Source organism: Vombatus ursinus, unplaced genomic scaffold (assembly GCF_900497805.2).
Source record: "Vombatus ursinus unplaced genomic scaffold, bare-nosed wombat genome assembly UNPS02014864.1, whole genome shotgun sequence".
NCBI classification, from domain to species: Eukaryota; Metazoa; Chordata; class Mammalia; order Diprotodontia; family Vombatidae; genus Vombatus; species Vombatus ursinus.
In genome coordinates this window covers 15,560,285-15,632,373 of record NW_020954642.1, presented here as the reverse complement: position 1 = coordinate 15,632,373, position 72,089 = coordinate 15,560,285, and positions in this window count along the sequence as shown.

Genomic DNA, 72,089 nt, shown 5'->3' with positions numbered 1-72,089 from the left:
ACAACTTTGGTGCTAGTTCTCATCCCCTCAACCTTGGACTATTGCAGTAGCCTTCTGTTTAGTCTTCCTGCCCCAAGTCTGTCTTTACTCCAGTCTATCCTCCACTTAACTGAAGATCACTTTAGGAAGAGATTTTCTAAAAGATCAAGTCTAACCACATCATCCCCTTATTAAACAAACTAACAGATAAACTCCAATGATTCCTTATTGCCTCTGGAATCAAATATAAATGTTTTACTTGGCTTTTAAAGATCTTTAGAAATGGTCTTCCAACCCTTCCACTAATCTCACGCTTTATTCTTCTCTGTGTATTCTAGAATCTAGCCACACTATTTTTGTAATTCCTCCACTCAATGCTCTACCATCAGATTCTGTGCCCTTTCATTGTGCCCAATGCCTGGAATCAATCAATAAACATTTATTAGGAGCCTACTCTTTGCCAGGCACTGTGTTAAGTAAGCACTGGGTCTACAAAGAGGGGCAAGAAGCTTACAACCTAATAACATTTTTCCATGCTCCACTAATTGACTTATGAAATCGTCCTTTATGTCTGAATCATTAATCCATACACAATACGATGCAAATGTTTTCCTCATCCCTAGCTCATGTGTCTTTAAAACTTGCCTTATATCCCACTTTCAGAAGCAAGTCTTCCTCCTCCACACAATCCCACAGTGCTACTACTCTCTGTTGTTACCTTTAATTTGGCCTGTATATATCTTATGTGTTCACAGTTTTGTATATTCTCTCCTACATTAGGGACATAGATTCTAAAGCTATGATCCCATGGTCAAATGTTAAAGACAGGATTTATGGTCACATTGTAATTGATGACTTCTAAGGTCCCTTCCTATGCTGATTTTTTTTTTTGTGATTCTATGAAATTGCTTTCTGTAATAATGTGAGGGCTTCAAGGTTTTCAAATTAATTTGCATTCCCACTCATTTCTGATCTCTTAACAACTCTACAGAATAGGTAGGTGCTCTAGGTGTTATTATTCTCATTATATAGGTAAGAAATCTCAGAGGGTATAAAATACTTTTCCAAGGCTGAATGGAAAGTATGTGTCAGAGGATGGATTTGAACTCAGGTCTTGAATGTTTCTAGATCTGACATTTATTCTACTATGCCATATTGACTCCTTTTAAAAATGTTGTTTTTGGTTATTTAATTAATATTTCCTAATTACAAATAAAAAAATTACAGTCATTTAAAAAAATTGAATTCCAACTTCTCTTTCTCCCACCTTCCCCCCACCCTGCCCCAAGAAGGCAAGCAATTTGATATCGATTATACATGTGAAAACACATTTCTATATTAACCATGTTACAAGAGAAAACACAAACAAAATAAAACAACAAAAATAAACAAAGAAAAAATAATTTAGTCGGCAGTCAGAGTTCATCAGTTCACTTTCTGGAGGAGGAGAGCATTTTTCATTATGGGTCCTTTGGAATTGTCTTAGATCATTGCTTAGATCAGAGTAGCTAAGTTTTTCGCAGTTGATCATAGTTACAATATTGCTATTACTGTGTATAATATTTTCCTGGTTTTGCTCACTTCACTTTGCATCAACTTGTATGTCTTCCCAGGATTTCCTGAAACCATCCTGCTTATGTTTTCACAATAATACTCTATCACAATCACATACCTCAATTTGTTCAGCTATTTCCCAATTGATGGGCATCCCTTCAATTTCCAATTCTTTGCCAACAAAAATAGCTGCCATAAATCCTTTTTGTACACTTAAGTCCTTTCCACTTTTCTTTTGTGATACAGACCTAGTAGCGGTACTGCTGGATTAAACAGTATGCAGTTTTATAGGCCTTTGTGTATAGTGCCCAATTGTTCTCCAGAATGGTTGAACTAGTTCACAACTCTACCATCAGTGTATTAGTATCCCTATTTTCCCACATCCCTCCAACATTTGTCATTTTCCTTTTCTGTCATGTTAGACAATCTGATAGATGTGAGGTGATATCTCAGAGTTGTTTTAATTTTTATTTTTCTAATCAGTAATGATTTAGAGCATTGTTTCAGTTGACTCTTGACTTTGATTTTTTCTGAAAACTGTATGTTCTTATACTTTCACCATTTATTAACTGATCTTGGCTTTTAATTTTATAAATTTGGCTCAGTTCCCTTGTTTGCTCATTTGTTGTTTGTCCTTCATTCTCAAAGAGAGGACTATGACATCAAGAAAGTGATGCCATGACTTGCAAGTGAATTCAATTTAAGTGAGAGAGGCCCGTACAGAGAACCTCAGGGTTTCTGGCTAAAACAGAAATCATGTGTGATTGTCATGTGATGTCATGACTTGCAAGTGAATTGGATATAAGTTAGGGAAGGCTGTGCAAAGTCACCGGCCTCACTCTTCAAGGTCTCTCACTGCATCCAGGGTTATCTCTAGTCATCCTGATCTCTATCTCAGTTTCCTATATGTTTGAGAAATGAAGTCTTTATCAGAGAAACATGCTGCAAAATTACCCTCCCACAATCTACTGTTTTACTTCTAATTTTAGCTGCATTAGTTTTTTTTGTACATAAGCTTTTTTTTTTTAATTTCATATAGTGGAAATTATCTATTTTACTTCCCCTAATCTTCTCTATCTCTTGGTTGGCCATAAATTCTTCCCTTATCCATAGATCTGACAGGTGCATTTTTCCATGCTCCATTAATTGACTTATGAAATTGCCCTTTATGTCTGAATCATTAATCCATTTTGACCTTATTTTGGTATACAGTGTGAGATGCTGGCCTATGCTTAATTTCTGCCAAGCTGCTTTCCAGTACTCCCAGCAATTTTGGTCAAATGTTGAGTTTTTACCTGAAAAGCTTTGATCTTTGGGTTTATCAAACATTAGATTACCAAGGTCATTTACTATTGTATATTGTTTATCTAATCTGTTTCACTGATTTACCACTCTATTTCTTAGCCAGTACCAGATTTTTTTTTTTTTGGATAACTGTTTCATCATATAGTTTGAAATCTGAAAACTCTAAGGTACTTTCTTTAATTTTTTTTCATTTTTTCATTGATTCTCTTGATATTCTTGACCTTTTTGCCTCTCAGATGAATTGTGTTGCTATTTTTTCTAGCTCTGTAAAATAATTCTTTGATAATTTGGATTAGTGGGGTACTGAAAAAGTGAATTAACTTAGGCAGAATTTTCATTTTTATTATCTTGGCTTGTACTGCCCGTAAGTAACTAATATTTCTCTAGCTGTTTAGATCAGTCTTCATCTGTGTGAAAAGTGTTGTGTAATTGTGTTCACATAGTTCCTGGGTTTGTCTTGGCAGGTAGGCTCCTAAGTATCTTAAAATGTTTGCAGTTATTTGTAGTGGAATTTCTCTTTCTGTTTCTTGCTACTGGGTTTTGTTGATAGTATATAAAAAATGCTGATGATTCATGTGGGTTTATTTTATATTCTGCAACTTTCTAAAGTTCTTAATTGTTTTAACTAGTTTCTTTTAGTTTATTTTCTAGAATTTTCTAAGTATATAATCATACCATCTTCAGAGAGTAATAATTTTGTTTCCTCATTGCCTCTTTTTATTCTTTCACTTTTTCTTGTCTTATAATTATATCTAGATTTTCTCCTAAAATATGGGGAAAATAGTGGTGATCATTTGGAAGGGCTTCAAGTTTATCCCCATTACACATAATGTTTGCTCTTGGTTTTAGATAGGTACTACTTATCATTTTAAGAAAGGTTCCATTGAATCTGGTGCTTTCTAGTGTTTTCAAGAGAAATGGGCATTGCATTTTGTTAAAGGGTTTTTCTGCACTTATGGAAATAATCATATGATTTTTGTTGGTTTTGTTATTGATCTGGTCAATTATATTGATAGTTTTCCTATTATTGAAACAACCCCACAGTGATTGTGTAAATTCCCTATGATCACATTGTAGGGCCTTTGTGATATATTGCTGCAATCTGTTTGCTAACATTTTATTTATTTTTTTTTTGCATAGATATTTGTTAAGAAAATGGGTTTATAGTTTTCTTTCTCTGTTTTTGCACTCCCTGGTTTAGGTATCAAAATCATATCTGTGTCATAAAAGAAATTTGGCAGGATCCCCTTACCTATTTTTTTTTCAAATTTTTATATAGAATTCAGATTAATTATTCCTTAAATGTTTGGCAGAATTCACTTATGAATCCATCTGGCACTGAGGATGTTTTCTTTGGTGCTCACTGATGGCTTATTCAATTTCTTTATCTAAGATAGGATGAGTTACGTATTCTATTTCTTCTGTTAATCTGGGCAGTTCATATTTTTGTAAATATTCATCCATTTCCTTTAGAGTGTTAGTTTTATTGGCACAGCATTGGGCAAAATAGCTCTTTATAATTGCCTTCATTTCATCTTCATTGGAAGTGCACTCACCTTTTTCATTTTTATACTAGTAATTGGATTTTCTCCCTTCTTTTTAAATGAAATTTAAAAATGGTTTATCTATTTCATTGTCCCGCCTCACAAAATCAGCTCTGAGTTTTATTTATTAGTTTATTTTTTTTTTACTTTCAATTTTATTAATCTCTCCTTTGATTTTCAAGAGTTCCATTTTGGTACTTAATAGGGTATTCTTTTAAACTTTTTTTTTCTATTTTTTTTTAGTTGCATGCCCAATTTATTGATCTGTTCTTTCTCTATTTTTTGATGCAAGAGTTTAGAGATATACATTTTTGTCTTAGTACTGCTTTGGATACATCCATAAGTTTTGAAATTTTGTCTCATTGTTATTCTTTTAAATGAAATTATTGATTGTTTCTATGATTTGTTCTCCAACTCACTCATTCTTTATGATTAGGTTATTTAGTTTCCATTTAGTTTTTAATCTATGTTTGCATGGCTCTTTATTGTATATAATTTTTTAATTGCCTCGTGGTCTGAAAAAAGTGCATTTAATATTTTGTTTTTCTGCATTTATTTGTGAGGTTTTCATGCCCTAAGCCAGGGTCAATTTTTGTAAAAGGTATATTTCTTTCTATTCTCATTCAGATTTCTCCAAAGGTCTAGTTTATCTAACTTTTCTAGTATTCTATTCATCCCCTTGACTTCTTTTTTATTATTTTATGGTGACATTTTTATGACACTGAGAGGGGAAAGTTAAGGTCCCCCACTAGTATAGTTTTACTGTCTATATCCTCCTGAAATTCATTTAACTTTTCCTTTAAAAATTTGGATGGTATACCATTTGGTGCATATATGTTTAGTATTGATGTTACTTCATTGTTTATGGTTCCTTTTACCAAGATGTAGTTTCTCTGATTATCCCCTTTAGTTAGTTCTATTTTTTGGTTTTGCTTTGTCTGAGTTCATGATTGCTACCCTTGCCTTTTCTACGTCAGTTAAAGCATAATTGATTCTGTTCCAGCCTCTTATTTTAACTCTGTGTGTGTCTCTCTGTTTTAAGGGTGTTTCTCGTAAACAACATATTGTTGGATTCTGGTTTCTAAACTATTCTGCTATCCGCTTCCATATTATGGGTCAGTCCATGCCATTTACATTTATATGTATGATTGCTAACTATGAATTTCCCTCCATCCCATTTTCTTCTGTTTCTCTTTCTGTCTCTAATTTTATACTTTTGTTGTTGTTGAGTCATTTTCAGTCATGTCTGACTCTTCATGACCCCATTTGGGGTTTTGATGGCAGAGATATTAGAGTTGTTTGCCATTTCCTTCTCCAACCCATTTTATAAATGAGAAATTGAGGCAAATATGGGTAAGTGACTTGCCCAGGGTCACACAACTAGCATCAGAGGTTGGATTTGAACTCAGGAAGATGAGTCTTCCTGATTCTAAGCCCACCACCAAGCCCCCACCCCAAAAAAGCTAGTATTTGTATAGCTCAGCTTTGTAAAGTACTTGGCATATGTTAACTCATTTGATCCTTACAATAACCCTGGGAGGTTAGTGCTCTTATTATCCCCATGTTGTTGTTGCTGTTGTTCAGTTGTGTCCTACTCTTTATGACCCTATGAGACATAATATGTATGGGGTTTTCTTGGTAAATATGTTGGAGTGTTTTGCAATTTCCTTTTTCAGTGGATTAAGGCAAGTGACTACCAAAGTGGTGTTTAGTCATTTTCATTCATGTCTGACTCTTTGTGACACCTTTTTTGGGAGATTTTCTTGGTAAAGATATTAGAATGGTTTGCATTTTCTTCTCCAACTCATTTTACAGATGGGGAAACTGAGGCAAATAGGGTTAAGTGATTTACCCAGGGTCACATAGTTAGTAAGTATCTGAGGCCAGATTTAAACTAAGATCTTACTGACTCCAAACCCAGCACTCTATCCACTGTGCCATGTAGCTGCCCTTTTTATCCTGTCATTCCTCTAATGTCTGTTTTGCTTCTGACCACAGCCTTCTATTATCTACCTTCCGTTTTGTAACACACCCCCCCAGTTTTCTTATCCCCTTTTCCTTCTACTTCTTTGTTGGGTAAAATAGATTTCTACTACTAATTGACTCTCTCTCTCTCTATGATAGATATAGGGATAGATATAGATAGATAGATAGGTAGATAGATAGATAGATTTTTTCCTTCGAACTAATTTATATGTGAGTGAGATTCAAGCATTGCCTCCCACCACCCACCATTGTCCCCTCTACTTTAAAAATTGTTCCTTGCATGCCTCTTTTATATGAGATTTTTTTTATTCCATTCTTTCTCTCATTTCCCTTCTCTTGGGGAATCCTTATTTCTTGGCTATCCTTTATTTTACAGTATTCCAACATAATTGACTCACTCCTGAGCTCTATAAGTAGAATTCTTCTAACTGTCCTAATAATGAAACAGCTCTTAGAAGACACATGTATCATTTTTCCACATAGAAAGATAAACAGTTTAACCTTGATGAGACCTTCATGATTTCTCTTTCATATTTACCTTTCTATGTTCTCTTAAGTCTTGTATTTGTAAGTCAAATTTTCTCTTCTGCTATGGCGGTTTCATCTGGAATTTTTGAAAGTTCTCTATTTCATTAATTTCCATTTTTTTCTTGAAGGTTTATACTCAGTTTTAATTGAGTAGGTTATTCTTAGTTGTAATTCCAGCTCTTCTGCCTTCCAGAATTTTATATTTCAAACTCCTTGTCCTTAATGTGGTAGTTGCTAAATGTTGTGTGGTTCTGACTGTGACTTGATTTATTTGATTTTTTTTTTTTTGCTTCCAGAACTGTTTTATCTTTGATTTGAAAACTCTGTAATTTGGCTATAATATTACAAGGAGTTTTTATTTTGGGATCTCTTTCAGGAGATGATTGGTGGATTTTTCAGTTTCTATTTTACCCTCTGTTTCTAGGATATTGGGAGTAGTTTCCCTTGACAGTTTCTTGAAATATGATGTCTAGGTTCTTTGGTCATGGATTTCAGGTAATCCAATAATTTTTAAGTCATCTCTCCTCAATCTCTTTTCCAGGTCAGTTGTTTTTCTCCAGTGAGATGTTATATATTTTATTCTATTTCCTTCATTCTTTTGAGTTTTTTTTATTATTTCTTGAATTCTCACAGAGTCATTACCTTCCACTTGTCTAATTCTAATTTTTAAGGAATCATTTTCTTCAGTGAGCTTTAGTACCTCTTTTTCCATTTGACCAATTCTGCTTTTTAAAGAGTTATTTTCATCAGCAAATTTTTATACCTCTTTTTCCATTCTGTATCTCTTTTTCCATTTGGCCAATTCCATTTTAATGTGTTATTTCCTTCAGTATTTCTTATGCCTCTTTTTCCAAGTTGTTAATTATCTTTTCACAGTTTTCTTCATTTGCTTTCATTTCTTTATCTATTTATTCCTCTACTATTCTTATTTGATTTCAAAAATAAATTTTAGCCCTTCTAGAAATTCTTGTTGGAATTGTATCCAATTCCCATTTCTCTTTTGAGGCTTTGCTTGTAACTGTTTTGACTTCATCGATTTCTTCTGAGTTTCTGCCTTGATCTTCCCTGTCATTATTATAGCTTTTTATCATCAGATTCTTTTTTGTTGTTTGTTTATGTTTCTACCTTATTCTTTTTATTTGTAACTTTATGTTAATGTTGGGCTTTGTTCCTGGTGCTCTGTGTGTGTGCATGCGCGCACGTGTGCACGCGCACACGTGGTTTGTCTCAAGCTTTATGTTTTTATTTTTTTTATTTTTTGCTGTTTTCAGAGGTAATTCTGAAAGTTTTCAGTGTTTCCAAGGTAGGGTGATCTGAGGAGAGTGCTGTCACTGCCTTCTTGCTCTGGACTCTGGTCTTTACTCAGGGAAGGATGTTAATCCCATAGAATTGCAATCAAAACTGTCCCTCAAAACCTTCATTCCTTGGAAGTAGAACAGATATTGTTCCTCCAGGTCCCTAATTCCTAATGGTCCAGAAGTAATACTGCTTCTCAGGTCTTCCACTCCCTCTTGCCTGCAAGTGCTCCCGTCCATCCTTGAATTATGACCCAGAAGTGGATATAAAGAATGGATTTACCAAACAGCATTTAGTCCTGCATCCAGTGTTAGCACAGAGATACCTTGTAGTAGCTTTCTGACAAATCTCCTTACTGTCTCTGGTTTGAGAGATCTTGAAGCTGCTGCTATTTCTTTCTCCATCACTTAGTCCCAGCACTGGCATTTCCTACACTCAGTCTCTGGGTCACCTCTTTCCCTTTGTCACCAATTTCTCCTTCCAACTTTCTATCTTTTTTTGGACTAGATGACTCTCTCATTCTAACCTTTCATTGGATCTGCCACTTTAGAATTCAATTGAGGCATTATTTTAAAGTTGTTTAGATGGGAATGTTGGGAGAGTTCAGCTGAGTGCTTTCTCTACTCCATCATCTTGCCTCTGCCCCCAGTAGTTTGACGTTACCTCCTTTACAGAGTCCTTGTATTGTTGGATACCTTTTTGTATGCCTGGGTGTGTATATGCCTGGGCAACTAGATGGTAAGTTCCCTGATGATGGATAAGCTGTAATTCCATGAAAAATGCCACAATGAGAGGAATACCAGATTTTGAGACAAGAGACATTCTCTAATAACCTAGTTCTGACACTTACCAACTTGTGTGACTTTAGGACAAGACTTTCCTCTTTCTAGTCTTGATTTAGCTCAACTAGAAAATGTAAAGATTGGGTCAGCTGACTTCTCAAGTCCCTTGCAACTTTAGAACCTATTATTTTAAATAGTTTATTTGAATTTTGTAAGCTGCTTCCCCTCCCCCATCACTGGGTTATGCATGCAGCCATTGCTGGATAATCACCTGCTGATTAATTTACAGGCACTCCTCAGCTTGGAAATTTCTTTCTTTCTTTCTTTCCCTTTACACTTAGTTTAGTCCAATTTCCAATTATATTAAATACCTCAAGATAGAGGCTGCATAAATGTAGTTTCTCTGTGCAGGTCAGCTCCTGAGCCATGTTTCTTCCTACCTTGTTTTTGAAAACTTATCATTTTAGTATTTTTTGAAAGCAGCATAAATTAAATGACCCTGACTCTGCTGAAAATATTCTCCTGAGTGCTTTGGTGGGGATTAGAGGGAGTCCTTTGTACATCTCTTCAGTGCAGCATGCTGCAGTGCAAAAGTTTCTCTTCTTTGGGTTATCAGAGAATGAGAACTGATGCTAATTAACAATGAGTGAGCTCTGGGACATGCAGAGGGCCTCTTCACTGGGGAACAAGGTTTAGCTAGATCTCTGTGATACTGGGATGAGGTTGGCAATTTCATGAGTATTTGATTCTCATGACTGAAGATAATGTACCCCCTTCCATCAAATCCTGGCTCTGGGGTCACCTCTTCTGTAAAACCTTCCCCTGATGCTCACGCACAAAATATTGGTTACCTCCTTCAGTGTTCTCAGAGTCCTTTGTCTGGATTATTACTTTGTTTTTATAATAATTATTCATCTTCATATGACATATTAAAGTTTGTAAAGTGCTTTACATGTTATCAGATCCCCACAACCACTCTGTGAGGTGGTGTTATTAGCATCCCCATTTTACAGATGAGGCAACTGAGGCTCAGAGAGGTGAAGTGACTTGCTCAGAGTCACAAACCTAGTAAGTATTGGAGGAGGTAATTGAGCCTAGGTTCTTCTGACCCCCATTTCAATTTTCCATCCAATCCATAGCACTATTTTGCATCAATCTCTCCCTATCGACTGGCTGCTTCCCTAATGTCTACAAACATACCCATGTCTCTTCCATCCTTAAAACAAACAAGAAAACAAACAAAACTCACTTTATTTGATTCGACCATTATTGCTGGTTATCATTTTATATCTATTTTTGGTTTTGTGGATAATGTCTTTGAGAAAGCCATCTTCAGTCATTGACCCACTTCCCTCCTACTATTTTCTAAACCTTTGGCAATCATGCTTCTGACTTCATCATTCCACTGAAACTGCTCTCTCCAAAGTCAGCAATGATGCCATAATTGCCAAATCAAATGCCTTTTTTCTCTATTCTCATCCTGTTTGACCTTTCAGTAGCATTTGGCATGTCAATCACCTTCTTCTGGATGCTCTTTAGGTTTTTGCTTATTTTTTATGACATTGCTCTCTAGTGATTTTCTTCCTACCTTTCTGACCACTTACCTCAGTTTCCTTTGCTGGATCATCATAAATCTCATGCTTACTAACCATGGGCATTCCCCAAGGGCCCATTGGCTTATCTTCCCTTTAGACTAACTCCCACTCCAATGGCTTCAACTTAGATATCTGCAAAGAAGATTCTCATATTGATTTCTCCAGCCCTGACCTCTAGTCCTGCATTTCCAATTGTATATTTAACGTCTGGCATTAGATGGTCAACAAACATCTTCAACTCCATTGTCCAATACAGAACTCATTACCTTTTCCCCCAAACCTCCCCTCTTCCCAATGTCTCTATTACATTGATACTACCATCCTACCAGTAACTTAAGTATGCATCCTCTATTTTATCCTTAACTCCTCACTCATACTTACCCCACATGGTCAATCTATTGCTGAGGCTTGTCCTTTCCATCTTCACAAGACCTCTCCACCACTTCCCCCCTTTTCTTCACTTGAACAGCTGCCATCCTGGTATACTTCCTTTTCCTTAGTCCATCCTCTGTTCAGCTGCCCAAGTCATCTTCTTAAATGTAAGTCTGACTATGTCACTCCCACCTACTAAATAAATTCTAGTGGTTCCCTATTTAATCCCAGGCCAAATAAAAACTCTTCCTTTGGGCATTTAAATCCCATCACAACCTAGTTACTTTCAAACTTTCCAACTTTTGTTTTTTTTTAATCCCTTCCTTCCATCCCTACCCCAACCCCAGTTTACTATGATCTAGGTACTCCTGCCTTTTAGATACACTCCTTCCCATGACTCTGCACTTTTCTCTGACTGTCTTTATATCTGAAATGCTTTCCCTCTTTGCCTTTGCCTCTTAGCTTTCTTCAACACTCACCTCAAATCCTACCTGCAGGAGGACCTCCGGTCTGTCCACACAGTGGATAGAGTAATAAATCTGGAGCCAGAAAGACCTGAATTCAAATATGCCCTAACATACTCACGAGCTATGTGACTCTATACAAGCCACTTACCACTGTCTGCTTCTGTTTCCTTAAATGGAAAATGAGTATAATAATAGCAACTACCTCCCAGAATTGTTGTGAGGATCAAATGAACTAGTGTAATTTTAAAGTTCGTAGTTCAGTCCTTGGCACATAGTATTAATAAATACATTTTCTTTCCCTCCTCTTCCTCTTCCCCACTAATCCAATATCTCCCCTCTGGGATTGCCTATCATTTGTTTAGTGTGTATCTTGAATACAATTCTGAAGCATATTAAATGCTTTATAAATGCTTTTAGGTTGATTGATTGAACCTATGGTGTTCTGATTACCTGCATTTTCCTCCCCTTCTTACCTTTTTTTTCCCTTCTACTTTGGGTTGGCCTGGGAACTCAGAAAGACTTCTCATCAATTCAATTCAATAAATATTTTTTGAGTCTTTGCCTACCATATCCCCTACAATAGGCTGCATATTCTCTGAAAGCAGTATCTGTTGTTGTTTTTTTTTAACCTTCATCCCCATCAAGAAGGCTCAAGCTTTGCCCATAGTAGGCACTTAATAAACATGTGTTTTATTAAATTTAATGGACACAGATAAAAAGCCTTTCTGAGATCCTCTTCAGGCCCCAAGAAAAGGAAGAATAGGAGAATTGGGAGACTAGGCTTTAATAGTCATAAAGTCAAATGTCAGAATTGGCAAATATCACTCTCATGCTGTCGTCATTTACAGCAGACAGTACAAATTAAAAGTCTGTGATGACTCTTTTTTATTGTCAAAAGATCATAAAAAGAATGGAAATTGGGACAAATTAATCAGCAGTGTAATGAGAATGGAAAATAGTGCAGAATGAATCCATTTTCTATGTGGTATTAAAATTGCCACTTCATTACCCTTTGTGGACTGATGGGTCTTAACTAGGAGGGATCATTTTACACTCCAGGAACATCGTTCAAAATGGCAGCAGTATTTCTGCTTACTTCTCAGAGGAGCTCCATGACATTCCTGTATTGCTGTTTTTATGTCTTCCTCGGAATTGTGACTTTTTATCTTTTGTCATTACTGAGTTGGTGACAGTGTGGTATAATGCATAGCACATTGTGCCAGGAGGCATTATATCTGCAATAAACATCTGGATCTGACTAATGCCAGTTGAATATATGTCCTTGTGCAAGTCACTTTTCAGAAGCTCAAGTTTTCCATCTATAAACTGAAAGCATCCTGTGAGGTGACCTCCAATGAGGCTATCTCTTCTTTAAGATCCTTTCTACATTGAACATTCTATGATCTAAGGGCCTAGGTTCATAGGGTTAGGGTATCAGTGACCTGGAGTTGGAAGACGCCTCAGATGTCAACTATGACCCTTCTCATTTCTCAGGTGAAGGAAATGAGAGATAGGAGGTTCAATAATTTGCCTAGGGTCACACAAATAGTAACTGGCTTAGTCAGGATTTGAATCTAGGTCTTCTGACTTCAAACCTAACAATCTTTCTACCATACAACCATACAAACTTAGAGTTTAAGACAAAAGCCTGTTCATAATATTTTCCTTTCCTCACATCCTATCCAATATTCCTACTCATAGGAAATGTATCTGTACTGTGATTTCAGATGGAAATACACATTCAAATTTAATATAGCTCTCTGTGATCACAAGGTGCTTGGAATACATAATCTTACATGGTTTTTACAATACATCCATTCATGAGAAGCTGTAGACTGTAAGAGAAATAATGTAGGATCAAGAGTCAAGAGAGACCTGGGATGGAATCCTGACTTATCCTTTCCTAGGTGGGTCCCACTGGACAGTTAAGTAATTTGTCAGACCCTCAGTTTCCTCATATGTAAAATGGAGAGTCAGAATTATTGCAATTGCTACCTCAAAAATTTTGTATGTGTGAGTATGTGTGTGTGTGTGTGTGAGTGTGTCTCTGTGTCTGTGTATATGTGTGAAAGATGGGGGAGAGGGAAGGAGGAAGGGAGGAGGAGAGAGAGAGAGAGAGAGAGAGAGAGAGAGAGAGAGAGAGAGAGAGAGAGAGAGAGAGAAACTCTTTGACCTTAAAATCCTATAAAAATTTGATTTGCTATTGTTGTTGGTAGTATAAGGATTATGACATTCTATTTCTCTCCAGTCCCTCTTTAACTTCTGAGAAAACAGACTCAGAGAGGAGAAAGTCCTATAACTACAGGTTGATCATAGAAAATGGAGGCAGCATTCCTCCTCCAATGAATTGAGTGGAATTTAATCCGGATCTTCTGACTACCATTTCCATGTTCTTTCCCCCATGTGGCTCTGGAGAAACTCATGTAATTTTGAATTGTTGCTAATCAAGTCTATTTCATTTATAAACAAAAGAAAGCAAAATAAAAACAAAAACTTCAACAAGGACTTCTTGTTTTCTAGATAATTTCCTTTTTGAAATGTTTGCCTTAAAACATTGCATTAGCAACAATCTGTTCACCTGCATTGGATTTCTGAAGCCCAATTAAGTGGCTAGGCTGTAATTTTTTTTTTCTTTTACAAGACCCCTGTGCTTTCTATGCCTAACAGAAGCACCTGTAAGACATAATTTCAAGGACTTATTTACTAGGCTGTAGGAGAGGTCTTAGGAATATGTCTAATGCTTTCCTAATGCAAATGCTAATATTAATACCAATACCAATGTAAATATTAATACTAATGCTAATACTGATACCATAACCAATGCTAATTCAAATTCTAATGCTAATACTTTGTGTCAGCTATTATTAGCATTAATATTAGCATTAGCATACAATATCCCATCACAGCACGGAAATGACCCTGGGTCTTTGGGCTAGAGCAATACAAGCTCTGGCTGCCTTTATCATGATGGGAAGAGTTCCGGTAGAATTCAGGAAACAGATTGTGTCTGCTTTCCAAGTATCAGGATAGATAAGGCTGGAGAATCACATCATCAGTAGGTTGGTCTCTTGGGGCTGGCCTCTTGGCATTGACCTCTTTGGTCATGGCAACCCATGAAAAAAGACTAATGTAGTGATCAATGTAAAGATGGCTAGCACAATAGTAGAGAGAAGGCTCAGGTGGTATTAAAAATCACAGTTTTTTAAAAATGTCTATAAACATTAACTATCTTTGTCCAATGACCAATGTGTGGATATATTACTATGGGAAATTAATTGACTTAATCTTGACATTCTTGTAATAATTGAAGGACGACGCACTGATTTTCCTTGAGAAAGCAAATAAAGGCACTGGTAGAGTCAACTTTACTGTGCATTCAAAGGCAACAAGAATCATCATTTCACGGGATATTCAGTCATTTTATTTTAGTACTTAGGTTAAGTATTTGGAAAAAAATACATGAAAATAACTTTAGCTTATGCATCAATTTGTATTAGAGAGGTGGGGAGGGAGGGAGAGAGGGAGAGAGAGAGAGAGAGAGACAGAGAGAAAAAGAGACAGAGAAAGAGAGAGACAGAAAAAGAGAGAGGAAATGCTATGAAGAGTTCAATAAAATCCTTTCAGTGAAATCAATATATATGTATTTTGATATTCAGTGACTTCAATGCAAAAGGGCATATAAGCAAGGACAATGAAAATTATGTTAAAAAATATAGATCAAGAACAAGGCACGAGAAAGGTCAGAGTCTTACAGATTACACAGAATCTCCGTGCCTACACATCATGAGTATATTTTTTTGAGAAAGGAACCAGAAGTCTTTTGATGGGGATGGGGACACTGAATAGCAACAGGAAAAAAAGAAAAAAAAATTTAATAAACAAGAAATGACTGTTACTGATTTGGAATTCTTTCCTGAATCAGCTATTTGTTTACCTTTAGACCTCAGATTTGTTAGATTAAAGAACAAAGTGCAAACGAAGCTGGAAAAAAGAATAAAAATGCAAAGAAGTGACTGCATACAATTAAGAAACCTCAACCTTGTTCTATTTAAACAAATGATTAATTTTATAAAATGAGATATGATGATGATGGATATCAATATAGATTAGAATAAATCCATACAGAACTTTATCCAATGTAAATCATCTGCTATGATGAGACTCCCTAAATCTAAAGTCCAGCTTAGGAAACAGTTGCTTTAATTGCCAAGCAGAGAACAATAGCAACCAAAGGTAATATTGATTTAGAATAGACATTTGTTTGCAAAATCAGATGATTGAGATTATGGAGAAAGGTAATGAGAATTATAACTTCATAAAGTAAAAGAATTGGAGGTTTAAATAGCTTTACAAAAGCTTGGCAAGAAGCAAAGTCATTGAGGGAGTATTTAAAGATGAAGTTGGAATTGAGACAACAGACAGAAGGGAGGTGGCAAATATCTAAAAATACTTTTATGACAAACGGGCTTTTTTAAACTATCAAGCAACATGGAGCCACCTAACTTGAATACTTCAATTATAATTTCAAATGTGTAGTAAAGAGAGCTAGAAGTGACACTCAAGAGAACAAAGATAAGAGAATCAGCTGGGCAAGACCAAATGTGGAGAGAGGAAATCTGTGTTGGAAGCATCACAATTGTGAGGACATTTGAGAGTGGTTCTCAAAGTATCTGAAAAAGGAGCATATACCTTAGATGTGAGGGAAAAAAAGATCTTATTACAACAACAAAAAGGTGACTATATAAAGCTATTTATGAGTATTTATGAGAATAATCTCTATTTTTCACTAAAAACTTCTTTGATAAGGGTATTAGAAGTGAATAGACCATCTTTCATAAGCAGTTTTTGATAGCTGACCACATCTTTGACATCACACAATGGAATGAATGAAAATGCATTTATAAAGCATTTACTGAGATAGTCCTTGCTATCAAGGATTTCACAAAAAATAGTTCATGGACTCTCTGTCTCTCTCTGTCTCTGTCTCATCTCTTCACTTGATCTCATCACTTCCCATAGATTTAATGACTATCTCTATGCTGAAGACTTTCAAATCTACCTTTCCTGCCCTAATCTTTCTGCTAATCTCCAATTTCACATCTCCAGCTGCCTTTCAGATATCTCAAACAAGATGTCTAGTAGATATTTTAAACTCAATGTATCCAAAACAGAACTCATCATTTTTCCACCCTAAACTTCCTTGCCACCTATGTTGTTGTTCAGTTGTTTCAGTTGTATCAGACTCTTTGTGACTCTATTTGGGGTTCTCTTGGCAAAGATACTGGAGTGATGTATTATGTCTTTCTCCAGGTCATTTTACAGATGAGAACACTGAGGCAGCAAACAGTTAAATGACTTGCCCAGAATCACACAGCTAGTAAGGGTTTGAGGCTAGATTGAACTTAAGTCTTCCCAACTCCATGCCTGAAGCTTTATCCACTGTACTATTCAGCTACCTTCCCTATCACGATAGAGGGCAATACCATCTTCCCAGTCCCTCAGGCTCAAAACCTAAGAGTCACCCTCAATTCCTTACTATTTCTCACCTCCATGGCTACTCTGGTGCTAAGGTCTACTAATTTTACTTTTTTAATATCTCTAGAATAAGCCTCCTCTCTTCTCATACTATAGCCCCTCTAGGGCTAACCCTCATCACGTATTGCCTGAACTATTGCAACAGCTGCTGCTGGGTCTGCTCCCTACTCCAATCCATCCCACATTCAGCCACTGAAGTGATTTTCCTAAAGCACAGGTCCCTCCATGTCACCCTCCTACTCAATAAACTCCAATGACTTACCATTGCCTCCAGGATAAAATACAAAATGCTCTGTTTGGCATGCAAAGTCCTTCATAACCAATTCCCATCCTACATTTCCAGTCTTCTTACACCTTACTCCCCAATAACACATATTCTTCCATCCAATCACATGAACTTCTGGGCTGTTTCCTGAACAAGATATTCCATTTCTCAGCGCTGGCATTTTCCCTGACTGTACCTAATCCCTGCAATGTTCTCCCTCCTCTTCTCTGCCTATTGCTTTCCCTTGCTTCCTTTAAATCCCAACTAAAATCCCACCTTCTAGAGGAAGCCTTCCTCAAACCCCCTTAATTCCAGTGCCTTCCCTTTGTTAATAATTTCCTATTTATCCTGTACATAACTTGACTTGTATTTATTTGTTTATTGTCTCTCATTTGATTGTAAGCTCCTAGAAGTTAGGTGCTGTCTTTTGCCTTTCAGACAGCCAATATCCTGGTGCTTAGTACAGTGCCTTGAATGTGTAAGTACTTAATAAATATTGATTGATATGACCCTGGTCACTTAACGTTTTTCAAATTCATAATGGTGCCTAACTCACATCATTTCCAGGACTCTACTGGAAGCCTCTCCATTATGATAAAGCTTTTGGTTATTTTGGGCATCAAATGAGCTAAATTATATTACATGAGCATTTTGTAAAACTTAAAACACTACTTAAATGATCACTATTTTCATTAGGCTGAATTTCCCTTTGCTGCTACTGGATATACTTTCTGCTTCCTCTTTCTCTTTCCTAGTTATTCCCTCCCATTCCCTTCAAGCCATCAGTACCCTGTGCTCATTTTCTGCTTTTCTTCAGACCTGTTCTCTGGAACTGGCCTTTTATTAAAAGTCCAGTCCATTCTAGTCAATTTAGATAAAGACAACAAAGCTAATGAATTTTTCCTAAGGTCACACAGGTAGCAAGGAATAAAACAGGAATTTGAATCCAGGCCTTCTGATTGGAATTTAGTGCTTTTTTATTATATGATATTGAATTCAATGTTCTCTCTCTTTATAAAACATGGCTTTTCACCCAGAGATAAGATTTCAAGTATAAGGAAGCATATATGAGCGGTGTATAGGGGCCAGAAGAATATCTTATTGAGCTTACACCACAAGGATACAGCTCCTCACAAAGAAATGAGCTAGAAAATGTAGGAATTTCTAAGTCATAAGAAAGTTATTTTCTTTCTGTTGAACAAGAATTGTGAACATCTTCATAAAATCTTAAACACCAAGATTACACTGGCTGCCTTCATTCTTCTCTATTTTAAGGTAACTGTTAAAATGATTCAATTGTCAGTAATAAAATATTCTTAAGATGTCCCTACCATGCCCTCGGATGATATGACAGCTTCCACTGTTCATACCAGCCTAAACAGTTATAATGTTGTCAGATTTCAAGAGTGGCATTTGCTCTTCCTATCCCCATGTTCACTTGTGTAACAATATCATAGCTGTTGGGGGGATGGGAGCGGGAGAGAAAGAAAGAAAGAAAGACACCAACATTTTCTTTCTGAATGTGTTTCTTGGAGTGTCTTGAGGGGAGAGGGGTTTTACATATGAATGAGGATGCTATGGAATATTGCTTATTAACAAGAGCATCAGTGGTCCAGCTAGAGAGTTTGAGATGGGGAAGGGGGCAGGGAGGAGGCCTTTCAAGATTTCAAAGCTGAAAAAGCACAAATACACATTCAGTGGGGTGAAAGAATGTCCCAGGTCCCTGTCTCTAAGGAGGCAGAATACTTTTCAACTGCCAGTAGAGATAAGCAATTTATTGCCTAACCCTTCACAGGTAAAATGCCAGATATGATCATTCCAACTGTGTGTCAAAACCAGCCCTGGAGCTACATTTAAATAAAGTCTACACTCCTTGAAAAGAAGAAAGAAAGAAAGACACCATCTAAACCACAATATTTATAGCAGAATTTTTGTAGTATCAAAGAATTGGAAACAAACTAGATGCCAGTGGGTTGGGGAATGACTAAACAAAGGTGGTATGTGAATGCAAAGAAAGATTACCATGTTGTAATAAGTGACAAACAGTAATCAAGATAAGCATGGAAAGATTTACATGAACTGATACTGAGATAGGAAAATGATATACACAATGATAAGCACAATGGAAATAAATATAATAATATCTGTCTAACAATCAAAACTATATTGCAAAATTCTGAAGAAGAAGTTTGGTCCCAAAGGCAATATATAATAAGAAACCCTTTCCATCCACTCACCTCCACCACTCTTTTGCATAGGTTAAGTTGCGTAGGGATGGAATATTGCATAGAACATTAGGTTTTTTTGGTATGTTCATCAGTTTTACTGATTTTTTTCAGTTCTCTTTCTTTTTAGAAAAAAAAAATCTTTATTATAAGGAATAGTTCTCAAGGAAGTGGAAGGAGAAAAGATACAAAAGGGGAATTCTGGGTGGCTTAAAGACAAAAGAAATCAATGAAAATCTAATAAGAATAAAGTCTACTTTTCCTTTGTAAGACTAAGTAACATGAGTTTCCCATGCACCCACTTTCAATGGTTAGCCCAAACGTCTTGGTAATACAAATCAATATATCAAGCATTTATTATATATCTATTATATGCAGGCACTGTTTAAAGCATTAGAGATAAAAGACAAAAATGAAATATTTCTTGCCCCCCAATGAGCTAGCATATGAGCTTCTTCTTTCATCTCTGTGTCATTGTATAGAAGACATTCTTTCTTGATCTTTGCCTCTTTGATCCCCAGGTCAAAATCCAATGAAGCACCTCCTATGTAAAACTTTACTTGACAGCTCTGGCCACTATATCTCTCCGTCTCCCAAATAGCATGTACGCAATGCTTTGAATATGTTCTTCATATCTTATGGGTAATGATGGGGTGGAGTGACAAACAGGATTATTTAATCACCCCTGTTGGTTCCTCCCTTATCCAAATACTTACTCACTTCTTAAATGGTTTTCCTACTCTAAACATTCCTTAGCTCTGGGATGCTGTATCAAAAGATCTGTAATTTACACTATATCTTAACTCTGATGGCGGGAGTCTCACTATGTGCTTGTAGGCTACTACCTCTCTTACAAGAAGCCAGGAGGAGGGAGGTGTGTTGACATGAAATATGAAGAGTGTTTTTGAATACTTGATACAGGGCACTGACAAAATGCTTCAGAGTGATTTTTGTGAGGATGTTCCACCTTCAATTATGTTTTCCTGATTGTATTTATAATAAATACATCCAGACTAGCAAAAATCTATGGCAAATGCTATTTATAAAGTCAAAATGAATGTCTTAAAGTAATATATACTATCTATTACAGATTTTCCCCATGCCCACAGAGAAAAATTTCAGTCTTTCGTAAGAGCCCAAGGGGAGAAGGGAAATAAAAGACCATTACCTTGATTTCTATAGTCAGGAGTGAGGAAGATGTATCATCAATATAGTATCTTTCCTAATATCCTCAAACTTCATTTCCCCTGTTACCTAACACATCCTGAATTCTAGAATCCTGATGTTTTTGTGTTTTCTGTTCCACTCTCCCCTCTTCCTTTTGTCTACCTCATCTATGAATCTTATGATCCTCAGTTTCTCTGAATCTCTTTCTTGGACTCATCTGTCCAGGGTTCTACAACAATTCTCTACAATCTCAATCAAAGGAGCTAACATGTTCACATATAAGGAGATGCAAAATAAATACAAAATGAATGCAATTTAATATTTGGGGTATGCACAAATATTTGGGGATTAGTAATTTCAAGTAAACATAAGTTGCTTTTCAACATGGTTTGTACCATCTCATGATTAAGGTTTAATCTGATCTTGGTTTTCCTCTTGGTTTCATAGGATGTAGAATAAAGAGATAAGATATAGAAATCATCTAACCTAATCCCCCTTATTTGACAGTGGAGTAAACCAAGGCCCAGAAAGAAGTGACTTGCCCAAAAGTACACAGGTAGAAAATGTCAGTGACAGGATTAAAACCTATGGTCTCTGACTTCAAATACAGTGTTCTTTCTTCTTTAAAAAAAAGTAATTTGTGTACTTCTCAGTGTTCCACCTTTCCCCTATTCTGAGCTCATGGGAGTTTATTTATTCACCTGCTCAGAGAGTAGACTCAGGGAATGAGTCATGAGGCCAATCCAGCAAGGACACACACTCAGTGACTAAGAGGGAGCTGGCCATTGATATGGATAAATTTGGTGAAAGGACCCAATTTGCATACAAAGAACTTCAGATAAAACCTGGAAAAATGTACATGAATAGATACAAAGTGAAGTGAGCAGAACAAGGAGAACGTTGTACACAGTAACAGCAATATTGTACAATGAAGAACTGTGAATGACTTGGCTATTCTCAGTAATACAGTGGTCCAAGACAACCCCAAAGGACTCATGATGCAAAATGCTATCCTCCTCCAGAGAAAGAACTGATGATGTCTGAATATAGACTGAAAAACATTATTTTTCACTCTTTTCTTTCTTTCTTCCTTCCTTCCTTCCCTCCCTGCCTCCTCTTTCCCTCTCTTTTCCAAGTCTTCTTGTACAAAATGACTAATACAAAAATATTTACATGATTGCACATGTATAACCCATGTCAGATTTCAGGGAGTGGAGAGGGAAGTGAGGAAAGGATTGAATTTGGAGCTCAAAAAATGTTAAAATTGTTTTTACATGTAATTGGGGAAAATATTATTAAAAAAACAAAACAAAACCAAAAACAAAGAGATTCAGACAATCAACATGTGGACCAAAAGTTATAACATTTAAATGACTAAATTTGTATCCCAAGTGATTTACCTTCAATTTTCCTTATAACAATTCTCAGGAAGAAAATACTAGGCTAGAGGACCTGAGCATGTCCAATGTTCAGTAATGATAATAAAGAAAGCAAAAGATAGTATAACTTTCCCCCTCTTAGGATCCTTGGTTTCCTTCAAGGTTGAACTGAAGAGCAACATTCTTTGTGAGACCTTCCTTTCCTGGTCCTCCCAGAGTCTAATGCCTACAAAGTTAAATTGTATCTGCTTTGCTCCAATCTTTCATATATCTACATGTGTAAATATTGTCTATCACATTTAAATGTAAGCTTCATGAGGGCAGGCACTGTTTCACTTTGGTTGTTGGTGGTTTTTTTTTCATTGTAGAAGTTTGGAACATAGGGGATGCAAAATAAATAATTATTGATTGATCGAGTTCAATGTAATTTTTTTCATATTTGAAAGGACGATGTAGTCACCAGGATGGGATAATTCAATTTTAATATGCTGAACTTTTTTTCTGGTCAAAATAATGTCTTTGATTCTAGGATTTAGAAGGGAACTTAGATATCACTTGACCCAATCTTCAAATAATTAATAATAACAATAATAACATCTATCCAATTCTTTACAGTTTAGAAAGTACTTCACAAACAAAAATGTTATTATTATTGTTATTATTATTACTATTATTATTATTATTATTATTCACATTTTATAGAGTAGGAAACTGAGGCTAGAAAAGTAAAGTGATTTACCCTAGGCTACATAGTTAAAAAGTAGTAAAGCACTGACTTCCAGCAGATTTTCTAGTTTACAAATCCAATGCTCTTTCAATTGGAATAATCCACCTCACTTCAATTTTTTCTTCAATTCTTCAATTCTTTTCAAATCTTAAAAGATCTATGATTTACTGATACAAGTACTTTTTTTTCCCAAAATGGCAGTTCTTTACCCATTCACATATTCTAATCCTGTAAAATTCTTTTTCATGCCATTCTGTATATACTTCATGGGAACCCTCTACAAATTCTTCACTCAGGGTACTCCATCGCCTGTCTCAATGCCTTGCTTTGTATCTCTCATGCTTAGGATCCTCTTCCTCTTTTATTCTGACCCATAGAATCTATCCCTTTGATCAAGTAACAGGCCAAGTACCACTTTCTTCATGAAGCATTCACTCATCCTCCCTCCGCTGCCAATTCTGATGCCCTCATTCCCTAACTACCTTGTATTTAACTACTTTGAATTTATTGATATTTACTCTTTAGATTAATTCTGTCTGTCCATCTATTTATCTATTCATCATCTTTTTATCTATCTTTGTTGTCTCCTGCATTAAAATATCAGCTCTTATGCCACTACTTGATCTGTATCCCAAAGAGATTTAAAAAGAGGGGAAAAAGGACCTATATGCGTAAAAATATTTATAGCAGCTCTTTTTCTGGCAGCAAAAAAAAAAATAGAAAATTGAGTAGATTCTCATCAACTGGGGAATAGCTGAACAAATTGTGATATATTGATTGTGAGGGAATCTTATTGTGCTCTAAGAAATTACAACCAGGATGCTTTTAGAAAAACCTGGGAAGACTTACAAGAACTGATGCAAAGGGAAATGAGCAGAACCAAGAAAACACTGTACATAGTAGCAGAAACAGTGTATGATGATCAAACGTGAAGGGCTTAACCATTCTCAGAAATACAACGATCCAAAACAATTCTTAAGGACTTATGATGAAAAATGCTATCCAGCTCCAGAGAAAGAACTGATAGACTTTGAATGTATATTGAAACATACTTTTTTTAACTTTCTTTATTATTCTTGGTCTTTTTTTTCTTTCATTTTTTGGACTTTTGTTACATTGCTAATATGGAAATGTTTTGCATGAAAGTGCATACATAATCTATATCAAATTGCTTGTCTTTTCAATGAAGAGAGAGAAGAGGAAGGAAGGGAGCAAATGTAGAACTCAATGTTTAAAAATTACTGTTAAAAGTTTTTGTTTACATGAAATTGAGAAAAAATAAAATAAAAATTTAATGTAAAAAAATGAACAGTTTTTTGAAAGTATGGATTTTTTTCATTCTTTGTATTCCCCTCACCTACTATAGTAAATGGTACATGGTGAGCACATAATACATGGTTGTTGATTTATAACTACTCTACCTAATGTGCTAAGTTCCTTTTATTTATTTTTATATTATCAAGTGTCACGTAGCACTGAAGCTATTTATCTGTTAACTCTCAATCTTGTCAATATGGCTTGCTTTCCTTCTTTTTTGATTATGCATCTCCTGAATAATATCATTTATGTATTTCAAATGAGATTACCTTTCTGTTGTTTAGAATCAGGAAGCTGATAGTCCTGTTGCCTTCTGTACCAGAGAGATCACATTTGGCACATTGTGTTCAGTTCTAGGAGCCAAGTTGTAGGATGGACATTGGCAAACTGAATCTCATACATTGAAGCATGAGTAAGAGAGTAAGGTGACTTAAAGGTGTTATTTATGATGGATTGAAATAATTAAGGTAACCCGGAGAAAAGAAGACTTAAGGTGGTCATGATTTTCTTTAAATATTTAAAGGATTGTCATATGGAAGAGGAAGCAAACTTATTTTATATAGTTACAGAGAAGCAAACTAAGATCAATAGGTGAAAGCTACAGGAAGGCAGATTTCAGCTCAATATAAGGAAGAACTTTCATTCAATGAACATTTATTCATCAACTACCATGTGACAAGACCTGTGCTAGCATTAGGTCAGGAGAGGGATATTAAATTCAGATAAAATGCAGTCTCTGACCTCATGGAGTTCACAGTCTAGAGGAGATGAGAGCAGTCCAACGGAGAAATAAGCTGCATTATGAGGTACTCCAATTCACTTGTTTCTGTCATATCTGACTCTTCATGACCCCATTTGGGGTGTTCTTAGCAAAGGTACTGGTCATTTCTTTCTCTAGCTCATTTTATGAATGAGAGAACTGAGGCAAACAAGTTAAGTGATTTGCTAAGGGTCACATAGCTAGTAAGTGTCTGAGGTCAGATTTGAACTCAGGTCTTCCTAACTGTAGGCCCAGTACTCTATTCACTGCACTATCTTGCTATAGGTATTCAAGCAGAGGCAGAGGGAAGAAAAATAAACAAAGAGCCACGTCAGAGATGTTGTACAGGGGACTGATGTGTCAGGAAGGGACTGGACCAATGACTGCTAAAGTCCTTTCCATCTCTAGGATTCCAGGATATAACTCTCAAGAATTCCCTTGGTTGGGGGTAGCTAGGTGGCACACTGGGTAGAGCAGTGGCCCTGAAGTCAGGAGGACCTGAGTTCAAATCTGGACTCAGACCAAACACTTGACACATACTGGCTGTGTGACCTTGGACAAGTCACTTAACCCTGATTGTCTCATGAAAAAAGAAAAAAATAATAATTCCCTTGGTCTTAAAATTGCAGCCTTGGGATCAAGGATTTAGAACTGGAACAATAGTAGTAGGAGTGATGATGATGGTAATGATGATGATGATGATATAAGGAAAAGTAGAAACTATTCAACACAACACTGCAAATTGTAAAAATTAAGCAACAAATGCATATTCCTGGGAAGATATGACCTTGTGGCTAGAATTATGTATCAGAAGCTCAGTATCTTTCATAACACCACTAATAACAAATGCACTAACAATAAATCCGGACCTCAAACCAGCCTTGAGAATTAAACAAACCTGTACGGAAATATAACATCACCATATATAAAACTACTGTCCGCAGTCAAGTAGACATAACATTGACCTATAAAGCTGTAAATATAACATTTTAATAAAAGTAAAAATCATCCCACTGAATACTCATGATCTTCAAGCTCTGTGGAATAAAAAAAAAGCTTTCATAATCTAGAGACCTAGCACAAGAAATTAAAAAAAAAATAAAACGTGACAACAGGATGGAAAACATGCCATCTTTGTCATTCTCTCAGCTACTGGAGTTACCCAAATATGCTTTCAGTAAGACTGCATCCCAGTAATTCAAATCTTTTCATAACCTAGCCCCCTCCTACCTTCATAGTCTTCCTACACCTTACTCCCTGACAAATACTCTTCAATGCATTAATACTTACCTGTAGCTTGCTCCATTAACAAGACACTCCATCTCCCTGCTTCAGGCATTTTCTCTGGATGGCTGTCCCCCATTCCTAGGATGTTCTCCCTCCTCTGCTCAGACAACTGACCTCTGTGGCTTCCTTTGGGTTATAACTAAAATCCCATCTTTTACTGGAAGTCTTCCTTAAGGCCTCTTGATTCTAATGCCTTCTGTTTCCTAATCATTTCTCATCCATCTTGTACATAGCTTTGTATATATTTGTTTACATGTTGTCTCCTCCATTAATTCTTTAGGCTCTTTGAGGGCAGGGACTGTTTTATTTTTCTCTTTTTGTATCCTCAGTGCTTAGCACAGTGCCTGGCACATAGTAGGGATGTAATAAAAGTTTTATGATGAAAATGTAAAAAAAAAAACAACAAAAATAACAACAACAACAGCAACAACAACAACAGACTTTTCTTTCCATCTATACGATAGGCTACAGAACAATAAGGATGAAAGAATAATAGTAAGGTAATGACTGCCCATAGGATTGTGTCTATTTGAACTCTATCAAAACAGAAAGAAGCAATAATAGTAGTTCACATGTATGTAATTCTTGAAAGTTTGCAAAGCACTTTCAATACATGATCTCGTTTGTTCTAGAAAATATGTTAGAGATGAGCTTGTCCTCCTGTCTCTTTTTATTTGCTATGGAGTAGGTAGGAATATGTACCTATTAATTGCTTGATTAAATTTTGTTTAATGGATGGTGATTGACTTTTTAAGTCTTACTTTTGCATTTTATGCTTATATCACTTCTATTTTTTGCCTATTGTAAGTGAGGATACTCAACTGAGAGTGTCCCAGATGTCACCCAAGGGGAAACTTCCAAAGTCTTTAGTGTAGAAAACTGGGGAAAGGGAAATGACGAAGATTGATAGTTTCTTTTATGTTTACTTCCTTCCAGAGCTTTATTTTCCTTCAGCAACCTAAAGTGGGGTTTGGTATCATCCATTTTCTCTTTAAAAAGCTGGAATCCAGAAGTACCCAAAAGGACTACAAAACACAGAGTAACTTCTAAGAGGGGGCTAAAGTAAGTTTAAAGGGAGAAGAACTCCATTCTCTCCATCCTTCACACAGGTGTGGAGCATTGATCTCTACCAAATTGAAGAAAGTCTCATACCAACGGGCTATGGGACTCAGGTTATATTAAATTCATCATTTCTCACTGCACAGAGTAATCCATTTCATTCATATGCTACTGATTTTTTTCTGTAATTCCCCAATCAATGGGTATCTAATTTGTTTCCAGTTCTTTGCTACCATAAAGAGAATTCCTATAAATATTTTGCCTTATATTGGACCTGCATTTCTGTCCTTGAGTTCCCTGAAGCATATAACTGTTAATTAGATCACTAGGTCAGATGGCTGGAAGGTTTAATCACTTCTCTTATATAATTCAGAACAGAATGATTGGACCACTTGCCAGATGTACCAATGGTGGATCCATGTGTGTGTCTTCCAATAGCCTCTCTAACATTGATTCTTCCAATTTTTTTTGTCATCTTTGCCAATTCACTTACAATCCCTTCTCTTTACTGATAAGGAAACTGAGACCTATAAAGTCATAAATATTGGAGGGCAAATTTGAGTAAAGTACTTCTGTCTCAAACATGAATGTTCTTTTATCATGCTATCATGCAAAAAAAAAAGTTAACAAGGCATAGGAGTAAACCATTTCCTGTCAGAGCAGGATGTTCCCCTATCCTCTATGGGGCCATATTCACTTTATATTCATGTTCCATATCCCTTTCCTGAGCTCTTTCCTCAAAGCCCAACATCTGGGAAGCCTCCCTCCCCATGAACAGTTGTCCTCAGATTCATTTCACGATTCAGATCGTTAGCACCTCATTCTTGGAATCCCTACCTTATAAAATGCCTCATTCTCTCACAGTTAGAAGGGGGAAATGTAGCTGAAAAGAATTCTCCTTTCAGCCTGTTCATCTGTTACATCTGAAACAGAGCAAAAGTGTAAGTGAGCTCAGCCTTTGATCCAGAACAAAGAGCAGGGGTGGATTAAGTGTTTGCTGGGGAGCCTGACAGCTCTGGTAAAAGACAGATTGGTTACATGGGAAAAGAAAATGCGTCTAATTCATGGAAAGAAACCAGGTGAGGGGAGTGTTTGAAGGGATGCTATTTCTATGTCCCTGTAAATCTGAAGCATAACCACATTTGGCTGTAAACAGGTAGCTACAAATATGTGTGTGTGTGCGTGTGTGTGTGTGTGTGTGTGTGTATGTATGGCTCTGCCAGGCCCCAGGCCACCCTGGTGGAGCTGGGCAGTGTAGAAGGTAAGTAGGAGGAATCCGTAGACATATCACTAGGTATATTCTAGAATGCTGGTTATGGGGAAGAACTCACTAATCAGGGTAGAGGGCCTTTGGGGGAGGTTTCTCCAATGTGGCAGACAACGAGGAGTTTGGAGGGAGAATCTAGGCATGCCTGAGTGGATTCCTGATTTAATTATTGTATCTGTATCTCAGTTCCCTCATATGTAAAATGTGGATGATTGTATCTGGACTCACAAGATGTTGTAAGGATCAAATGGGAAAATGGATATGAAATTGTAGATGTTTTTAGTTTTTGTTATAAGGGAGCAGTCATAACTGTTTATTAATCCACAACAGCAAATGTGTCCTATCACCTCCCTTCAGCTACAAGACTCCCCAGCTAGGGAGGGGAAAGGGGGGGATCAGATTTGGTTTGAGTTCTGTGACTCTCTTTCCTTTTTAGTCCTGGGAAGGAAGAAAAAAAAAAACATCAACCATGGTGTGTGTGTGTGTGTGTGTGTGTGTGTGTGTGTGTGTATGTGTGTGTGATAGTCAGATGGGAATAAAAAGCTATAGGATGATGGGGGAGTCGAAAAAGGGTATGGGCATCTCTGGTCCATCCGCAGCCTCTGCCTCAATGGATAGCCCGGACATCCCAACCATTATCCTGTTTCTCTCCTCCTGTCATTTCAATATGGTTTGCACAGCACATTGTTTGATATCTGATTACGTGAAGATTTAAAATATGGTCCTCAGATGCAAAAGGAGGGGAAAAATGGTTGGAAAACAAAGACAAAAAGAAAACAAAGTAAAGCAAAATACTGGACCGGAATTGGGCCCTGCCCTTGAAATCTGAAAGCCCGCTCTGCTCTGCCTGTGATTTTTCTTCCATGGCAGGTCTGCCGCTCTCATCACCTGCTATTTTAGTGAAACCTCCTGGTACCTGTGCAGGGAAGGTATTTTTATTAGAGACATCTGGGCTGATTTTCATGTTGAAAGCATTTGGTGTAAAACATGAACACATTAAGTCCTAAGATCTCCGTCCAAATGTTTCCCTTGAAAAGTGAAAATTATGAAGGAATACATGACAAGAAGGAAGCGCAGGGATGGTGGCCTTCTCTCCTGCTGCGGCATAGAGGAAAGTGTGGAGAGAGGAAGGATGGAGGGTGGGTAGCAGGGAGGAGAGCAGGGAGGGAGGTTTACTAGCTTTCAGAATCAGAGAGATGATACTGGAAATAGATGCTGGGAAATGAGCAGGGTCTGTCTAGATAGAAAAGGAGTTTTAGAGTTGGAAGGGGCTTTATGAACACATGGTCCAACTGCAGTATTTTACAGATGGGGAAACTGAGATGATGAGAGTGGAAAGAACTTGTTGAGGGTCATACAAGTAGGGAGGGAAAATGCCAGAGTTAGAAGCTAGAATCCTTCAGGGTTGGGGAAACTGCATCCTCAAGACCACATGTGGCCTCAGGTTCTCCACGCCTGAGTCCTAGATCTGAGTTGTTTTGACTTCCAAACAAGTGCCCTTTCCACAAACCCATTCTTAGACAGCTGGACAGAAACACAGATAGATGAGTAGACAGACAAATTAACTGTCAAGAGATAAACAGGCGGATGGCTTAACGGGGAAAAAGACCAATAAGTAGACAAATTTTATACACACACACACATACACACCCATACACACATAGAGGCAGAAGAAGATAGAGAAGGAGGGGTAAGAAATATCTGAATGAGAAAACTGCTTTCCTTTATACATCCTGAATTCACCCAAATTTTTACCACATTGTCCCTTGGACTTTGTTTCCGAGTTCTGAGGAGACCCCAAGGTTTTTAGGTGCCTCTAGGTACTGGGGTTGAACCAGATGCTAAAGGAGGAGTTATTGATAATTTCTAATTATGTGGTGTTTTTAGGTTTGCAAAATAGTTTTCTCCCAACAATCTAGCGAATAAGGAATACAGGTATTGTTATCTCCCATTTAGTAATGAGATAATTGAGGCTCTAAGTGGTTAAGCGACCTACCCTTGGCCAAACGGCTAATATGCTCTAGGCCCAGCAGTCAAAGAATCCCTGAACTTGAAGTCCAGGTTTATTTTCAATGCTTTTAATGCCTCTCTTCCATAGAAAAACTAACAAAGTTTCTTTGTTTTGTTGGGGGCAGGGGAGGAGGGGTGGAGAGTTGAGGAAGCGAGAAGAGAATGGCGCTTGATGATAACCAGTGGAAATCAATATATTTCTTCCAAAAGGGCAGGGATATTATGGACTTGGAATAAGGATTAAGAAACTGAGACCAAGAAACAGGGAAATAACTTGTTCAAGGATATTAGTATTAGAACAAGGAGTTGAACCTAGACCTTCTGAAGCCAATACCATGGTTATTTCCAACTCTATAAAGTTACTATACAAAGCTGGTTATTTTAAAAAAAAAATGAATATTATTAAAGGATGGTAGAGTCTGCTATTTTTCAAAATAAAATCTTATTATGTTTCTTTTTTAATATTATAATAGTTGGGTAATTTTTGTTTTAATTTGGAATAAGTGTTTGAGGGACCCTTTTAAAGATCCTCCCAAATACATCTCCTAAACTGACACATTTTATTCATTCATTCAAAAAACATGTTTAAGTGTCTGCTATGTGCAGATCTCCATATTAGGCATTGTAGGGAATACAAAGACGAATCTGGTGAGAAACTATCCTCCAGGAACTCGCAATCTAACAGGGATGCTTACATATGGAGGGGAAATATGCAGTACGAATTTGAGCATTAAGTGTATAAGAACCCAATATGCATTTGCTGAATACCTACTATATACAAATATTGTATGTGACCCTATGAGTAAAAGGAATATATCTCTGAAGGAGCCTTCAACAGGGAAGAATGAAGTACTGTGAATTCAGATGAGGGAGAGGGGGTCTTCTGGCTGATAAGGTTGAGTAAGACTTCAAAGAAGAGACACCATTTGGGCTGGACCTTAAAGCATTAATAGAACTCACCTTGCAGATATGGGTAATGGGGAGGATGATGCAGGTCTTGTAGGCCAGGAGGTTAGTGAAAGTGCGATGACGAGTCACCTCCCACATCACTACACCACCAATCTGGGCTCTTGTCAGCTAAGTCACTGCTATGCTGACCAAGGGTGATTTGAATGAACTCTGTCGCAGGTGGATTAACCCAAGACCCAGCTGTAGATCTTTTTGGACCAGGAGTGTATAAAGATAGCTTTAGGACTTTACTTGGAGAGTTCTTAAGACCATAGGAAACTTCCTTTATGGACTGCTTTTATTAGGTTGCTTTTACTTGGAGGTTATTGAATATGCTTTTGTTAAAGAAATCACATATTTTAATCCTCAGGCTCCAGGAGGGTCTATTGTTTCAGATGTGGAGACACCACTGGGACACTAGCCATAGCACACAACTCAGTCAAAGGCACAGAGGTGGGAAACTATGTCGTGTTTAGGGAATGGTCCAGTTTGTCTTGAACTGAGAGATGGGGACTGGAGGTAATATTACATAAAGGTTCAATAGTAGACAAGCTAGATTTTAGAGAGGCTTGAATACTGCACTAAGGAGCACGAATTTTACCTTTTAAATAGTAGAGCCACTGAAGATTTTTGAGCAGGGAACTGATGTGGTAATAGCTACTCATTAAAGAGATTAATCTGCAACAATGTGTTGTGAAAAGTTGTCCTGCTATGGCTATATATATATCCACCAATTGCTATTGCCTTCTCCCTCCTCAAATTACTTTGCATGTATTTATTTGGGTACAAATGATATCCATTCCACATATAATGTAATTTCTTTAAAGACAATAGTCTTTTCTTGTCATTGTTATCATCTTTCCTATACCAGCATCTACTACACTTTGGACATAACAGTTATGTAATAAACATTTTTCAAAATGTATTTTTATCTGTATAGCCTTGGGAAAGTCACCTGACCTGATTTTTTTAATCTGTCAGATGAATATTCTATCATCTTCCAACTCCAAATCCCATGATCTTATAACTTTATAAAGACTTCTTTCCACCTACCCACCTTTGTCTTCCCACCCCTACCTTTAGGCTCCTAGGAAGGTCTCATAATCTGTGTGGGATGTCTGGAATTTATGTCCCACCTTACTTAATCTATCCCTGCATCAGAGTAGCATGGGAAAGACTACCTAATCAATACCTTTCAAGATTTCTAAAAACCTTCAGTGTTTCCAACAACAAAATGTATGAGGTTGGAAGAAACTTTGCTTCCCAGAAAGAGCCATTCTGCTACCTTACATAGAAACTGTTCAGTTTCAGGTCCTATTAGGGCTTGGTTGGAAATGCAATGCTGTCCCAATTTTATCGCAAGAATTGAATTAATTAGCAAAAAAAAATTTGCATGTATAATTTGTTTTTCTTCAGATGCACCAGGATAACAAACTATTCTTTTACATCATTAGGCTGGAAACATATTATATTTTCATGCAAAGTAGAATCTGTTATTTTTAAAGTGTAGAATCCCATCATCTTTAAAATATTTGAAAAACAAACGTGTGCCAGACACTTAATTCCCTGAACCTGGGTAAGCTCTAAAACATGTGGTCCCATCCTTATTATTTAGATTGAGAAGGGACTATAAAGAGTGTCTAACACAACCTCCTCATTTTATAGATGAGAAAAGTGAAGCTCTGAGAGAGTATGTCACTAATCGGTTAGGTAACAAGCATGTATTAGTTGCTTAATATATGCCAGACACTGTGCTAAAAACCGGAATTCATTTGTTGTGCTGAAGGCCCCACAAAGAGTAAATAGCAGTGTTAGGAATCAGACAGACCCAGTTCTAGACCAAATCTAGAACTGTTTCTACTACTGAACCATAGTGTTTACCATCAATTCCCATGGAAGACTTAGTCAGGGATGGAAGAATGTAAGCACTTTGAGGGTAATAATTTGAGGGTAATACTTGTTTTTTTTGTTTGTTTGTTTTTTGTTTTTGCTTTTGTATCCTAGTGACAAACACTGTGCCTTGCATATTGTAGGAAATTTTTATATGGATACTTTATTCAATTGCATTGATTTAACTGGAGATTGAAAAAAAAACATCAATTCAATGAACAAATATTTACTAGCCCCCTTCTGTATGAAATGCTTGATACCTGGTATTAGAAATTAAAAAAAAAACAGTACTTGACATCAATGAGCTTGGAATATAATGGAATCTAATCCTAGCAAAGGAGGGCATTTGGCCAAATAATTATGAGTAAAAGAGAATGTGATGAGGGCATAAGAGAGGTACATGGCCTGTAATGTGAGAAACTGAAGGAGAAAGTAAGACTTGGAAGCTCTAATAACATCAAAGAGAGTCATGGCACAGTCATGGAAAGAAGTTAAGCTGGAAGCTTAAGAGACATGCCTTTGGAGTCCATGCTCTGTCATAGTCACTCTGTGACCTGGGCAGGTCAATGACCTTCTCTAAGCTTAGTCCCTTCCTTTGTATATTGAGGAGGTTGAAGCAGATCACCTCTACAGTTTCTGCTTCTTAACATTCTTTAACCCTAAAGAATTCACACATTTAAGTAAAAATGCTGAGGGGAGGATGTTAGAGCAGTTAAAATAAGTTTTTTGATCTATACCTTGATGAAATCACTTAAAACAGATTTTTATAATGGATTTCAAATCAACAGTCTTGAAGACCTTGTGACCCAGACTAATTTTGAACATATAGCTACATTGATTAGCGTCCTCGCCTATAAAGTCACTATCTGTGAAACAGCTTATTTCTAACATTTTCTTTTTATTCTTTTATTAGAGCTTATTATCATGAAAAGAAATTTGAAAGCTTTTATTGACTTTGAAACATTACAAGCAAAAGAAGATCATCTAATCATCAAAGTCTATTCCCATCACTTGAAAATTGTGGGAAAATTTGCTTTCACATTTATGACTTCTATGAACAATGAAAACTTGCTCAACTGAGCTAATAGAGATATATCTTTAGTGTGGTAGGGTCAAAGAGATAATGTCTTTTTTTTTTCTAAGAAAATATATTTTGTTTTAAGCTGTGAAAAAAATTGCAAGAAAACATAGAAGGAAATATGTTATAGAGAACACTGGACTTGGAGTGAGGGGATTTGGGTTCTAACTTCACTTTTCCAGTCTCAGTCTTTTCATCTGTAAAATGGGTGTGAAGTCTGATAGAATTGTAAATTTAAAGCTGGGAGGGACCTTAGGGCTTTTATATCCAACTCCCTCATTTTATAGATGAGGAAACTGAAACAGGGAGTGATTTATCTTATTTGTCAGGCAATAAGTGTCTAGGGAAGGATCTAAAGTTACATCTAACTGACCCCGAATCCTGTGCTCTATTCACTAAGCTAACTGGATGTTAACTAATCTAACTAGGGATTAGACTTTTCATCCTAAGACCCCTTAACTTAATTTATAAAAATAAATATCTCTTTCTCTCTCTGTTTCTCTCTCTCTTCAATTATCATCTCATTTGATCCTCACAACAACAATGGAAGGGAGGTGTTCTTATTATCCCCCTTTTACAGAGGAGGAAACTGATGAAAACAGGGTTAAATGACTCATCCAGGGTCACATAGTTAGTAAGTGTCTGAACCTGGATTTGAACTCAGATCTATCCTGACTCCAAGTCTGGTGCTCTATCCACAGAATTACTCTGCATATGCATACAGGGGAATGATATGTGATAGGACTGGAAGGGTAGAAAGAGGATCTACTGATCCTCTGAATTAATCCTTTGATAAGATTTAAATTATCATTTAAATGGCAAGCATAAGGATTTTATATATATATATATATATATTTAAAGGTAGCAGCAAGACGTTAGAGTTTATTGAAGGAACAACGTGGTCAGGTCTAAATTGAAATAAAATCACTTTGGTGACTCTGTGGAGGATGGTTAGAATGGATAAGAGAATTGAAGCAGGAAGATTGCGATATTCTGATCAAGAGATGATGATCTCTTGATGATGGTATGAACCAAGATGGAGACTCTCTAGGTGGAAAAATGAGAACTTATGGGAAAGACGTTGGGGGGAGAGAAATGATAAGACAATTGACAACTGACTGAATAAATGAGGGGATGTGATAGTGAGAAGTCAAGAATGACACCGAGGTTGTGAAGCTGATTGGCTGGAAGGATGATGGCACCTTTGATAGTAATGGATGAGTTGTGCAAAAGGTTGGATTTAAGAGGAAAAGTAAAGAGTTCATTTTTGGACATGTAATAGTGGAATTGTGAGTTCCTTTCATAGACGAAATCACAAATCGGAGCCAAAATAAAAGAAAATAAAATAGACTTATCTCATTCTAACTTTTATTACAGTTATTTGTTTATGTATCTTTTCCCTACTATTAGGTTATAAACTGCTTCTGGGAAGCAAATGTTTATTATTTTTCATCTTTATATCTGAACATCAATGATAGCGTTTTGTGTATAGTTGAGTTTTGGTAACTTGGCTCCAGGGGCAAGCCTAGGAACAAAGGGAGGAAATTAAAAACAGGTAGATTTAGGTTTAATATGAGGGAAAACATCCCAACAATTATAGCTCCCTCCAAATAGAAAGGAATTACTTGGAAAGCAGTAGGTTGCCCTTATTAGAAGGTTTCTAGCAAAGACTCTGTGACCACTTTCAGGGAGGTTTTAAGAAATTCTTATTGAGGTATAGGTTGGACACTGGTACTGGATACACACACACACACACACACACACACACACACACACACACACATTATTTATGCATATCCAGGAATGTATTTATGAATATATACATATATAGTTGGTTGGTTATTGTCCTTTGTTCCTGAAGAGAACCAAAATGACATCAGTATGTTGAAGTCAAGGTACAATGTTCCTGACTGTGACTGATCAGAACAATACAAATTTGGAAGGCTTTACCACAAGTTGGGCACAAATAGTCCATACGAACATTTGTAGTGAAGATGTCTCTAAATTTGCTCACCTCACATTTCTTTTGAACTTCTGCAGCTCTGCTTCACTCAAAGAACACATATACCTTTTTCGATGCGGGCACACCATGCTGGACTGTCCTTTGCCAGTGTCTCCCACGTCTCACAATTGATTTCAAAGTTCTTCATAGAGACCTTGAGAGTGTCCCTGTATCCCTTCTGACCACCATGTGAGTTCCTGCCTTGCCTGAGTTGTCCGCATAAAATAAACTTTTAAGCAAACATACATTTGGCGTTGAACAATGTGGCCAGCCCATCAGAATTGCATTCTCTATACGGACCATGCTTCCTTGTGACCAACCAGAAATACTTCTCTCCAGCTTGGAACTGTGACCCATATCTGCATATGGACAATAGAGTTGCCAATGAGCACCAGTTTCACTCAGTGCCAGCAAAGGGTCCTATGTAATCTCTTTCTGATCAATCATCTGCCCCCCTTACCATCTTTGGACCGGGAGCTCTTGAAACTGCTGCTACTGCTGCTGCAATCATGATCATTTCCACAGCCTATTCCTCATGTTACAACCACTGCCCTCCACTCTGGTGTCACAGACCTCTGCTGTCCACCATCTAAGTCGTCTTTGGCTAGAAAGATGTTTCACTCTGATCTTTTGTTGGCTCTTCTGCTCCAAAATTTGATTTGAAGAGTTATTTTAAAATTGTTCTGAGGAGAATGGTGGTAGAGTTTGGCTGAGTTCCTGCCTATACTTAGCCATCTTGGCTCTACCTTGCCTTGCATACTTTGTATACATGGAAATTTGTGATAAGACAGAGACTGGGTGATATTCTTTTTTTATTTTTAGACATTGACAATTAGGAAAGCATCTAGCAAACAGAGTAAATGCTTAAAAATATCTGTTGAATTGCATTGTATTTGAATAGTTAAACACTGCCTGATTAGATATCTCCCACATCAGGATTTATTACTGTTAAGATTGACCTTTTTCTAGGACCTGGCTGACAGAAATGACTCTATGCTTTTATTCACTTTTATTTATTTATTTTATTCATTTATGTTTGACTTTCCTATGTACAGGAAGTTCTAATCTACCCAATAGCTAGTTTAAATCAACTTCATTTAGGGAACCTCTGAAAGACTCTTCTAATCCCAATTAGTTTCTGAGGTATTCCACACAACATGCTAGTGGCTTTACTCAGTTTATTTTGACTTGACTTGAGTTGTCCACTTGTTATCTCTTCCCCTTTCTTGGTGACCAGTCCGATTTTCTATTTATCACAAACTTCCATGATGACTTATTTTACTTCTGTTCTTCTTTGAGGTTATTCATGGGTTAACTGTAGCAACTTACTGACATCCACCATATACTTCTTTTTGCTTTCTGCTTAATTTTTGTTTAAATTCTTTGGACATGGTCATGCTTTAAGACTCTCAGTCATATAGCACCAATACAAAATTGGTCTTTAAAAAGATAAACTTTGTTTCTGGAGGAAGCTTAAGCTCTCTAGAAGAGCCTCATACATTCCTGACAGTATTGCAGGCTGCTCTCTCTCTTCTGATTAATTTGGGGTCAACTTGTCCATTTTTGCTATCTGTTCAAGATATAAATGTTGATGGTAAAGTTCAAGAGGTTGTCCATCTAAATCCATGTCATATTCTTCATAATCCACTTAGTCATTCCTGTGAGGATGGTCAGACCAAACCCTTTTGGGTGGTGATGAATCTCTCCCAGGATGCTCTGCAATGTTCAAAGTCTTAATGCAAGTGGTACAATGTCAACTATAAACAGGAACACGTGGAGGACCTTGCTATTCACAGATAATACATCTTTACTTTGTACTCTGGCCTAGATATTCCTTAATCACAATGGCAACCACCTTCCAGAAGGTCCTATTTCCTTGATTTCTGCCCTACTTGATGTTTATGATCAGAAGGTCATTCAATAGGATACTTTCTATTATAGATTTCCAAAATCTTTGAATGATTTTGCTCTGAAGATGGGAGTTACTTTGTTGAAGGAGAGCCTTTATGATAGAATTTCCTTGACCAAATCATCTTTTTTTCATAATCAACAACAACAACAACAACAACAACAACAAAAAAAAACCAAGCATAATGGAATGTTATGTTCTCTCTTGCAGCCAATTGTAAAATGGTCAAGATATAGGGTACAATAGGATATTATTTGTGAAAGCTTACCTATTCCCTCTTAATAAACTCATTGAGGGTATTCTTGATTCATATGGAAAAGAGACATATAAAGATTTTTAATATATGAGAAATAAGTCATATAGTTTTCATAGTTGGTGATATTCTCTTGGGGATTAGTAAGGTTTGAGATTTTTTCCCCTATACTTTTGTTATCTTCCTATCCTTTAAATACCTTGTGAATCAATCCCTCAATGCCCTCACAAAATTTCACCTCTAGTTTAGATATTCTCTTTATAAAATTAGACCAATGCACCCATATTCCCCTATCCTTGTTCTCTTTACTCTTCTCTATAGGCATTTCTGGGACTATGACATTCAAGTCCTGGTGTTGTGTGACTGTTTAACTTGATGGGGGTGGGGGAGAACAAAACAAACAAAACAAAACACAATTTTGTTATAAATATCTTGGTATGTTTTTCCTTCTTTTTTTTTGTCCTCTATTGAGTCTCAAACTTAAACTTCCTCAGAATAACTTAGCCAGATCTCTTGCCAAACTTTCTTGACACTAATTTTACTCTCCTCAGATTCTCTATGATTTCTGAAGCGATGTTGCTTATAATCATCCATTATCTTAGCCTCCTTTGTAAGAACCAACAAATACATATATACTCTAGTCCAGTGATGTCAAACTCAAATAGAAATGAGAGTACATATAAGGATTCCTAAAGGCCAAATATTAACTTAGAAAATCACATATTAACATTATCTATTGTATATTTATTTATTTTGTTAAAGAAAATTTCCCAGTTGTATTTTTAATCTAGTTCTAGCCTCACTCAGGAATGTTGCCAGCATGTTTGATATCTTTTCTCTAAAAATGATATTGTCATTGGTCTCTATCTCATTCTATATGGCAAATAGATCAAGTGTTTACTATACAAGATACTTTTTAGGGCTCTTCTACTCTCCTTGTTATCCAAATGATTTATTTTTATTAAAATTCTGTGTCAAAATCATTGTAATCCATACTGATATTTCAGCTTTTCATTACCCATTTTCATTATTAATTACTTGTTTAAATAGTTCAGGATAGAGTTATTTCAGTTGTAAGCCAGATCATTTTCTCATGATATTTTTGTAGCATTTTGTTAATTTTTATCTTTCCTCTAACAAATCAGAACTCAATCAAATTTATACACAGGCAACTGATTCAGGGATGACGTTCACATCAATAATGAGCCCTTTCTTGTCAAAATAGAATCTCTTTTTAAAAATATTACTTGCTACTCACCATTTTCAGTTCCTACCAATTCTTTTTCAAAGGAAGTGTTCGTTATGTAAAAATGTGAGGTTTCTGTGGAGTCTACAAGACTTTGGCATCTCTCATTCCTTCTTCTTGACCCGTGTTTCCAATATATTTCTTTTCATCCTCTTATTCCTAGCTTTTCACTGAAATCATTAGTTATCAAAGTATATCTTGATTTAATTTGGAGGGTCTTGTTAGTTCTCAGTAGGATTTCTCTGCTATTTCACCCATGACAAACATTAGTGCATATGCTACAATTATTCTCGTGGTAGTCCTTTTTGCAAATACTTATCCCAAGAACTGTAATATGAGATGACCAAATGTCCCATAAAATAATATGTCTTGTTTTCTTTGGATGAACAATATAATTAACCCTGCCAAGTCCTATCTTTGCCTCTTCAAGGAGTATCATTGAGCTGGAACTTTCCCCTTTGTTTATAGTGAGAATGTCAAGACTGAGATGATTATGCCTCATTGGATGCCTAGAGAATCTTATCTAGTTTCATGAAGGAGATGGTACATTGAGCTCTGGAAACAGCTAGGTATCCAGTTTGGATGGAATGTACAGTATGTAAATGTCATAGCAAGATGCTTACAATGTGTCGAGCACTAAGCTGGGGATATAAATAAAAGCAAAAAAAAATAAAGACGGACCCTTTACTCAAGGAGATTACATTCTAAAGGAGGAAGAAAACACAAAAAAGGGATCTGAAAAAGGAGAGTGAATGGAAGGGAGGAGAGGTATTCGGAACGGGGGCATGATGGAGAAGTCCTAAAAAGTGCAAAAACAGTATAGCTTGAGGGAAATGGGGAAAAGACTATGTTGAGCCACTTTTTCAAATAAAGGTCCTGCAATGCATGGTACCACCTTTAGTCATAGGGTCTAATCAGAAGGGCCTAGGGTACTGGTAAGATGTGAGTCCCAGGCAGATTCAATCTTGCAGGATAATAAGATTTTCCAAAGTTCCAGGGACCAGTGGATATTCCAGGGTAAGGAGTTCCCAGGTGCTGATGGAAGAACCAGTGTGAGATGAAAGCTAAGGCATGGTAGCAAAAGCCAGACCCTTTAGGGGAATAATATGAAATACAAATAGGAAAGTGAACTAATATTAGACTGTAAAGAGAATTAAATGTCTAATGGAAAAATCTGAATTTTTTATTAGAGGCACCAAAATTTTTTGAGCCAGGAAATAAAATGGTCTTACCTCTTCTTTCAGAAGATTATTTTGGTCAGTGTGAGAAGGATTGATTGAAGAAAGGAGATACTAGAAGTTGGAATAATAGTTATTGAAATAGTCCAGGCAGCAGTTGAAGGAGACCTAAACTAAGATAGTGGTGACACATGAAGAGAAAAGAGGATGGATATGAGAAGGCAGAATGTTGTGAAGTTAGAATTTATAATACTTGGCAATTTCTTGGAATTGAGAGAGGAGAAAGTCAAAAAGTGACTCTAAAGTTGGGACCCTAGGTGATTAGAAAAATGGTGTTGCCTTGAACATAAATATGGAAACCTGGATCAGGTCATTAGGGAAGAAAGTAATGAGCTTTATGGTACGTGGGGAATTTGAGTTGCCAGCAGAATAGCCAGGAGGAAATGATGGGCTGGTGATGTAGGACAAGGAAAGGCATTAAGATTTCTATATTCTCTCATCTTATTAAGTTGTAAGACCTTTCGATATAAAGCTTTAGTGGTCATCCACATATAAATAATGGAATACATGGAAACGTTTGATCTCACCAATGTAAAGAAGGAAAGGGAAGGAGAGGAAACTATAAGAAAGAAAGGGTAAAAATGGGAAAAAGAAGACAATGAAAGGCAAGGCACAACAGTACAACACAAGACAAGGCCAGCCGAGAAGATCACAGACAGAACAGTAATAACCATGATAAGTGAAAGGACGCTGAAGATATTCCAGAAAAGGAGAATAAAAGCTGCAGTCAAAAAATAAAGAGGGAATTCAGGACAGAGAAGTGTCACAGAACCCAAGGGAGGTCAGTGTATTCAAGAAGAGAGGCTGTAAACAGTGTGAAAAGTTTCAGAAATGTCAATGAAAATGAAAACTGAAAAAAAAAAGCTGGCCATGGTTAAGTACTAGCCTTTAAATGCTCTGGTGGAAAAATAGGAGCAAGATGATCACATTTCTGGTAAACTAATTTAGCCAGAGAATTATAAAGAAAGGAAAAGTGCTCTGACAACCTAGAAATGGCCTACTCAGTTCAATGTTCATGTGGTTATTTACCCTTGTGACAATTCTTCTACTACTCCCTCACCATGACACTATCTATGGCTTCCTCTCACTTATCTTCCACCTGCCTCCAAGAACCTTGTAAGCTTTACACATTGATTTGACTTTGCTGCATTGGAACTTGCCTGCAGAAATCTGGAATCATTTCTCTGAGGCAAGTTCTAAAGTCTGTTTCTGTGTTTATGTTCTCCCAACTCCAGGACCACCATTATAGAGACTGAAAATCATACAGTTTTCCTTGAAAGTTTGGTTTATGCAGCCTGGAATTTGCTCTCACCTATCATTATCCAACCTTGTAAAGGCATTTTTGGAAGCTATTTGTCTCCATCCTCCGGCCAGTACAACATTTCATATACTAGGAATTCAATTCAGCTTTGTTTTTAAATATTAATTAAGCATTTAATATATGGAAAACTGAACCACAGTTTGAAGGCAGCAAAAGGACAAATAAAAAAGAAAACTGACTCTTAAGGTACTTATAGTTTTTGAAGCTTTTCCTGATTATGAAAATATAATTGCCACCTATACATTTCTTCCTTGAAAATTCCTGAAAAAATAAAACAGACTCTGCAACTCGATTACCCAAAGGAAATAATGTATTTGTTTATCTTTTCTATGAGTTATGTGAAAAAGTTTGCCAATGAGAAGATAGAATATAAAACCTTTAATTCATAGGATCCCAGAATTGAAAATAAACTTAGTTATCTATCTCAACCTTTGCCTGAAACACGAATCTCCTCTAAAACCCTCTGCAATTCTCACAAATGGCCATTTAGATTCCATTGGAATACTTCCATTGGAAACTCAATACCTCAAGAGACAGGTTGCCTTTTCCATACCATTGAGCAAATTGTGCAGGCCACTATTAGTGGCAATTAAGTGATGCAGTGGCTACAGGGGCAAGAGTCAGGAAGATCTTGCTTCAAATCTCACCTCAGATATTTGTTTACTAGTTGCATGACCTTGGGCAAGTCACTAAACTTCAGTTAAGTGTTTGCTTCAATTTTCTTTAGCTATAAAATGGGAATGATAACAGCACCTACCTCCCAGGGGTGTTTGAAAGATTAAATGAAATATTTGTAAAGCCCTTAGCACAGTGCCTAGTATGTAGAAAATATTAGAAATGATTATTATTATTACTATTATTACTAAGCTCTAACTGTTGTGGGTTTTGGTCTTGGTGAGTTGAAATCTGCCTCTCTATAGCCTTCAATCATTGAAACTAGTTCTGCCCTCTTGAATGGAACTAAACAAGTCTAATCTCTTTTCCACATAAAAGTCCTTCAAATATTTGAAGACATTGATCATGGCATCCTCCCTTCCCTCCTTCCTCTGAGTCTTCTATTCTTGAAGATAAATATCTTATTTGCTTCAACCAATCCTTTAAGGCATGGCTTCCAATCTTCTCACCACGTTCATCATTTTTCTCTTAATACCCTCCAACTTTTTAGTGTTCTTCCCAAAACATGGTGTCCCAAAAGAGATGCAGTCCTTGGGATATAGTCTGACTCAGGGAGAGACAAGTGAAACCATGGTCTACCTCCATCTGGAAACCATGTTTCTAGTTATGCAGTCTATGATTTTAGTAACATGTTTGGTTGCCTTAACCCAACCTTGGCTTATAACGAGCTCACTTCCACTAAAAACCAACACACCTTTAACCTGCTTTGGCCTGATCGGAAACATGAACTGGATCTTTCTTGATGCTGGGAGTAGAAATATTAAAAAAAATTAGGTTATCCTATCTATTTATACATAAATACATATTTTCCACCCATTAAGTCCAATGGCCACTGTCCAAATTCTTGTATAATTCGTCCCCAGCAAACTTTGCATGAGCTAAACATTTCTCCTCATTTAATAGTGGTGACTCTGATCAAGAACAAAGCCATTAACATAAATGCAGATAAATACAAGTGGAATAATGATATTCCCAATTGCTTCTGTGTCAACCAACTTGGCCCATCAATCTTGCCTGACTAGTTAAGAATGTACTGAGAAAATTTATAACCCAAGATGATTCCTTCTTAAAGCATTTGCACCTAACAGAGGAAGGGAGGGATTAATCATTCTGAGAGGCTAAGTAAACCAAATGAAAGCTGTTCATCTTCTGAGAACCAAATCTCAGGTACAATTTTATTCACTGTTGCAATAACTTCTCATTCTGGGGACACATTATCCCCAAATGTAACTTTCCTTCAGGGATCCTTTCTGAGCTTCCTGGAAAACGTAGACCACTTTCAAAAGTGTATGAAAAAAAAAAAGCTGGGGTTGGAAGATGTGTTCTCTGTGTATGGTCTGGTTGCTGGCGGCAGAAAGAATTTGACCACTGCTCTAGTATTCTCTTCCTAGTTCCTATATCCCAAGCTTCCTCCCATCACAGTTGTTAGTCAAAGAAGTTCCCATAAGCCTTTGTTAATGGCTAAAAAGGCGTAGCTGTGCTATACTTCTTAATAACTGGCAACAGGAGTATCACAGAGTGAGCACTGGAGCTAGAATCAAAAGACTTGGTTTCCAGTCCTGGTTGCAATGTTTTCTAACTATATAACTCAGGGCATGTCACTACTCCTCTCTGGGCCTTAGATTCTACATCTGTAGAATGTGGAAAATAGTATTTGCAGTATATAGCTCATAGGATTGTTTTGATAAAAATATGTTGTATACCGTGAAGTGTTAGAGAAATATTTGTTTTTCTTGTTCAGTCATTTCAGTTGTTTCAGACTCTTTGTGACCCCATGTGGGGTTTTCTTGGCAAAGATACTGGAGCAGTTTGCCATTTCCTTCTCCTGCTTATTTTACAGATGAAGATATTGAAGCAAACAGGGTGAAGTGACTTGCCCAGCGTTCCATAGCTGGTAGGTGTCTGAGGCCAGATTTGGACTAGAGTCATTTGGATTTCAGGTCTAGCCCTCTGTCCATTGTACCACCTAGCCATAAAGAGGTATGTATAAAAAGTGGAAGTAGAGGCAACCAATAAAAAAAGAGATTTGGAGGAGGGCACAGAGGATGGTGGCACAGAGGATAGAGTGCCAGGCCTAGAATCAGGAAAACTCATCTCCCTGAGTTCAAATCTGGCCTCAGACACTTATTAGCTAAGTGACCCTGCACAAATCACTTCACCCTGTTTGCCTCAGTTTCCTCATCTGTAAAATGAGCTGGAGTAGGAAATGGCAAACCGCTTCACTCTCTTTGCCAAGAAAACCCCAAAACGGGTCACGAATCATGAGACACGACTAAAATGACGGAGCAGCAACAATACCAATTGGAAATGAGTAGTGTTAACAGAACCAGACATAGAATGACTTGGATTTAGGAATGGTGAGAGATCATGGTCAGGGCAGGGAGTGCAGCCGGGTCTAATGACATAGAATATAGAATTCCCTCCATCACATGACATGATTTATTTGATGAGTTGATATTTCTAAGGTCAGAGTAGAATAATAGTCCCACCCAAAACAAAACTCGAAATAAAATAAAACATAAAGAAAGAAAGAAATACACACAAGAGGAAGAGAGGATGGAGTAAGCAGCAGAAATGCGATAACAGAAAAAGGGAAGAGGAATATGATACAGAAGAGATTGCGGTAGGGTATAGGAGAGGGACAAATATGAACGACATCAAACTTATATGAATTGAGAGAGGAAAGAGTCAAAGGGAGGCTGATGAATGAATGAATGAGTGAGTGAGTGAGTGAGTGAATGAATGAGCAAACAAACAGTGTCAGGAAATTTATACAACAAAGAATAAAAAAAACAAATAAACAAACAAAAAGTTCCTATCCTCAGAGTAGGGAATGTAGAACATGGACATGATTAACGATAATTTAAAATATACCTTAATAAAAAGTACAAATATTCTGGAACTATAGTTTAGGAGTGACATGGAGACTGTCCAAAATATGGTGACTAAGATGTTGAAGCAAAATAACTGCAACCACTTATAGCTGTTCTAAGCAAGGACCTTGCTTCTTTAAATGAGTTCCTGACTGCAGGCCCAAATAAGTGACATACTAAGAGACTGAAATAACCTGAATAAATTGTTGTAAAACTACCATTATTAATTTCTGGACATCATAGATAATGGGACAAGTTCCAAAAAACAAACAATTAAAAAATTCTGTTGTGATTTTTTAGAAGAAAAAAAAAGTTAATACTGGATGTTACAATGAATGATACTAAAATTGATACCTAAGTTAGTTGGGGATGTGGAGACTTCTATAAAAGAAGGTTTGAAAACATTTAGGAAAAGAAACTTTTCATCACTGGGAACCAAAATGTTCTCACTAGGAACTTTGCTTATGCTAAACTGATCTCCCCCCACCCCTGCCTTTTTTTTTATGAACTAAATTGGTTCATCTGCCCATAAAACAGTCTAAATGATTAAGTAGAACACTATAGAAGGGTTACCCTATTTCACTGGCACTTTTAAGATAATAAAATAATAAGAAAGCAATCTCTAAAACATTGAGCAAATCCTCTAAAGAGGATTTTAGGGGAAAATATGGAAAACAAATCCTCACGATTAAAAAGCATGGCTGAGCTAAGGTTTGAATCATTGAGGGGGTTGCCCAAACAAATGGAATCATGGAACCACCAAAATGCCCAAACCACTAGAGTGGTGGATGGGGCTGGGGTGTGAGGGGGATTTAGGAAAAACTTTGATACATATATGTAATATTATGTGTGTATATTTATAATATATAAAATATATCCTCAATATATTTGTAAAAAAGATGGAGACAGGTGGGCTACATGATATTACTACATAGATGGATAACATAGATAGATAAACTTATAAATTGCTAAAGAACTGCTTCAGAATATTTGTTGATTAATAGAGTATGGCTTTGTCTTCAAACATATCCACTCAGTATTTAAACCGATGTTTCAGATGAAGACACAGATGGTCTATTTCTCATATCTGTGCAAAACTAGGCTGAAAAGGATAGCTAATTCCTTGGACATAGTAAAGATACCAAAGAAACTTTTATGGCACAATGAAAAATACCACACATAAGCAACAAGAGAAGAAAATAGGAAGATTTGGTGTGAAAAATAAAATTTAGGGAGGAGATGATTCAGCTTATAAAAATCTAATGTGTTATGAGTGGCAACAGAGACAGGAATCCAAACCAACCAATGAATACGTGAGACAGATTTACTGTAGGCGTATTTTAGTTCAATATAAATCAGCTTCAAATATGTTTAAATTGAGTTATGTAGCTCAATATAAGGAAGAATTATTTTACAGTTAGAACTGGCTGAAAGTAGAGAAGGCTCATTTAGGAGGTAATGAGCTTCTGGAATTGGAGATGTTAATTTAGTGGAAAAAGTAATGGACTGGGAGTTGAGTCTCACCAAAGACCTCTCAGAGACTTGTATTTAATCTAAAGAGAGTGATGTGCTGGAGCCAGCTCTTACCAGCTTAAAAGAACCATGGTTCATTTTCTACTGTGAGTATTTAGACAATGTTAACTCACAAACTCTATAGATCAGGGCTTGACTTTTCATTTCCTTGACTCTCTAGACTTAAGAATGTGATGGAAAAAATGTTAATAACATTAAGTTTAAAAGTGGTTTGTGTTTTTTGGAGAGGCAATTGTTAAACATTTATCACCACACCATTGGTTATGCAAACTAGAAACTCTAGAAACTTCTTGAATTTTCTGTTCCATCCGTGTGCCAAAGACAGCCTTCCTTGTCCTGTTGGAGTGGATACCTTGAGGCTACTATACATCACAATACAAAAATGGGATTCAGGGAGGAAGCTGGAGGTTGAAGCAGCCCCTGAAGACAAAACCAGAAGCCTCTTCCAGCTTTCAATCTATGATCTCATAAATCAGAACAGTGAGATTCCCCATTATGGATCTGAAGCTTCTACTCATCCAAATAAACTTTTTCATAGATTTAAAAGTGTGCCCTAAATAGATAGCTAGGTGGCTCAGTGGATAGAGCACTGAGCCTGGAGTCAGGAAGACCTGGGTTCAAATCTGGACTCAGAAGTTTATTAACTGTGTGATCCTGGGCAAGTCACTTAACCCTGTTTGCCTCAGTTTGCTCATCCATAAAAGGAGCTGGAGAAGGAAATGGCAAACCACTCTGGTACTTTGCCAAGAAAAATCCAGATGTGGTCACGAAGAGTCAGACACAACTGAAAATGACTCAGAAACAACAAAAAATTGAATTCTACTATTCAGATGAGCTTGTCAACAATTAATTCAGGGCAAAATGCTACAATACATTATTAATGTTGGATGACTTCTGTTTGAGTTGCAGTTCTGTCACTCCTTAGCTTAAACAAGTAATTTCTCTCTGGGACTCAGTTTCCTTACTTGTAAATTAGGATCATTAGACAGGCAAATCTCTCGTGTTCCTTTCATTTCTAATTCTAATGATACTTCTTGTGTCATCTCTAAATCTTCTAAATAGATAATCTTCTTTATCTCCTAAAGAAGATAAGCTGATGAAAAACCAGTCTCCTTTCTTATTGATACTTTTGTGCTTCTGATGGAACAATTAGTTTTCCCATGAGGTAGTAGGTGACACAGTGATGGACTTTGGAGTTGGGAAGAAGTGAGTTCAAATACTGCCTTAGATTCAAACTAGCTGTGAAACCAAGGGGAAGTCATTTGTCTTCTCAAAGCCTCAGTTTCCTCATCTGTCAAATGGAAAGAGTAATAGAAGTTATATCACAAGGTTGTTGTGAGGATCAAATGAGAATATAGATACCAGGATGTTCTTGGGTTAGACCAATGAGCATTGCTAAATTTTCATTGTAAGGATTTAAACCTTGGAAATCAGCAAATACTACAAATAAAGGTTCAATATTTTATTTTTTGATTATCTAGACTTAAGAAAGGGGTAGAGAAAATTCTAATAATTCAGATGAAACATAAAAGTGGATCTTGTGTACATTTTTTCTCCCAGAAAGCTTTAGTAATTATCTAGTGCAATCCTTTTATGTCAGAGATGAGGAAACTGAAGAGTGGAAAGGTTATGTGATTTCTGCAAGTAATGAGTAGCAGAAGAGGAATTAGAACCTACCTCTTCTAACTTTAGACCCAACGCTCTTCCCACTACATCATGCAGCTATGTGGTTCAGTAGTGGATGGAGTCAGGCATTGAGTCAAGAAGACCTGAATTCACATTTGGCCTCAGAAATTTGGCCTTCCTATCTGTGTGACCCTAGATAAGTCATTTAATTTCTACCTGCCTCAGTTTCCTCATTTGTAAAATGGGGATAATAATAGCACCTACCTCCCATTGTTGTATCAAATAAGATATTTGTAAAAGAGCTTGGCATTGTGCCTGAGACATATTAAGCACTATATTAATATTAGTTATCATCATCATCATCATCATCATTGGACTGCTAGAAAGTGGCAGTTACGGCTTCTAGGATCATAGATTCAGAACCAATATGGATCCAAGTGAGCACCTGTTCCAATCTCCTTTTTCTACAGAAAAGGAAATTGATCCAGAGATACTATAATATAATGAAAAGAGCTCCAGAATGAGGCCTTTCTAGTCAGAAACCCTTGGTTCAAATCATTCCTCTGAAGGTTCTCACTACCAGGGGAACGTTGAACAAACCAAGTTAGTTACCATTGTTCTTATCCTCTTCTTCTTTTTTTTTAATCTGTAAAAGGAGTGGGTTAGACTACATGGCTTTTAAGGTCCTATCCAGCTCCAAATCCATGATGCCGTGGGGCCAAGAAGTCTGTCTAACTCAAGAACATACTATTCAGGGAAAGCAGAACCGAGATCAAACTCTGGTCTTCTGATCACAAGTCAAATTTCTTTCCCACTAATTTACCCATTTACTTATTAATTATTGTAACCATTATGGGTTGGCATTATGCCATTATCATTGTTATTGGCAAATCATCTTATAATTTTCCAGTTCTGGTTCAATGTTGCATATACATATACATATATACAAACATATATATATACATATATATGTGAGTATGTATATATGTATATATATATTTACCTACACACATATATACATGCATATACACATGTAAATGTACACACGTATATATGCATGTGTTCACATGTGTATGTATATATGTATAATGTGTTTGTATGCATGTATGTATATGTATTCACAACTATGCATATATACATGCACAATGCACACATGTTATATATGTTACATAAATATAGAGTGTTTGTCTATGGTTGGATAAGACAATTGGTTGTCTATGGGTTGGATGAGACTGTAAGTTATAGATATGTTATTGATCAATATTGGTGGAAAACATTTACTTACAAAGGTTTTTGTATTTGAATATAATCACAGATCCTGACCTCACCTCTAAGGTTGGATGACATCAGTACCAAAGCATAATGTTAAATAACCCGTTCCCTGTCCCTTCTTTAATCTCAACTCCAGATTGTATCTGATTAGTACTTTCACTTTAACTCTTTATTTTCTCAACACTGTATGACAACAAGAACACAAACCAATAGGAATAATACTATCAATGTAGCTAGCAGGCCCAGGGAATCATCAAGCCACCATGCAACACACAATAGAAAACCAATGAGTTTTTAATTTATGATGTCTATAATACATTTATATTCCTAATAAAGCCAATTATTGTTGAATCCACTATTGCTCAATTTTTTCACCTCAGCTCAGACAAAACAAATCTAGAGCTATTCAAAACAAATAAATAAATAAATAAAAGAAACTCCAGTAATTGCAACCACTGCAGCTGTCAAGGAAATTGTCTAATAATTATCTGCCCAACATAACTACCCTCACAGGAATTTGAGAACATATTGGAAATATGCATCTGCTCTGTATAAAAGGTGATCTAAGAAAAAATGGACAAAAGATATTTTTACTCTGGATTCAAGCAATTTTATTGTACTTTAGATACCTTAAAAAACTCCAGTCATTATCTAAGACCCCATAGTATAAGGGAAATAGCCCTAGAGTAGAAATAAAGAGATTTGGATTCTTGTCCTTATTCTGCCAATCTCATGGTGTGACTAATTTCCATCTCTGAAGTTCAATGTCTAGAACTTTAACATGAAGAAATTGAACTGGATGATTTTTAAAGATCTCTTCTAGCTCTGAGATTCTATATTCTAAAGTTGCATCCAGCACTAGTGTTCTGTTAAAACATTTACTGTATCTAGGGCCACGTCCAGTCACCCTGATCTATATCTTGTCAATGGACCCAGATGGCTCCAGAGGAGAAAGTGAGGCTGGTGACTTTGCACGGTCTTCCCTCATTTAAATACAATTCACTCGCATGGTATGGTATCACGTCCCAGATGTCATGGTCCTCTTCAGAACATAGGACAAACACCAACATTTGTTAAAATGTTCAATGTCCCAAGCCCTTTCCCAGCTCTGACAGTCTATGTTCTCATTCCCTCCCATCTTTAAAAGCCCGTGTTTTAAGGACCCTTTTACTTCTGACATTCTGTTCCTTAAAAACATCTAAAAATTGAATTTATTTTTCCATTAACAAAGATTTATTTTCTCTCCCTCCTATCTCTATAAAAACATAGTAAAACAAAAACAAAACCCTTCTAACAAATATTCAGACTGATATTCTATTCTAAGGTCCTTGCCAGATTTTTCCTTAAAGGACACTTCTAGTTCATTATACTTTCAAAGATCCTTTCTACCTCCAGTAATATACACTGTTTATCTGAGGACTCTGATGAGGTTCAAGTCTATTGAAGTGACTGACTGTCTTGAATTGATATTGCACAGAAATTTTGCATCTCAGGATGTTTTATTTTATTTTATTTCTTACCCATGGTTTAGTCCCTCTGTGCAGACTTCTCAGGGTACAGCTCTCTGTTCTAATTTCTTCCTTATCATTTATTGTTTCCATTATGTTTGGCTGATTCAAATCTTGAATTGTGTCTGTGTTACTTGTCTACCAACTGTAGTGTTCTGTCTCAGTACTGTATAAATCATTATTATTAAAAACCAGGAAAATAACAATGATAATAGTAATAAACAATGTTGGAGTAAAATCTTTCATTACAAAATTTTATTGACTACAGTACCCCGGGACACTAGTTTTAAAACAACACAAACACAGACTGCTTCCAGTGTTAGCCATCCTTTGGATAACTTATATAATTTTTTCTCTCCCATTTATTTGTTCCACTGAAAGTTTCAAAAGGATAGGTGAGCCTTTGAAGTTTTATCTGATTTTTGGCTCACCAAGCTTCCTAAATTTGTCTCCTGGTAGCCCACCTTTGAGTAATGAGCCTCTCAACATGTAGCTTATCTGAAATGTGGATAACAGATACAAAATCTGTCACTCAAACCTACACTTAAAACTTTCACAATTTATTAATATTTCCTAGAATTTGGATTTCACAATGGTGGTGAAAACCAATGGTCAGAGCCAATGGTCACCAATATGTGACAGGGAGGAGTTTGGGAGAGACTTTTGTGACTATATTTGGAATCTGGTAGATTTACTAATGAAACAGCATTGATGACTTTCCAGCTCTAAGCTAGGCAGAAACCTCTTGGCTGAGGCCACAAGAACTGGCCTCATTGGCAAATCTTTTTCTTTTAACTGACTTCTTAGTTTGCCCTAGGTTTATTCCTCTAGGGTTTTCTGTCTTCTCAACCAGGAAGATCTAGGTACCAAAGTGTTCTAATTCCACCCAAATTAAGATTCTTGAAGAATAATTCTACTTTTGGTTCTAGTCTAAATAATCCTCCCCAGAAGGGGAGAGAATATTAAAACATACCTTGTGTACAAACAAGAATCAAGTGTGGAAAAAGTTTTGTTTCCACACAGAAGAGAGAATTCTATGAAATAAAAAATTATAGAATGACTATGCTCAATTAAGAGACAAGTACCCAAGGGACACAAGCCTTATGGAGACATTTGCAATGAGGTTTTTCACCTTCACCTATTTGACATGTCACCTCTGATGAGTGCAACCTCATTGATGACATGTCTGCTCCTTTATAACAGAGATATGGAAATATGGAAATGTGCATCTCTGGAGACAACTCTTTCCCCCTCAACTGGTTGACCATTGGCTCCTTTGCCTCCAAAATTGGATCAGTAAGCCAATAGTTTAATGCTCCAATACACTAGGAGACCATACATTTATGCTCAGGACATCTATACATGTTCTTACACTTCACAGCTGTCAGGTATGAAAGAACTAATGGTCAGGGATTGCCTTTTTAGTATATCCAGTGTAGTACTAGATCCATGACTAATTCAAAGAATCCTCATGGCAAACAGAAATCAGTAAAAGGCTAACTGGACCCTCCCCTCTCTGAAATATGTGCTGGGAGCAGGGAGGAGGACCCCTCCATCATGCACCCCCCAAGGATGTGTTACACTTTAATAAGGAACAGTGTGCTATAGTGGCAAGTCCAATGGATCTGGAATTGGGAGACTTAAGTTCAAGTGTTTGGCCCTGGACAATTCCCATCATCTATCAAAGCCTCAATTTCCTTATCTGTAAAATCAGTAGAGTCATGTATTATATTAGCTACCTGTCTCATAGGACTGTGAGGAGGTTCAACTGAGATTCTAGAAGTAAAGCTTGATGATAATGAAAACTTTTATTGTTATTATTGGCTCATTAGACCAAATCAGGGAAATTAAAAAAAAAAAAAAAACACTCATGGTTTCTGAAAGGAGGCATTGCTTAGTGGATAAAGAGCTGGCCTCAGATTAGGAAGACTTGGGTTCAAATTCTGTCTCTGCCATATTGACTGTATCTTATTGAGTTGTCTTCAGTTGTGTCTGACTCTGTGACCCTATTTGGGATTTGCCTGGCAAAGAGATTGGAGTAGTTGACAATTTCCTTCTCCAGTTTATTTTACAGATGAGGAAAGTGAGGCAAACATGGCTAAGTGACTTGCCCAGAGTCACACAGCTTGTAAGTGTTTGAAGCTGAATTTAAACTCAGACCTTCCTGACTCCAGGCCCGGTGCACTACCCATTGATTGACTATATGATGCTGGACAAGTCACTTAACCTCTCAATTCCACAGGAAAATCCCCAGTTCTGTAAGATGCAGACTGGTTGCCAGTCTGATTTGATCAAGTAAGACTCCTCAACAGAAACTGTCTACTACAATCAAGTAACAGATCTGAAAAATAACAATATTGACAAGCATCTACTAAGTCCTAGACATTGTGCAATGTGTTAGGGATACAAAGAAAGGTTTATTTTTAAAAAAAAGTCACTTTTCTCAGGGAGCTCAAGGTCTGATAGTCCAATAATTTTTAAATTCTCTCTCCTGGATTTATTTTCCAGATCAGTTGTTTTTCCAATGAGATATTTCACATTGTTTTCTATTTTTTTAAAATTCTTTTGGATTTGTTTTATAGTGTCTTGATTTCTCATAAAGTAACTACCTTTTAATTGCTCCATTCTAATTTTTAAGGAAGTATTTTCTTCAGTAAGCTTTTGGACTTCCTTTTCCATTTGGCCAATTTTGCTTTTTAGGGCATTCTTTTCCTCATTGGCTTTTTGGAACTGTTTTGCCATTTGGGTTAGGCTATTTTTTAAGGTGTTTTTTTCTTCAGTATTTTTTTGGGTCTCCTTTAGCAGGCTGTTGACTTGTTTTCCATGATTTTCTTGCATCACTCTCAGTTTTTCTTCTATTTCTCTTACTTGCTTCTCAAAATCCTTTCTGAGCTCTTGCATGGCCTGGGATCAATTCATATTTTTCTTGGAGGCTTTGGATGTAGGAGGTTTGATTTTATTGTCTTCTTCTAGTTGTATGTTTTGATCTTCTTTGTCACCAAAGTAAGATTCTATGGTCTGACTCTTTTTGTGCTGCTTGCTCATGATCCCAGCCAATTACTTGAGTTATAAACTCTTTGTTAAGGTAGGGGTCTGCTTCCAGTGTGGAGAATGTACTGTCCCTAGCTTTGGGGGTTTTGTGCACCTATTTTCAGAGACACTTCTAGGTACCTGTAGATTTTCAGTTCTTCCAAGGTGCTATGATCAAGGGCGAGGTGTTTACTCCTTTCCTGGCCTCTGCTGTGGTCCATGAGTGACCACAAGCAGTCTTTTCTGTCTTGGAACTGTGAGGAGGATTTCCTCTCCACCACCACTACAAGCTCCATCTGTCCAGAACTCCTCCTCACCCCAGGACCAACACCCAGAACTTTGACCCAGATCCAAGCAAAGGCAAAGCAAGAAAATCCTGCACCATCATAGAGATCCTTGTAATCCCCCTCTGATCACCCACTTTATTCCCCCTTAGTCTGTGGGCTGGAAGCTCTGGAAGCAGCCGCCATTTTGGGGGCCAAGCTCGGGCACTGAGGCTAGAACTGCGCTTCTCTCTCTCATGCAGACACAGACTTTTTCCACTGACCTTCTAAGTTGTCTTTGGCATTCATGGGTTGAGAAGTCTGGAAACTGCCACAGCTGCCTGCGATTCAGTCCTCTGAGGCCTGCCCTAGGTTTGCTGTGGCCTGCCTTGCCTGCGTGCCCATGCTGAACTACACTCCTCTCTCCACCTAGCAAAATATACCTTTCCAATCAACCATCCAGGCTGTCTTGGGCTGTAAATTTGTTTCACTGTCTTTTTATGGGTTCTGCTGCTTTAGAATTTGTTTAGAGCCATTTTTATAGGTATTTGGAGGGGTTTGGGGGAGAGCTCAAGCAAGTCACTGCTTTTACTCCACCATCTTGGCTCTGCCCCTTGAGCTCAAGGTCTAATGGAGAAGTCAACGTACAAACAATAGGAAGGTAATTATAGTAATTATTTATCAGAAGTAATATACAGAAAGAAAGATGAAAATTAAGGGGATCAAGCAAGACTTTTTGCAGAAGATGATATTTTAGCTGGGTCTTGAAATAAACATGGAAGTCAAGAGACAGAGATAAGGAGTGAGAAAATTCTAGGCATGGGAGACAGCCAAAGAAAATTAACACTTAAGAAATGGAATGTCTTGTGCAAGGAAAAGAAAGGAGGCCAGTGTCATTGAATGACAGAATACATGGAGAGGAGTAAGGTTATACCTTATTCTGAAGACTGGAAAAAGAGAAAGGGGCTAAGTTATGCTGGGCTTTAAAATCTAAACAGAAGCTTTAACGTTTGATTCCACAGGTATAGGGAACCATTACAGTTTATTGAATAGAAGAGTAACATGGAAAATCACTTTGGTGACTGAAAGCATGGATTGGAGTTGGGAGATACTTGAGGCGACAAGACCCACCAGCAGGCTATTTCAATAGTCCAAGTAGGAGGAAATGAATGGTGACAATATCAGAGGAAAAATGAAGTATATACAAGAGATGTTAAAAATGTAGAATTGTTTGGACTTGGCAACAAGTGGATATGTGGAATGAGAGAAAGTGAGGAGATGCTGATACCTAGGTTGGAAACCTGGGTGATTGGGAAGATATTGCTGCCCTCAGTTATAATAGCAAAGCTAGGAAGAGGGCAAAGTTTAGAGAAAATGACAAATCATTCATTTCGGACATGTTGAGTTCAAGATGTCTGTGGGACATCTAGTTCTAGATGCATAAAAGGCAGGTGGAGACATGAGATTGAATGTCAGAATTAGGATGGGATAAATAGATATGAAAAGCATCTACAGAGAAATGATAATGGAAGCCATAGGAGCTAATGAGATCACCAAGTGAAATAATATATGCTGGGAGAACCCAGAACAGAATTTTGATGGACACTTACGGTTAATGTACATGACCTAGATGAAGATCCCTCAAAGGAGACGGAGGAGGAGCAGTCATATGAGTAGGAAAGGAACCAGAAGAGAAAGTGATGCCCTGAAAACTTAGAGATGGTTTCTATAGAACACAAAGTATTGGATGTGACATAGAGGACCAAGGGACAAGATCTGTTTCTGTCACATGTTATCTGTGTGATCTTGGCAAGTCACCCACCCTGGGCCTCAGTTGCCTCTTAAGTCATAAGAAGATCTTAATTGCTGTCATGCTTCTCTTATGAAATTGGAAAGAGAGTAAAATGAGATAAGTTAATGAAAGTGTTATAAAGTGATATACTAGTATAAATTATTACTATTAGCGGTGAAGGATGAACATAATTCAACGTAGACATAATCCAGATCATCTTTATTTGAGTTGTTCTGGACATGTTGTGTAATGGAAAGAAAACTGAGCCTGATGTCAAAGTATTCAGGTTTGAATCCTGTCTCTGGTACTTATGATTCCATCCAATTTAGTATGTATTTATTAAGTTCCTACGATGATAGCTGTAGGAACACAAAGACAAAACCAAATGGTCCCTGCACTCCAGGCATTATGGGCAACATGAACATAGATAATTTAACACAACATATAGAACAAAAGATACAAGTAATGTTTTTTTGGGGGGAGGTGAATAAGAGCACTTGCAACTGGTAAATCAAATAAGGCTCCATAGTAATGGACTTTCGGTGTAAGTTTTGAAGAATGGTCAGGATTCCTCCATCAGGAGGTGGAGATGGACAAGGAGGACATGCCAGGCATCTGAAACAGCATGTTCAAAGTTCAAGAGGGAGGAGACATGATGCCCTTTGCAGAAAACATAAAGGAAGTAAATTGGACTGAATCCTTGAGGCAATATAATGGAACAATTGTCTGAAAAGATAAATTGGAGCAAGAATGAGAAGGCCTGTAAATGTCAGACTTGGTAACTGCATACGTTTATACATACATACATAGCTATATATCTACGGAGGGTATACCAATGAGTCTGAGTGAAGTTTTAGGCTTTAATAGCTTAAAACTGTGCTGAGGTATGCAAAACCCCCGGTATACGAGTATGTGTGTGTGAGAGTGTGTGTATGTGCATACATTCGCACACATCTGTGTATATACACAAATAGATATACTATAAGTATACGCATACACATACACATACTCATACCTATAACCTATACCTATACTGATCACATCCACAACCATATCTATAGCTGTATCCAAATCCATATCAATGTTGTTGTTATTCAGTCATTTCTGTTTATGTCTGACTCCATTTAGGGTTTTCTTGGCAGAGATACTGGAGTGGTTTGCCATTTCCTTTTCCAGCTCATTTTAAAACTTAGGAAACTGGGGCAGCTAGGTGGCGCAGTGGATAGAGCACCGGCCCTGAATTCAGGAGGACCTGAGTTCAAATCCGGCCTCAGACACATAACACTTACTAGCTGTGGGACCCTGGGCAAGTCACTTAACCCCATTGCCTAACCCCCAAAAAAAACAAAAACAAAAAAAGAAAAAAAAACAAAACTGAGGAAACTGAAGCAAACAGGGTTAAGTGACTTTCCTGGGGTCATATAGAGAGTAACTATCTGAGGCCAGATTTGGATTCAGGCAGAAGGGTCTTCCTGACTGAAGGCCCAGTGATCTATCCATTGTACCACCTAGCCACCCTATTCATATCGATATATATATCCCTATGCCTATACTTATCCACATCTATATCCACATTCATTTATACACACAAATGTGTCTACAAACACATACATATACATGTATACCTATACACACACATAAACACATACACATATATGTGCATATGTGTATATATGTATGTGTGTATGCATCTATGTATGTTTAGAGGCAACTGTTACCTAGGGCAAAAGATGCAAAAAATACAAAATTTGCTCATGGTAACTTGGCACCATTGGGTATACATTTGTTCTACAGAGTGGAAAGGGGTGATCGAAATCCCCAAAGGAAACCTCCCTAGCTCTCACAATGGCTTGTGGATCTGGAAGATATTATCTCCTCTAATTCCTAGTTTACCTGAGACACAGACATGGGGAGAGATCTGGCCAAGGTCCCACAATATGTCCAAGACTAACCTTTCACATTGGTGTTGCCTTCCATTTTACCCCCTTCAGGTCCTTGTTTCCCCACCCCCACTCCTATTCCTTTCATGTCTTTACAAAAGGCTCTTCACCTCTAACATTATCATTTCACAAGAATGAGAAACCAGAACCCCAGACAGGCAGTAACTTGTCTGAAATCAGCCAGTGTCTGGAAAAGTCTGAATTTGAATTTGCGCCTCCTATTACCACTCCTATGTGTTTTCCTCTCTACCATTACATTTTTTTCTGCTCCCTCTCAAGAAAAATGAGGGATGTGTTCACTAAATGAGAAGCTTTTGGAATTTTTGGAGATTTCAGATGAACCATTAAAGATTAGTTTAGCAATGATTTATGTGTCTAAATTGTTAATAAGTTCAACAGGATTTTAATACATGAGGGTTCTAATTAATATTTATAGGCTCTAAGACATGAGAAATGACCCCAAAGAAAGCATATTGGGCTGGCTTGGAGGGTTGCAAGCCTTTGAGAACAGTACAGAAGATAAGGTAAAAGGCAAACATTAATGAGAAGTTCAGAAAAGCTTTGAGTCAGAGGCAGTGAAGTATAATGGAAAGAGCCTGGATTGCTGAAGTAGAAGAAGATGGCCTACATTTTGGCTCACCCACTTACCAGCTGTGTGACCTTGGGTGAGTCACTTCCTGTGTGGGAGAAATACCTCCTACATTTATAAAAAGAGGGTAATAATCAAATATTTGGATTTTAGTGAAAAGGATGCACTGGGTTTAGAGTCAAACTCATTCAGAATCCTGCCTTGGCTATTTCATAGCTGTATGAACTTAAACAAGTACTTTTCCATTCTCTGGTCCTCAGTTTCTTCCTCTATAAAGCAAGGAGTTTGAATAAGATGAACTCTGAAGTCCCCTTGAGATCTGGATCTATAATCCCCTGATCCCTGCACTTCTTTCCCCCCAGGCTTCTTGTGAGAATCCAGGGAGATGATGTGTATAAAGCGCTTTGTAAACCAAGATAATGGAGAATAAAGTGCTAAACAAATGTTAGCTATTAATAGAATGCAAAAAGAATTCAAAACTGGAGCTGTTGGGTGACATTTACCTTGCTTTGTGGCACAAGGCTCAGAAAAGCACTTTCTAGGTTCACTGAATTTATTTCACAAAAGGAGCTTTAATTTTGGTTATACTGGGGTAAAAAATTGAAGGAAGAAAACAGGAAGTAAATCAGTAAATGGACTAGGCACCAGTCTCAAAACTTTGCAGACAGACTCAAAATGTTCTCCAGGAAGATGGGAGTTTTCCATAATGCATGGATGGGAACAGAAAACTACATGGCAACAGTGTGATGAAATCTGCCAAGGGAGACACGACTTGAGTTGTCTCCATGAAGAACAAATTCTTTGTATATTATTCTCAAAGAAATATATAGAGAGAATAATATATGATATATAGTAATCATATAATATATATAATACACACACATATACATATATATATATATATACACATACATACATACTTGAATACCTCTGGTGGTAGGTAGCCAACTGTGTCATGGAGTCATGGTTAGACAATGAAAATGACTATAATAATAAAAGGTAACAGAGTTGTATAGATAATGTTTTTTGTAAATCTTGAAGTGATCTATAAATATATCATAATAATATGAAAACATAAGTAATATTAATGATGATAGCATTTATATAACACTTTAAAGTTTGCAAAGAGCTTACTGTGTACTAATTTGATCCTCATAACAACTTTATGAAATAGGTGCTATTATCCACATGTTATGGGTGAAGAAACTGAGGCAGAGAGGTTGAGTGATTCATTCAGGGTCATACAGGCAGTAGGCATATGAATTAAGATCCTAATTCATAATATCCTAAGGTCTTGCTGATTCTAAGTCCAGCACTCCACCCACAATGCTAATTATCACCCTAATGCTGTCTAGTTATTCATGTTACTAGCAATACTTTGTAATAGTATAAGGCTACACCATATTTTTCATGTATTATATCACTGTATTATATCTCATAAAAATCCTGTGAGGTAGTAGAAACTTTGTTATAAGGTCAGCATTGAAAAACAAGGAAATGGGCTCATTTTGTAAAGAAATGAGTTTTCTATTACCGGAGATGTTTAGAGAGTAGTTGGACAACGGTTTATTGGATGTGTTACAGAAGAAATTTATCCTTTGGGCAATGATTATATAAACTTTATTAACCCTCCCAGGGCAGCTAGATGGCACAATGGAGAGAGTATCAGGCCTGGAGTCAGGAAGACTCATTTTCCTGAGTTCAAATTTGGCCTCAGACACTTACTAGCTGTGTGATTCTAGGCAAATCATTTCACCTTGCTTGCCTCAATTTCTTCATCTGTAAAATGAGCTGGAGAAGGAAATGGCAAACCATTCTAGTATCTTTGTCAAGAAAACCCCAAATGGGGTCACCAAGAGTTGGACACAACTGAAATGACAGAACAATTAACCTTTCCAGACATTAGACCCTATCATGCCTTCAAGATATCATCCTATAGCTCTTCCTTTTCACAGGTAAACTTCTACAAAAAGCAACCTTCAGTCAGTCACTGCCTCTTCTTTCTTTCCTCTCACTCCTCCAGGCTTTACAATCTGGCTTCTAACCCCATCACTTGCATCACTCAACCAAAACTACTCGTTCCAAGGTAGCCATCTCTTAGCTGCCAAAGATGTTTATGATAGCTTCTCAGTCTTCATCCTTCTTGACCCGTTTGCTGCATTTGACCATATTGACTTCCCTTTCCTCAGGCATATTCTCTCCTCTCTGGGTTTTCCTGACACTGCTCCCTTTGTCTCTTTCTCTCGTTGAATGATCATTTCTATACAAATGACTAACAGATCTATGTGTCTAGCCCTAGTCTCTACTCTGAGCTTCAGTTCTACATCACTAACTGCCTTTTGGACAATTTGATCTGAATATCCTGAAAACATGGCAAATACATTGTGTTAGAAACAGATCTTGATCTTCCCTTCCTCCTAAGTTGCCCATTCCTGTTGAGGCCACCACCAAACTTATAGACTCCTGGAGGGTTCACAACCTTTGTGTCATCCTTGATTTTTTGCTCTTCTCCCCTACATTTGCCATTTCTCCCTCCACAACATCTTTCCTATCTGACCTCTTCTTTCTGCTCATATAACCACTACCTTGATTCAGGCCCTTATCACATTTCTTTTGGACTCTTACACTGGTCTTTTAATTGATCTCCTTGATTCAAGTTTCTATTTCAATCCATTCTCCACAAAACGGCTAATGTGGTTTTTCTTAATTTTAAATTTTATCATGTCAGTCTCCTATTCAATAAACTCTAGTGGTTTCCTGTTACCTCTATGATAAAATATAGACTCTCGTGTTTGGCTTTTAAAATCCTTCACAACCTGATCCCAGCCTATCTTTCCAGCTTCATTGCCAATTATTCCCCTTCTCACCTGTTCTGATCCAATCCAACTGGCCTCCTTTCTGTTTCTCAGACATAGCACTCTATCTTCCTTCTTTATGCTTTTATGGCTATTCCCCATGCCTCTCTTTTATCTTTGCTTCAGAGAAGCCCTTGCTTTACAACGACCTCTATGTCCTTCAATATACAACTCAGGCTCCATTGTCTATACAAAACTTTTCTATATCTCTCAAATAGTTGTGTCATCTTCCATACCTCATGTATAATCACTTTATAGTTACTCTATATATTTTTATATAAATGTTACCTTTTCCAATCAAATATAAGCTCTTTGAGCCTAGGGGTTCTCTTTATTCCTTTTATTTTTCTTTTTTCTTTTCTTTCTTTCTCTCTCCTTCCTCTCTCTCTCTCTCCCTCTCTCTCTTTTCTTTCTTCTCTCCCTCTCTTCCTTCTTCACTCCTTTTCTCCCTCCTTTCCTTTCTTCCTCCCTATACTTCTCTCTTCCTCCCTCCTTTTTTCTTTCCTTTTTTCCTTTTCTCTTTCCTTCTTTCCTCCTTTCCTCCCTCCCTTCATTCCCCTCTCCCTCCCTCTCTTCCTTTTTCCCTCCCTATCTCCCTCTCTTTCTTTCTTTTCTTATCTTTCTCTCTTTCTTTCTTTTTTCCCTTCAGAAATTAGCACAGTCCCTGATACATAGTAGGACCTTAATAAAATGAGTATTGATTCATTGGTTGATTCTATGATTCTGCATTTAAGATATGATTTCATATTTCCCAGGATCCTATTGTCAAGATAACAAATTGATTTCACTATATCTTTTAAACCTGCAAAAAAAGTTAATGACTACTATTTAGAATGTAAAAGTAGGCCTATCCTCTTGCTCCCTATCAGAAAGCATCCAGACCAGTGAGTTCAGTTCTGGCACCACATTCTAGGAAGGGCAACAAGCTGAACCTTTTCTAGAAAAGAATAACCAGGTTTTGTAAGAGAACTGGAGATCATGTTCTAACATAAGGGTCAAATTCACTTCTGCAAGTGGAGGAAGGGAGTCAAATGCTGCTAGCAACAGTATAAGCCTGATTAAAAGGTAATTAGAAGGTGTTTAACAAAATAAATAAAAATTTATTACAACAGATAATTTTAGTTTGTTATTTTCTAAGTTAATATGTGATCTACAGGGATTGATTGGTTTCTATTTGAGTTTGTACCCCTGCAGATGAATGGAATAACTAGGGACATCTGCCATCAAACTTACGAGTCACATAACCTAACAGGGCAGAGATTTAGGCTAAAGGGCAAGATACTGGGAATAAGAACTATAAAGAGGAGGCAGTTAGGTGGTGCAGAGGACTCCAGGCACCGGCCCTGGAGTCAGGAGGACCTGAGTTCAAATCCGGCCTCAGAGAAAATATTTGTCACTTACTAGCTGTGTGACCCTGGGCAAGTCACTTAACCCCACTGCCTAGCCAAATAAATAAAGAAAGAACGAACTATAAAGAAACTGTAAGGAGGGAGGAAAAAAATAGGTAAAAAGGTCTATTGGCCTGGGCAGCAGAAAAAAATCATGTAGTGGAAAGAGCTTTAAACTGACAGACGGGGCACCAGTTTTTCCACTTATTAGCAGCAAGACTTTGGGGAAGTCATTTCCTTCCCTGTATCATGGAGGCAGGAGGTTAGAATAGGTAAGTTCTAGGCAACTGACTCGTTTGAGTCTTATTGCACAATGCTTGCTATGAAACTGAATTATCTGATTTTGTGAAGGATTTGAAGAATCTTCATATGGAAGATAAATAAACACTTCTCTACTTGACCTCAAAGAGGAGAGCCAAGAACATTGGATAGAAGTTTCATAGAAACAGATTTCAGATCAACGTAAGGAAAGACGTCCTAACAATTAAAATTGTTCCAAAGTGGAATGAGGTGACTCAGGCAGTAATAGATTCTCATTCACTGGAAGTCTTCAAACAAAGGATGAATGTCCCCTTTTTGGAGGTGATGTTCGGGCATTTCTCAGTCATGCAGCACTTAGATTAGATGGCTTCTGTAGTCTCTTCCATCTTTGGGATTCTTTGATTTATTCAACACAGACTATGTTGTGGATCCTGCCTCAATTTCCCCATCTGGAACACAAGTATATCTTGCTATATGTCCTCTGAGGGCTCTCCTACCTCTGGATCTATGGTCCGAAATTTGATGACCCTTTAAATCAGTGTTATAATTATTTGTGTATATGCCATATCCCTCCTATCAGAGTACAAAGCACCTCAAAGGCAGAGTCTGTGTTTAATTTTTTAACCAGAGCTCCCTTAGTGTCTAGGATTGTGTTCTGAACATAGAAGGTACTTAAGAAATATGTTGAATTGCCATTGAAATTGAATACATAAAAGTGATTTCCTAGGAAAATTTGTCAGGGGAAAACAAAATGAAATGATACAAACTTAACAGCATTTAATATATCTTATATAAGGACAACAAACAGACTTCTTCATGTGGTTAGGGGGGAAGAAAGCAGGATAGAATTAAGATGCTTGTGATAGCACATTTTGATCTTATAAAATTCAATTTAAACTTTTGACCCTTAATGTTTCACAGCTGTTTTTGAAGTCACACACTCAGTTCCCATCAGCCTTACTCTGGAATGTAGTGGAAACAGAGGGTTTGCTTGAAGGAACTGGCCATATGTGTATCAGTTGGCCAAGTACCGATCAAATCCCTTTCCAAACTTGGCAAGTTCCAGGGCATAGAGAAGGCTTTTGTTCCTGGTTTTCTGCTGACAGCAGTCACCTTTTTAACTGGATGTTTTTACAGTGTGGAGATGGAGGGGGCCCTAGAATCTATGTCTGCCTTTAAGATAACAGACCACAGGTGGTCAGAGGAAAGTGGGAAGGCTTGAGGGCTCCAGTTCCAAAGAACACATGGTAATAAATGAAAAACTGGAACCGGGCAAAGGTGAAAAGATTAAAAAAAATAACTTTGCTTGCCTGTTATTCATACAAAATGATAATAATGGGGGGAAATTGCAAAGGAATGTTTCTGAGTACTGTAGAATCCTTCTAAGAGACTCATCCCATCACTGAATTTTAGAAGCCTAGCATCTCAAACCTGGATGAGATTGGCAGCTGCCATCTTTATCTAAAGGCTGAGTCCCCTTTGCAATATTGCTGACAAGCCAACCACCAGATCGCATCTAACAATCTACAGTGACAGGCAACTCCCTTCTTCCCAAAAGCAATTCATTCCACAGCAAAATTGCTCTAATTATTAAGAAACCATTGTTTATTTTGAGAAAAAAATACCTCACTGTAACTTACGTTTTTTTAAATTAAAAAAAGGTGAATTTCCTAACAAGGAAGCAAATGGAATGAATCCACAGTTTAGTGGTACATTCCATTTCTTAAATAAATAGAATTGATATGAATCCGTCATCTCATTTTTATCAAGGTATCAAGACTTATCCGTGTACCTTGGGTACAGGGATGTGTTCCTAAACCAACACATCCAGATTTTAGACATGTCATAAAATGTGATTTGGAAGGAATTCTGCCATAGAGAAAGTTAGAATATGTAATATTATATCTAGAAGTAACCTTAAGAATGAAGCATGTTAGAATGCAGTACATAGAATATTAGAACTTAGAACATGGCATTGAGCTGGAAAGAAGGTTAATACATAGATTGTTAGTACACAATTAGAGTGACCTGGTAGGAAGGATGCTTAGAGATCATCTACTCTAGACCCCCTCATTTTATAGAGGAAGAAACAGTGGCTCATGAAGAATTTAACTTATTGGCAGAATTAATAAAAGGAAGACAGATTTCTCTGATTATTTCCTTTCACTTACATCTTCTTCATTCATCCCATCATTTTTGAAACAGGGAGCTACATCAGTGTTCATCCATCTTGACCCCAGTGACAACTCTCTCTGACACTCAGAATCAACATTTGGTGCCCAAGCAGTTGAAGAACCCACAATAATAACCAGAGTCTTGGTGACACCATGCTGATATGATACTGAGAGGAAAATCTCATAGTGTTTTTGCCCTGGACAAGAAGTGATACTGGGCTGGGTGAGGCAGAGGAGTTAGTAATACCCAAGCCATGCTGCTCTCCCTGCTTGAAAAAAGCCACCATTATTTTACCTTGTGGACTTGGGCAACCTATTTAACTTCTCTAGGCCTTATTTGTTCTTTTTTCTTCGTCCACCACATGTATAATCGGTTGACCAATCAGCCAACAAATATTCATTAATTGTCTATAATTTGTTAGACGTTGTTGATTCTACCTCTAAGTGTCATATTAGATTTAATGCTGTTCCTGGATTCAGGAAGAGCTGAATTCAAATCTAGCCACAGACACACACTAGATATAAGACCCGGGGCAAGTTACATAACTACTCTTTGTCTCACTTTCTGCAATTGTAATATAGGGATCATCATAGCCTCTACCTCCCACCATTGTTGTGAAGACGAAATGAGATAACATTTATAAGTGCTTAACATAGTATCTAACACATAGTAAGTGTTTAATAAATATTGGTTTCCTTCCTCTACTACACATTAAGGACTTCTCAATGCCACTTTCCATTCCCAGTGACACTCCATTAGTTCTTATTCTCATCAAATCCTACCTGAACTATTATAATGACCTTTAGGTTCACCCTCTATCACTTAGATCTTCTAAATGCACAAATCTCACCTTGTCATTACCAAGCAACCAAAGCTTCAAGGGTCTCACTATTGCCAATTAGGAAAAAAAATAACTCATAAACTTGATTTTGAGTCCTGGAGAAAAATCTCAGAATGTATTTTTAAGGAGTTTTGACTGCATCGTGTGTGTGTGTGTGTGTGTGTGTGTGTGTGTGTGTGTGTGTGTGACTTATTCAAAAGGGATCATGCCAGAACAAACTGATTTCAGTTATAAAACAATAACTCTCTGGTAAGGTAGTTGTTGTTCAGATGTACCTGACTCTTCATGACCCCATTTGGGGTTCTCTTAGTAAAGACACTGGAGTGGTTCACCATTTCCTTCTCCAGCTCATTTTACAGATGAGGAAACTGAGGCAAACAGGGTTAGGTGATTTTCACAGTATCAGGCACTAGGAAGTGTCTAAGCTCAGATTTGAACTCAGGAAGATATACTCCTTACTTCAGGCTTCATGCTTGATCTACTGCATCACCTAGCTACCCTCTCTGGTAGGACACAGGGTAGCTATAAACATAGTACTAATTTCCATCAAAGCAGTTAACAGGGTCTGTCATGCTGTTCCTATGGATGTCATAAAGACAGAGGGCCTAAAGGGTAGTATATAAGGTGCATTCAGAATTGATTGAATGGCCGAGTCAATGGATGGTCGTGAATGACTTCATGTCCTCATGGAGAGAGGTTTTCTCTTTGGCAAAGTTCCTGAAGGATCTATTCTTATCCTTGATCTTCTATCATGACTCTGATAAAGGAATAGGTGGCAAGCTTAGCAATGCTAGAGATGATGCAAAGTTGCAGCAGGTAAGTAGTATATGGATGTGAGTCAGAATACAAAAGATCCTCCTTGTCTAGAATGATAGGGTGCAAATCTAGGATGATAAAATTTAACAGGGCTAAATGTGAAGCACAGGATGAGGAATCATGGACAGGCAAGAGCTCAAGGCATAAAGTTCTTGGATTTTTAGTGGACTTTAAGCTCAATATGAACCAAGGGAATGTATATCAGTTCCTGTCTCCCACCCTCCATACAGAACTAAACTAAACTAAACTAATATTGTCTTGGGTCACATTAAAACACTCACCAGCACATCCCTTGCTATGTTCTCCAATCTTTAAGAAGAGGTTTGATGATTACTTGTTAAGGGTGCTCTAGATGGGGTTCCTGCTCAGGCGTGGGTCAGACTCAGTGGCTTTTTAGATCTCCAATTCAAAGATTCTTTGACTCAGCATTTTGGGGATCTGAAGCTCTCAGAAGAATACATGCTCATTGAAGAGTAATACGGAAAGCCTGACCATGAATTGTGTAGCCTCACCCCTGGATGCTTTCCTATGGGTGCTCGGTCTTTCTGAGAAAATAGATGTGTTGACTGCTCGTTCTCAGAACAGTCTCCAGGAACAAATCTATGGAGAGGTGACTTTGTACCTGCCTAATCCTGCAGGTGGTGAACACTTTGACTGGGAATGTGGGCTTAGCAGGCCTGGGGATAGCAGATTGCAGTGGGGGTAATATCACAATAAGCTCTGGGAGTCTTCTTTGGATGAGAAAAAAATTTGTCCATTTAGAAATTCATGAATGAGAACATTAATTAGTAGTCACCTTAAGATACAAATTGGGCATTTTCAGATTAACTCTTGTATGTCATTTTTACTCCTCTACTCAATAAACTTCATGGGCTCCCCATTTCCTGCACCATGATTATCATAATCATAACAGTGCTAACTACGTGCCAGGAACTGTGCTAAGTATTTTACAAATATTATTTCATTTGATCCTTGCAATAACTCCCAGAGGTAGGTGCTATTATCATTATCATCCCTATTTTTCAGTTGAGAAAACTGAGGCAAACAGAGATGAAGCAACTTGTCCAAATTCACATAGATAGTAAGTGTCTGAGTTGGGATTTGAACTCAAGTATTCCTGACTCCAGGCCAGGCATGCTAACCACTGCACTATCAAGCTGCCAAATCAAATATAAAATCCTTTGTTTTGCATTTAAAACTCTTTCCAACTTGTCCCCTTCCTACTTTTCCAGTCTTCTTATACTCTACTCTCTCTCACATACCCTAAGGTCCAGTCATATTGGATTTCTAACTGTTCTAAAAATAAGACATTCCATCTCCCAGTCCTGGAAGGTTCTCCCTCCTCATCTCTGCTTCTTACAAACCCTGACTTTTTTTCAAAACTCAACTCAAATGCCATTTCCTCTAAGAAGCTCTTCCTGTTCCCCCAAACTGCTTGAGATTTGTGTTTCTAGCTTCTAAGTTTCTGCTCATCCACTCCTTATGTATCTTATATGCACCTCTCTGTTTCCTCCTAGAAGGCAGGGACTTCTTTGCCTCTCTTTGTATCCCTAGTCCTTCCCGATGTCATGGTCCTCTTCAACAAACAAGGACAAATAACAACAATCCCTAGTGCTTAGCACAGTTTGTAACACATAATACATTCTTTGTAATAACAACTAGCAGTTTAATATCACCTTAAGTCTTACAAATCACTTTATACATGTCTTATTTAATCCCTGCAACAACACTGTGAAGTAGGTACTATTATTGTCCACCTTTTACAGACTAGGAAACTGAGGTACAGATTGGGGTAAGGGACTTGCCCAGATCCACACAGCCAGGAGGTGTCTGAGGCAGCATTCAAACTCAGCTCTTCCTGACTCCAAGTCCATATCCTCTTCACCATCTGGCTGACAAATGCTTGTGGATTGACTGGCTTATGTAACTCAATAGCTTGTTGTAGAACTCTAGTTCCCACTAATAAAAATTCATTCCTTTAGATTTTGATAGATTGGGGAGATTGAAAAGCCACTCATTAAATTGGATCTAGACCTCTCAAAAACGTAGCATTAACAATCATTTACTGGAGAAGACTTCAAAGGCCACTTAGTCTATCCCATACTTAAAAAAAGAGCTCTCTCTATGACATCCCCTCAAAGTGGTCTTTATGTTAAAAAAAACTAAACTTTACTTAAAGACTTCCAGGGAGGGGAACCCATAACTTTATAGGATGGCCAGAACAGTAACTGATACCATGCTTGAGGGTAAGCAAAGTGTTTTATATCCATTACCTTACATGAACTTCCCAATCACCTTGTGAAGAACAAGTTGAAGGTTCCCTCTTTTATTTTATTTAGTTTTGGCAATTGGGGTTAAGTGACTTGCCCAGGATCACCCAGCCAGTAAGTATCTGAGGTTAGATTTGAACTCAGGTCCTCCTGATTCCAGGCCAGTGCTCTAACCACTGCACCACCCAGGTGACCTAAGTTCCCTATTTTATATATGAAGAAACTAAGGCTCTTGGAGAAGTTAAATGACTTGCCCATGATCAGAAAGCTAGGAAGTATCAGAGACAGGATTTGAACTTCAGTATTTCTGACTCCAAATCCATTAGTCTATCTACCCCTACAGATTGTTAAGAAGTTTGACTTTCCACCAAGCTGAATAATGTCTCTCTAATTTCCTCCCATTCTGACTTCTCGGGTCTGATCCCTCTTCCAGCAGCCATTTGAACGCTTGAAGACAATTACCATGTCCCCTCCCCGCTAGACATCTCCAGTTTTTTTCAACTAATCTTCACATAGATTGATGCTAAGACCCATGCAGAGCAGCAGAAAGGGGTGAAGGGTGGGGTGGAACCTCTGGACGTCGAGTGAGGAAACCTGAGTTCTTATCTTGACTTTTCTGCTGAGTCTTTGTGAGACATTGAAAATGGAACTTCTTTCTGGGCCTTGGTTTATTTCCATGTAAAATGTATTCTCAGTTCCACTGGCTCCAGTGTTGTAAGGGTACCAATGTTCCTGGCCTTCATCGAAGAAAGTTCTTCCCCTTTCTCTGCCTCAGTTTACTCCTCTGTAAAATTTCACGATTGGATCCTTTATTTTCTTCTGGCTTGTTGTAGGGGTGCTGATCATGGAGGCTGGTGTCATCTTTCCTTTTTCTTTTCAATTTTGCTGCTAGCCTATTGAGAGGACCTATTATTTGGCTCAAATCTTCTCATACTCCTTGTGTCTAAATCCAGAATATTAAAGGCTTTTAAAATGTTAATAACCATCTTTTTCCCTACACAGCCACGAGACTACAGATGGCTTATTCAGGCCCCGCCTAAGCTCTGCACCCAGAAAATCAAATATCACACATTGAAATGTCCTTGGCATTACTTGGAGACAGACGCTGTGGCCAGGCATTCATTGTAGGGAATCTCGTTTTGCTAGTTAGCATTCAGTTCAAAAGTCAGTCCCTTGATTTTTGCAATGAACCAACTTACCTCTCACCGTCTGTTTTCTGAGACATGAAATGCTGAATTCTCTTTTTTCCCATTTGTTCCTTAATCAGCTTCCAGAGACGCTGCCTCTATACCAGGAGAAAAATGCATTCTTTGATGAGCATTCTTAAGATCATGGACTCAACAAGTCTTAGAAGTGGAAGAGGTCTTAAAATGTAAAATGTTAACCCTAGAAGTCACCTGGGCCTATAAAATAATAGAATTGGAAGGGATCCTAGGGTGCAATGTAAAGACAGAGAACATAGAATTTTGGAGCTAAGACTGTCCCACAAAAATGCTAGCTCTTTGAGTTTAAGGATGATGATATTGTCCATCTTGGTTTTCCTAGCATCTAACACAAAATACTATAAATAATGGGTGTGATATTTAATACATATTTAGAAAAATGAATGAGAGATGCTTTAGTCCAGATATTTCATTTGAAAAATGAAGAAATAATCATGGTAACCACTCATATGGCAATAGTTACTTTAGGTTTGCAAAACCTTTCCTTCCCAAAGACCCAATGGACAGTAGGTAGTTCAAGTATTTCTTCAAGACTTCAAGAATCTGTACTTTAGTGGGTGGGGGCTTTCCCTTCATCAGTGGACTGGAGTCTCTCAATGACTTAGTAACTTGACTTTGAGATTACATGACTGAACAGTTCTTAATTTTATAGCCAATATGCTAGTGAGCTACTTTAAGCTCTCTTAGGCTTAGCCTCAGATGTCTAACAGACAATGCATTACTTTTACTCAAAATCTTTTGAGCTTGTCTTTCCTGGAGAAGCTTTTGAAAAACTAGGTGGACCTAAAAGCCCTGATGAGGAATTAGAAGATGTATTTATTTGTGATACCATCATAATCATCTCCATCACCATCCTCTTCCTCATCAA